The 71,774-nt window shown below is 49.3% G+C and overlaps 1 protein-coding gene and 2 pseudogenes across 1 annotated transcript; 2 read left to right on the top strand and 1 right to left on the bottom strand.

The window, feature by feature from the left end:
* Window positions 1-42,714: 42,714 nt before the first annotated feature.
* On the bottom strand, window positions 42,715-58,830 carry LOC101558282 (olfactory receptor 7A10-like; annotated as a pseudogene).
* Window positions 58,831-59,001: 171 nt separating this feature from the next.
* Window positions 59,002-60,044, top strand: LOC129401810 (zinc finger protein 177-like; the record flags this gene model as incomplete). The annotated part of the gene is made up of 4 exons (XM_055124683.1): window positions 59,002-59,180; window positions 59,265-59,550; window positions 59,634-59,763; window positions 59,974-60,044. Coding segments are annotated over 4 exons (666 nt in total), but the record flags the coding sequence as incomplete, so codon positions are not given.
* Window positions 60,045-68,921: 8,877 nt separating this feature from the next.
* Window positions 68,922-69,588, top strand: LOC101558819 (olfactory receptor 7A10-like; annotated as a pseudogene).
* The last annotated feature ends 2,186 nt before the right edge of the window (window positions 69,589-71,774 follow it).

Below are 71,774 nucleotides of genomic sequence, written 5' to 3'. Positions count from 1 at the left end.
TTAATAAAAATGCAAGTTTCATAATTCAGAAGAAAACATACTTTCAAATAGTATAAACAAGGAGTTACAGATAGGTGATCTAGACACGTTTTCAGAACATTCTGGCAGCTACCCACCCTGCTTGTGTCTGGGTGGCTTCTATAGACAGTGAATAGCGGTTATGAAACTATTTGCAAGAGAGAGTTTGCAGGCCATTTGTTCTACTTCTCTTGCAGACGGGGGTGGGGGGGGTGTATCGAAGTTTAAGAAAAACAAAAAGGTTGAAGTAAAACAAAATGTGAAGCAGGAACCAGGCATGATGGAGTTGCTCCTGCCCTGCTCCGTGTCCAAAAGGGGAAAGGCCCCCTGGCTGTGGTGTGGGATCTCGGCAGCATCTAGGACAGCCTGTTTGGGTGTTTTCCTGGACCTTAAGCATTCTTCCTTAAGCCTTATCCTACCTGATATCTGAAAGGACTGGAAGGATGTGAGCCTGTGAAAGCAGAAAGGTGGGGCGGCAGGTAATCTAAGATGCATCTAATTGGTCCTTTCCATCTCACCCGCTCTCACCGTCAACCAATCAGAGGTAGGGAATCCGCGGTGGAGGCGGGAAAATAACCGCTGCTGAAGTGGCCACAGCCCTGAACCGGCTCTTGGCTCCCTGAGTGCTGTCAACCCTGGCTCTGGACCCGTGGGGTCCTAAGCTCCTGGGGAGGAGCGATAAGGCAGACAGATTCCAGATCCAGAAGCACTGACCGTAGCGCGAAGACGGCCCAGGTATTAGACCAGGCGGTCAGGAAGAAGCAATTGGGACCAGGTGAGGGAGGGTGGAGTCTTGGAGTGGGAAACGGGGAAAGGGAGGAATGAGTGACGTCATGCCCGAGACTTCTGAACCCAACAACTGAACAGTTTAATGAAGTTACTTTTTTTTTAGGGGGAGCTCACACCAGCAATGCTTAGGCATTACTCAGAAATTACTCCTTGCGGTGCTTGCGGGATCTCTGGGATGCAGGGGATTGAACCTGGGTCAGCCGCACGCAAAGCAAACGCCCTACTCACTGTGATGTTGCTCTGGCACCTTAATGAACTTTCCTACATTTGTGTGTTTGTGGGGGCGGGGGGGAGGTCACACCAGCAATGCTCAGACCTTCTTTCTGACTCTGTATTTCGGGATCACTTCTGGCAGGGCTATGGGAACCCAGTGGGGTGATGGGAATTGAGCCCTCTCCATTGGTCTGCAAGATAATTCCATTAACCTGTTTCAGTTAAGAGTGAACAACTTTTTTTTGGATTGTTTCATTTTGCTTTGGTTACTCCTGGTTCTGTACTCAGGAATTACTCCTGGTGGTGCTCAGGTGACATATAGGATGTGGGAATTTCGTCTGCAGGTCAGTTCTGAAGAACCCACCCACTCTGGAGTGAACCTTCCGTGGTACTAACATACTCGTTATTTTTCTTGCAGCAATCTGGAAGCTTCCCCACATCGCTTCTTCATATGCCCAGATCCACTGTCCCCTGACTTCTGACCTGCTGAAGTAAGATGGTGAGTTTGGGCTTATTTCTTTTTTATGACTATGATGATAATGATGATGATAATTGTGTCTTTTGGGCCTCACACGGTGGGTGCTCAGGGCTGACTCCAGGCTCTGTGATCAGGGATCACCACTGGCGGGTCCTAGTGCCTATATGGGATGGCAGATATGGAACTTGGTTTGGCCTCATGCAAGGTAAGTGCATCCCCTCTGTCCTATCTGCCCTTGCCCTCTTTTTTTTTTTTTTTTAATTTTTATTAAATCACCATGTGGAAAGTTACAAAGTTCTCAGGTTTATATGTCAGTTATACAATATTCAAACACCCATCCCTTCACCAGTGCCCATATTCCACCACCAGAAACCCCAGTATACCCCCCGCCCCCACCCCCTACCCCCTACTGTATAACTAATGAATTTCACTTCATTTTTTCTTTACCTTGATTACATTCCATAATTCAACACAAAACTCACTATAGTTGACATAACTCTCTCCTCTCTCTCTCTCTTTTTTTTTCTCTTTTTCCTTTTCCCTTTTTTTTTTTTTTTTCTTTTTCCCCCTCATCCCCCATCCTGCGCCTCATAGTATGGTGTACGCCACGCCACGTCGGCCAGCGTGGGGCTTTTGCTTAGTTCACAGTCCAGAGGTGGCTGCTACATTAAAAACCTTCAATATTTTCAACAAAAACTTACTGTTATTATTTGGAGTTTCCCCCCCAAGTCAGACCTGTTCAAATGAAACCAATTCACATTGCTGAACAATTATAAATGTTAAGTCCGCGCGGTTTTGGATTTCTGTATAAAGTCCAGGGAGAATTCTGCCAGAAATTACATAGCCCAGCTCACAGTCCCAGTGCATTGCTGTAAGAAGTCTCTGAATTCAAAGTCTTTAGGCGCAGATGGTCCGATTCGCGCTCAGCGGCTCCGGGTTTATCTGGGCCGAGGGCGTGCCGGTTACGCCCCCTTCCCATGAGTTCCTGGGAGCCCCCAAAGTAAAATCCGAATACCTGTGGGTCTGGAATCAGAAGATGGCGCCTGCCACATGGTGCCGCCAGCCCGCCGCTTTCCATGCAGGAAGACAGGGTGGGGGGGAAAAAATCCACCCCCAGCAGCACCGAGTTGTAGCCCAGTTTGGTGTCCCAATGCATTGCTCTCGGGTGCTGCGCTGGATGCCCGAATGTGTTACATCTTTGGAGTCAAAGTCTTTAAGCGCCGCAGAGGGTCCGATTCGCGCTCAGCGGCTCCGGGTTTATCTGGTGCCCTTGCCCTCTTTTCCCAACTTTTATTCTGGTTAGTGGCTGAGATTTCCATGCCAGTCTGCCTATGGGTGGGTTTCACCTCTGTGGTGACCCCTTGAGTTCTGCTGCTAAGGTGTGATGGCAGGCAGATGAGGAGAAAGAGGCAAGAGGGGCAAGCCTGAGGAAAGTAGGTGGAGTCTGTTCTCAAGGTTAAGTCCAGAGGTTTTACCCAGAAGTTGTTCCTGCCCTGCCTTGGGGGTTGTTATGGGGACTTTCATGATGCAGACAGAAAGGTCGAATCATCAGTGTTTGTGGTTATATAAATTTAACCAAAGAAGTCTTTAGGGATTGCTGTTGGTGTGCCGCACAAGTGACTTATGTGAAGTTTGGAGGAGAAAGATGGCCACTATCTCCCCCATCCACTTTTGCCACCCGGGACCCAGGGTTTCAGTATTCCTATCTCAACTTGCAGAGAGGAATTTCAGGAGTAGTAATTCAGTGAAATTACAGGTTTTTTTTTTTTTTTTTTTTGCTTTTTGGGTCACACCCGGCGATGCACAGTGGCCACTCCTGGCTCTGAACTCCAGAATTAACCCTGGCGGTGTTCAGGGTTAATTCTGAACATATGGGATGCGGAGAATGGAACCAGGGTCGGCCTCGTGCAAGGCAAACGCCCTACCCACTGTGCTATCGTCCAGCCTTCGAAATTACAGTTTTTATTCAGAGGTTTCAAAAGGGAGGAGGGAGAGAAAGTGGGAGAGAGTGGAGAGAAACAGTGCTCAAGAGAAAACCTAGGCTTCTCCAAAGCCAGAGAGAGCCCCTACACACATCCCAGCATTAGACAGGAAAGCATGAAAATCCACATCTCAAGAGGGGAGATGCTGGTGACACATGTGCTCAGGCACTGAGTGTGCTTGGGCAAGTGGGGGCAGGCAACTTTGTGGCTCGGGCATCCTATGATCTCCCTTCCATTTTTTTTTTGTTTTGTTTTTTGGGTCTCACCCAGCGATGCTCAGGGGTTACTCCTGTCTTTGCACTCAGAAACTACTCCTGGCAGTGCTCAGGGTACCATATGGGATGCTGGGAATCGAACCCAGGTCAGCCGCATGCAATACAAATGCCCTACCCACTGTGCTATCACTCCAGCCCCGAACTCCCTTTCTTTGTCCCAGGTGGCCTCTATGGAGATTTTCCAAACTGTCCCTACTTGGGGCTTCAACATTGACAAAAGTCCATTGCTAAGAAGGTTGCCAAGGAGATGGGTGGTGTTCTTCGTTGAATTTCCTTTCCTGGCCTTTTATGTCTTTCAGACCTTCTCTGGGTCTGTTGCTATAGATAGGTGAGGGTCTTACCAAGTCTAAATTCCTGTTTCTCTGCAAGTTTGGCCTTTGCAACTTCAAAGCTATTACTTCCCAGGAAATTTACTGTAATCACCTGGGGAGGGGCCTTCCCTATCTGCCAGCCACCTACATCAGAATGACCCCTGATTCTGATCTCAGGGATTTCGGCTGGGGGTCCTGGAGACCTAATGGGAAGCTGGGGATAGAACCTGGTTGGAGCATGCAATGCCAGCGCCCTTCCCACTCTGCCATTGCTCCTGCCCCATAAGCAAGTCTTCCTGGAGGCCTTTGTTAGGCCCCTTGAAGCTACAATGACAGATAGCAGGATCTCTCCAGGCCTTTAAGGAATCCTGTAGGTCGCCCAGAATTATCTGTCTGAGCAGCAATCTCAGGAGTTGAGCAGAAGTTTCCTTTTTTGTTAACTTTTTTTTTTTTTTTTTTTTGCTTTTTTTGTCACACCTGTGATGCACAGGGGTTACTCCTGGCCTTGCATTCAGGAATTCCTCCTGGCAGTGCTCATGGGGACCATATGGGATACTGGGAATTGGACCCGGGTCAGCATCGTGCAAGGTGAACACCCTAAAGAGTGTACTATCTCTCCAACCACAGAAGTGTCTCTTAGGCATCACTTTATAACAGGAATCTTGGTCTAGGTGTTGGGAATGTGAAGTGGTTTTCCCCACATGATGCAGTTAGGTTACCCACCAATTCTTGGGGGTGAATGGGAAGGGCTAGTCACCAGGCCCCTGTCAGTTTCCACATTCTTTGAACAAAGATTCCCTTTGTCACTTCTGCTTTAGCTTTTGGGTCACAGTCAGAGATGCTCAGGACTTACTCTTTGCTCTGCATTCAAGGATCACTCCTAGCAGTGCTCAGGGAACATTAAGGATGCTAGAGATCAAATATACATCCGCCATGTGCAAGGCGAGTGTTGTCCCTGCTGTGCTTTTGCTCCATCCCCATCCCTTTGTCACGCTTTAGAAAGACCCCTCAGAGATTCCATACACGTTTTGGTCAGGTGCTGTCATGGTTCGTGGCCTCCAGCACTTGCTACTGAGCTCTGCGTTCTGCACACATCCTGGTGTTCCCCCTGGGGACCCTGATTGTTTAAAGTAGATTAAAGTAGGGGCTGGAGCAATAGTACAGCGGGTAGGGCGTTTACCTTGCCCCCAGATGACTTGGGCTTGATTCCCAGCATCCCATATGGTCCCCTAGCACAGCCAAGAGTGATTCCTTAGTGCATGAGCCAGGAGTAATCCCTGTGCATCACTGGGTGTGTCTCAGAAACCAAAAATAAATACATAAATAAATAAATAAAGTAGATTAAGTAAAACCCAGGATCCTAATGTCACCCCCACCCCGCCCCACCATGAGTCCTGCTGCCCACCCCCACCCCCCGGGATTCAGAGGGACCTGGCTGATTGGCATCTGTGTGTGTTTCAGGAGTCAGTATCCTTTGAGGACGTGGCTGTGATCTTCACCCGGGCAGAGTGGGCTTTGCTGAATCCTGCCCAGAGGTGCCTGTACAGAGACGTGATGCTGGAGGCCTGCAGGCACCTGGCCTTTGTGGGTGAGGCTCAGGCGTGACCCTTTCCCACAGCTCAGGGCACGGAGTCCACTGCCCGCATTCCCGATTGTGCCAAGGAACAGGGCTGCAGGGAAGGATGGGCCTGTCTATGGGCACCCTAGCCCAGGCGCGGGGCATTCCTGGGCTGGCAGACGGATTCAGCCTAACCGCCTTTTCTCTGCTTCAGGGCCACACCGGGTAGAGCGGGGTGTCAGGGCCACTGCCAGCACCTCTGGCTCTTGCTGTGTTCCTAATGATGCTGGATGGTCCCCCAAAGTGATCGGGGGCCCAGGGCTGAACCCTGTAGTGCTGCTTGACCGAGCTTTTGCTCACGATTATATTCGGGGCCAGGAGAATTCCAGGCATTGTGCTACATTGGAGCTTCTTCCTGGGGGCACCGGGCCCACACCTAAATTTCCTAGGGGCTGACCCCACACTCTGTACTCAGGGACACTCTTGTTCATGCTCAAGGGAAACTCTGGGGTGTGGGAGTCTGACCCACCTCATTCAAGGCAGCTTCTTCCATGTCTGTTGAAGCAAACCAGTTGCATCAGTCCTATTCCAGTTCTTTTTTGTTCCCGCAGAGCATCTTTTTTCTTTGATATACACACCTGGTGATGCTCAGGGCTGATGCCTGGCATTGCTTGGAGAAGCCTATTGGGTGCTGGGGAGTGACCCGGGTCAGTTGTGTTCAAGGCAAGTGCCATCCCGGCTGTCCTATTCCTCTGCCCCTCCCCAGAGCCTTTCCTGGGGACTGAATTGTCTTCCTGCTTGTTCCAGAGGGTTTCTCTCCAGGAAAAGACAGTGGTGCTCTTGGGCATGTCTTGGAGAATAAGTTGTTCAATAAAGACAGCTCTATGGGGTTCATGAGCAATGATTCCTGCAATCATTTAGGAGAGAAGCAGAAGATGTTCCCTGATTCTAGTGACCAACAGCACATGCAGAAGCAACAAGAGAAGTGAGTTAAGTGGCCAAGGGGGGAAGGGAGGAGGGTGTTGTTGGCGGGGAGGGGCATGGCGGGAAACATCTTGGGATCTCCAATGTCTTTCGAAGTAAAACCAGTGTGTCAAACTAGTGCAGGACGGAGTAGTGTCCCCTTATCACTGTCCCTCGTGGGCCTCCTCTATTTACCACACCCATGATGAGCATGGCTGACTCTTGGCTCTGCACTCAGCAATCTCTCCTGGCCAGACTGTGGTGTCCGAAGTGACCTGAGTCATGCAAGGTGAGGGTCCTGGGGCAAGGCTGGCAGCCTTCGCTGGCTTCTTAAGTCGTTTCCACCCAGGCCCCTTGTTTCTCAGACAGAAGTTCCTGCTCCAACTCCCCCCATGCTACCCCACCATTTACATGCTTAAAACAGGGCTCTGCATGTAAGGCTTTGATAAATGATAAATCAAGGATTTATTCAGAGGAATATCCAAAATGCCCTACAGTCAGGCCTGAGGGTATAGTACAATGCTTAAGGTCTAATCTCCAACATGGTTTTTGGCTTCTGAGTTCTTGCTTCTGAGTGATCCCTGGGTCCATAGCAAGGAGTAGACCCTGAGCACTGCAGAGTGTGGCCCCAAGGTAGGAGGAAAAAAATAAACCCCAAACCAAAAAACCAAAACAAAACATGACCAAGGCTGGTGATTGATTGTTGATATTCATTTATTATTTTGTGTTGTGAGCATTTCCTAGTCCTGACTCCTGGTCCTACGCTCAGGAATCATTCCTGAGGGGGCTTCGGGGACCTGATGGTGTGCAGGGGATGGGTCCGGGGCAGCATGATGCAGGGTTCCCGCTCTCCCACTGTCTTGTGGCCTCAGCTGTCGGTATGATCTTGCTTTTCTATTCATTGTCTCTCATCATTGGCAGATACCTCTTGCCAAACTGTCTCGGTTATGATCACGGTTATGATCACGAAGCTCCTGCACAAGCCAGAGGAAATTCGAGGCCACCTCAAAGCCTCACTGCACTCCAAAATCCTGCTACTTCTTCTTCAGAATGTTCTTCCCCGCAGCACCCCCCAACACTTCCCCACAGCTCTCTTCCAGGTGACCTCGTTCAGGAGGCCATCTGCTGTCCGGCCGCTGAGGGGATCCCCTCTCCCAACTCGGAGGCCCTCAGGTGATGCCCTTGGTTGGGCGCTGGCACCTGAGACCAGCATCCCAAGAATGCAAAGTGTGTGGGGAGACCTTCAGTGTCACCAACCTGCTGAAGCGTCACATCAGGGAGCAGCACGATGAGATGCCTTATGTGTGTGAGCCCTGTGGGAAGGGCTCCTGCTACCCCACATACCTGCAGGCTCATTCCGAGATCCATGTTGACCTCATGAGGCCCTATAAGTGCCCTGAGTGCCCACAGAGGTTCCAGTATCGCTGTATGCTGCTCGACCATGCTAAAGTGCACTCTGGGATCAGGCCATTCACCTGTGAGCCATGTGGGGAAAGCTTCAGGACTCACTTAGAGCTGCTTAAGCACAGCCGGGCCCACACTGGGGAGAGGCCATATGAATGCGAGAAGTGTGGGAAGCATTTCAGTATTCGCTGTGTTCTGCTTGAGCACAGCCGGACCCACACCGGGGAGAGACCATATCAGTGCGAGCAGTGTGGGAATAGCTTCAGCACTAGCTCGAAGCTGCATAAGCACAGCCGGACCCACACTGGGGAGAGGCCGAATGACTGCATGCAATGTGGGAAAAGTTTCAGAACTAGCTCAACCCTGCGTGAGCACAGCCGGATCCACACTGGGGAGAGGCCGAATGACTGCGAGCAGTGTGGGAAAAACTTCAGCAGTAGGTCAGTGTTGCGTAGGCACATATGGACCCACACTGGGGAGAGGTCTTATGTCTGCCAGTAGTGCGGGAAGGCATTCCTGGAGAGCGCCGCAAGGACCAAGCACATGCATATCCACACAGGCGAGCGGCCCTACACATGTCCACATTGCCAGAAATGTTTCCGCAGCCCAGACACCCTCCAGATCCGTCTGGTGGCGCACACGAACCACAGTCCCTTCTAGTGTCCTGAGTGCGGCAATGCGTACCGCTGCCACTCCTACTTCACAGGCCACCTGCAGACTCACCAGGCGACCCAGCCCCTCACCTGCCGGGAGTGTGGCAGAGTCTTCAGCCACCCCCAGCACCTCTGCTGGTACGTCAGGAGGCATTTTTTTTTTTTTTTTACTTTTTTGGGTCACACCTGGCAATGCACAGGGGCCACTCCTGGCTCTGCACTCAGGAATTACCCCTGGCGGTGCTCAGGGGACCATATGGGATGCTGGGAATCGAACCCGGGTCGGCCGCATGCAAGGCAAACGCCCTCCCCGCTGTGCTATCGCTCCAGCCCATCAGGAGGCATTTTGATTAGCAACCATTTGTGTGCCACTGCAGGCAGGGTTTTGGCCAGGCTGCAATCCTGCACACACACTTCTGCCGTACCCACACTGGGGGGGAAGCTCTGAATGTATCTTCTTCCGTATGCCAGGATACTCCCCTGTTTTCCACCAACCTGTGGGTAAAGAAACCTTGGTGTTGCAAGAGCATGTGGGGTACAACTCTGTGCCTCAGTTTCCCCCCCACACCCTACCCCAAAGCATCGTGTAAATCTATTTCTTTCTTAAATCCTCTTGGAACTGCAACTGATGATGCTCAGGAATGGCTTGACGTTTTGTTCCCAGCAAATTAGTCCTGGTGATAATCAGGGGATCCTTTGGGATGCTGGGATCGAAACCTGGGTCAGCCACATGGAAGGCCAGTGCCCTACCTGCTGTGCTATTGTGATAGCCCCCAGAAACTGTAATCTCTGCTGCTGTGAAGTCATTTATGACTTGTGGAGCCTCAGGAGAGAGTCTAGTGGGGAATTATATTACAGTGACGTTATTTTTTTTGTGGTTTTATTTCTTTGGAGCCCACACCTGGTGCTGCTCCAGGCAGATTCCTGGCTCTGCTCTCAGGGATGAATCCTGCGTGCTTTGGGGGACCCTGTGATATGTCCCTGGTCCCACCTTGGTCAATTGCTGCAAGGACAGCACCTTCGTCTTTTCTATGGCTCAGTGCTGAAATTCTGTTTTATTTTAGCTCCTGCATGATTTCTACGACTGTTTCACGTAGGATTTAAAAGCATCAGGTATTTCAGAGATTTTAGATCTTTAATTAATTTTTTTTATCTGAACAGAGGTTGGTACTCAGGGTTTCCTACTGTTCTGGAGTCAGGGATCACTCCGTCAGTGCTTGGGGACTTTTCAGGGTGTTGAGAATCACCCTGGATTGGCTGCATGCTAGCTGGGCTCCCTGTCTACTGTCTTACTGGTCTGGTGACACTGATGGAAGCAAAGCCAGCACTGACCACTGAAGATGCCCGTGGCTCAGCCAACTAAAACCAGCCCTGAGAGGCCAGTACGACGTTCTGCCACAGGACCCGGAGAAAGAGAAACACTGGCACTGGGGGCAGACAGACAGGTGGCAGGGGTTGGTGTTGATTCAATACCCAGAGTGGAATCGCTTCACAGATCTGGGCTTCAAAGAAGATCATTTTTCTTCAGTCACAATCATAGGTACATCATGTCACATGAGCTTTGATCACTGTGATAAATATTGGTGGCTGGTCAGTTGGACAATTATCCTCCTAGCTGCTTAGACCTGTGCATCTGCTTACCCTATTGTGTGAACATTTAGAGACGTTAGTGACTCTACAATAAATGTCCATTCATAATGAATGTCCGTTTTTTCATTTCCCAGGGGATGTATTTTGGTTTATTTGCCCGACCCTATCAATGTGAGAAAAGAATCTCCCTCTCTCCATAGCCAGACCCTTCATTGTGCTCTGTTCTTGAACGAAGTGAAGGTTCCATGTATGAGAAACGGAGTGGGTTGCTGTGCCATGGGGACAACTTGCTCTCTCGGCAATTGTGGTAGGAGTTTCCACATCGAAAGACAGAACAGTGGAGAGCATTATGGCCTGGCACACGGCTGCCAGGTTCTCTGTGAGTTTCCACCAAAGAACTTGCTGTGTGTCCCATATTCCATGGAGCCCTCGGAACTGATAAATCCTTTACGGTTTTTCCTGGATGTTGACTAACTCAAGTGGATTGCAGTGAAATAATGGCCACATTGAGTTCCATATAGGTTTGTGGGCGTGGGAGGCCTGGGTAAACCTGAGCCCAGATCCTCTGATTAGGGTGGAGCAGACTGACCCAAGTCATTGAGTATTGGGGTTTCTTACTTTTTTTTGAGGGGGATTTACACACTTACTGTTTTCAGGGCTAACTCCTGGCTTGATGCTCAGTGATCAATTGTGGTGGGATGGGGGGCTTTTATGGGATGCCAGGGATTAAACTGGGGTCAGCCACGCATAGGGTAGGTTCTCTAACCACTGAACTATCATCCCCGCTTCCTGAGGTTTCTGAAAACAACTTTGAAGGCTTTTTTTTTTTCAGGAGTTGTGGGGGACCCACACCAGATGATGCTCAGGGATCACTTGAGACAGTGGTGGGGAACCCTATGGGTGCCCGGGATCTAGCTTAGAATTGCCACCTGCCTGGCCAGTGCTCCACCGCTGGCCTTTCTACCCGGTCCCCGCTCTTTTCTGATTCTTGTTGTGCCTACTGAGGGGTAATCCTCACTAGGATTACTAAAGGATCCCATATTGCAGTTTGGTCATGATGCTGCCGTTTCTCTTTCTTGTGGGGAATCCAGACTGCTGGGTCTGGGCTCCTGGAGGCGAGAACTTCCAGCCCTTTCTCATCTGTTAAAGCCAGAGGAACTCGGTGTAACACAGTTTTCTTTTAGGTTACACCCAGCAGTGCTCAGGTATTATTCCTGGCTTTTTACCCAGAAATTTAGGGGGTACTGGGGATTGAAACAGTCAGCTGCATGCAAGGCAAGTGCCCCATCAGCTGAAAATGTGGGTGACTCTTCCCCTGGTGTCCTTGTTTTTATTCAAGAATATCATTATCCACTGGTGGAGTAATAGTACAGTGGGGAAATCACTTGCCTTTCCCATGGCTGACTGGAGGTGCATCCCTGGTATTGCTTATGGTCTCTGAGCACTGCCAGGGGTGATTTCCTGAGTGCAGAGCTAGGAGGAATCCCAGAGCATCGCTGAGTGAGACCTCAAAACCAAAATAAGACAATATCACTCTCCATATGCTCAAATTGAATGAGGGCAACTCATCACATCAGAGTTGAGGTGTTATAAATGAAAACCATTTTCAGGTGCCTCTAGGGGAAAATTAAAGAAATACACTTAGGTGCCATGGTGTAATATTTTCAAATCAAGTAATAATTATTGGAGGGAAATAAGGGGAAATCATTTGGCTTGAGGAGGGAGTGTTACAAAATCTCAGGTGTCTGTGAAAGAGTCCAACCTCTCTTGATCCAAAGCTTGGAAAGTAACTTTGGGAAATACCCCGAACTGGATGGTAAAAAAAATGTTCCTGTGGGCCCAGATCAAGTAGGTCACTTATCTTGCACATGGCTGACCTGGTTTCAAAGCTTGGCATCCCACAGGATCCACGGATCCCGGCCAAGAGTGATCCCTGAGTGCATAGCCAGGAGTCAGCCGTGAGCATTGCTGGGTGTGACCCCAAATTTTTGCATCAGAGCAGATGCTTAATAAAGTGACTGTGGGCTGGAACAGCAGGAAAGGATCTTGGCTTGCACAAGACCGACCTGGGAATCAAACCCTTCCTGGTTGTCCCTAGGCCTCTGGAAGATGGTGGTAGCAACCTAGCCGCCAGGGGAAACAGGCCAAGGCACGAAACCCATTCTCACCTGGGGTGGTCCGGTGCCGGAAACCTAATGCATTGTCCGGACACATTTCTGCCAAAAGCCACTGGGTTCTGAGGTTTGTTTCTGAGTCTATGAGATCATGGCCGATAAACAGCTTGATCAGCAGCCAGAAGGGCGGCAACTCGGGACTCGGGGTTTGCTAGAGGCGGAGGTATGGAAAGTGAGGGGGGTGGGGAATACTGGGGATTTGGGTGATGGAAAATGTGCACTGGTGAAGGAATGGGTGTTGGATGACCATATGATGGAAGTTCAAACATGAAATTTTTGTTACTGTATCTCACGGCCAATTAATAAAAAAATAAAAATATTTTAAAAAGAAAGGTTTAGAGAGAAGCACGCGCTAGGGAGAGAGCACAGGCATCTCTAGAGGGAAAGAGGCGCAGCAGGACCACTGCGATGTCCAGCAGGGACGAGCTGGCCTTGCACACATTGAACATGCTTCGATCCTGAGCACCCTATATGTCCCCTGACCCCGCCAGGAGTCATCCCTGAGCACACCAGGTATTCAAAGAGAATAATAAGTGCAAACGGGAGGAAGAGCCTGGGCTTGCCAACTCTTGCCCCTGGCGGCCCGCTGGCCATTTCTCCTGCCAGACACAGGCAGTTCTCCTAAGGGGACACTGACGGCGTCCCGCTGAGCAGCATGAAGCTGACCTTCCTGTCCCTGCTGAGGCTGAGCGCTGGCGCCAGGCAGACCTTCACCTGCCTGTGCCAGAACTCAGCCACCAGGTGGGATGTGGCCTTGGGGGGCCAGGGCCCCACGCTGTGCTTGCACGGGGCCGAAGGCCGGGAGCTGGGCCTCAACCAGATGACGGCTGCTGTGCTCAGGACGCCGCAGGATGGTTGCTGGGTCTGAGGAGCAGGCAACTGAAGGGCGCAGGGGGATCCCTGTGTCCTTGCTTTATGCCCCTGACCCGCCCTGCCTGCACCCCCGCAGTTCTGGAAGGGCCAGGCCGAGACCCTGCTGGAATTCAGCGCCACCCTGGGAAAGGTCCTGCAGCTGCTCAAAGTGGCGGACACCTGCTTCGGACAGTCCGACCAGAAGTTCGGCTTCCAGCTGGGGCCAGTCTGCTTCAGTTGCTGAGAGTCCCTGGGGTCGTGGGAGGGGGGACAGATGGGAAGACCCCACGGGGGCACTGATGGTGCTGAGGCCTCCAGCTGCCCTGTTTATCTTCTGCAATTGCCTCAAGGTCAGAGAAGAGGAATCTTCTTCCTTCTTCAGCCCCGGGGGAAACCCCAAACCGCTCTCCTCCTCTCTTGATTGGGGGGGGGGAACAGCTAAAATTTAGCTGGAAGTTTAGCACACCTACACCCCATATAAAGGACTTCCAGCTTGGAGCTGATATAGGGCCCCCAAAACCTGCCTCCCTGCCCTGTCTGCCCAAAACTCTGTTGATTCCGGACCTCCTTGTTGACCACCAGATTCCCTCCTGGTCAGCCCAAGATGGCTGGAGGCTTCCCCTGACATGTAGGGGAGCAGAGCAGGTGGGGGTTCCCCGAGTGTCGGAACCAAAGTCGAACTCCAGAAGTAACTGGGGACCCCTGCAAAGCTGTGTGCCCCCCCCCCACCGCCTCAGCCCCATTCCAGATGCTGCCCCACCCCTGCTTCTAACCCCCTCCCCGGAATCACCCAGCCAGGTCAGGAGGAGTGGCCTGGGGAGGGGTGGAGTGGGGATTGGGAAGTGACCCTGGATCCCATGTGCCACTATCATTCTCGAGGGATCCCTGGGCCAAGAGGAGGCCTCCTCTGGTGGATTCAACTCGCTTACACCCGCCAAGAGCTGGAGGGGATGAGAGAGTCCAGCATCTTCCAGCCCTGCCCTCGGCCTGCTGGGCCTTGGGTCAGAGAATAAACTGGTGAACTGTGTCCGGGTGTCCATGCTGCCTGGGGCTCGCCCACTCACTCTCTGTGTGGAGGGACACCCAGTGAGCAGTGCTCCAGAGCCAGCTGCCAGAGAGCAAACAGGGTGACACAGGAGAGGCTGTGCCCTGCCGCAGGACCATCCCTTCAAACCAACCAGTTCACAAGGTCTCCAACCCCTCATCCCCAGACCCCAGCATCCCACATTTCTGAGGATGCCATCTCCCTCCTGAGAGTTTTGGGGTTCCTAGACATATGAGAAGTCCCAAGCCCTTTGTTCTCCGTGGAGGAGGGTGACAGAGGCGAGATTCATCTCCGGCATCTCCAGATGTCTGGGGTGAGGGTAATAGTGGTCAGAATAACAGGGGGTGGGTTAAGAAGAATTTTAATTAGCACTGTAATAATGAGCCTAAGACTGGGCAATCCGGGCTGGAGTGATAGCACAGCGGGTAGGACGTTTGCCTTGCACTCGGCCGACCCGGATTCGATTCCCAGCATCCCATATGGGTCCCCGAGCACCGCCAGGAGACATTTATGAGTGCATGAGCCAGGAGTAACCCCTGTGCATTGCCGGGTGTAACCCCCCCCCCCAAAAAAAAAGGTCAATCTCCTTCCATGGAAATTCTAAAAACATTATTTCTGCCTGCCAAGGATAACGATGTTCAGGGATTACTCCAGGAATGACTCCTGGTGGTGTTTGGGAGACCCTATGGGATGGCGAGGGTTGAACCCGGGTCGGCTGCATGCAAGGCAAACACGATACTCGCTCTATTAGAGCTCTGGCATGGAGGATTTTTTTTGGTGGGGGGAGGGTGTGGACCCGCTGGGTTCAGTGAACCATTGAGTACCTGGGATTGAACCTTGTCGGCCACGTTCAGGGCTAGATTATTTTTGTTGTTCTCTTTGCTTTGAACAAGAAGAGTTCTGAACTCACTTTGCTCTGTCTGACCCAGCCCTTTGGAAAGATTTCCTGTTAAATTCAACCCCACATGCTGTCTGCTCACGTTCTGACGGTGACCCAACCCTCTTCTACAAGGAAGAGGGGACATGGATACAGCAAGATACAGCTCAGAAAACACCAAGTTGGGGTGAGGGAATCTGCCATCAAGGCTCTAACATTGCTTTTCTTTTATTTGCTTTGTTCATGGTTTCAGGTATACAAATCCAGCAACACTCAGGGGTTCTCTTGGCTCTGACTCAGGAATCACTCTGGCCTGATGGTGGGACCGTATGGAGAGCCAAAGAGAGAACCAGGGTCTTGTAACTTCAGGCAAGAGCCCTAACTGCTCTGCTCCCACTGCATAGTCCCAAGGGCTTTTTTTTTTTCCTCTTTGGGTTACACATGGCAATGCACAGGGGTTACTCCTGAATCAGGAATCACTCAAGAATCAACCCTGGCAGTGCTCAGAGGCCCATATGGGATACTGGGAATCGAACTCAGGTCTGCCGCATGCAAGGCACATGCCCTACCCGCTGTACTGTTGCTCCAGCCCCCAAAAAGGGCTTTTTTTTTTTTTTTTTGCTTTTTGGGTCACACCTGGCGATGCACAAGGGTCACTCCTGGCTCTGCACTCAGGAATTACCCCTGGCGGTGCTCAGGGGACCATATGGGATGCTGGGAATCGAACCCGGGTCGGCCGCGTGCAAGGCAAACGCCCTACCCGCTGTGCTATCACTCCAGCCCCCCAAAAAGGGCTTTCTTAAGGAAATCTTGAGCGTGGGAAAATTCGGGCTCCGGTACTTCTGGTGAAACACCACAAGATGGTGCTGTGGGAGTTTCGGTCCGTCCCCAGGATCGTTTCTCTAAGAATTTTCCACCCTTGGCTTTGCTTCAGTGTTAAGTATGGGTAATTAAGGATCAAGCACGCAACTTCCACAGATGCAGCTGAACACCTAAAGTGGGGTGAGGGAATTCGCCATCAAGGGACTGAGGGGACCTTGTTTTTATTTTCTTGTTGGTTTGTTTGTTTTCGGTTCAGGCCACACCCAGAGATGCTCAGGGGACATTCCTGACTCTGCCCTTAGGAATCCCGCCAGGCATGTCTGGGGCACCATATGGGGAGCCAACAGATGGATGACGGCCCTGTGAAGGCAACGGCAAGGGTTCTAACCTCTCAGCTTACCGCTGCACTGGATGAAGCGGTGTGCTTGATCCTTAATTACCCCATACCTAACATTGAAGCAAACCCAAAGGAGAAAGTTTTTAAAGAAATAACCCTGGGGAGGAACGGGAACGCACACATCGCCATCTACTGGCATTTCGGCGGAACTGCCGCGGCCCGATTTTCTCAAGTTTAAGATTTCCAGCCCTTTGCTTTGCTTTAGTGTTAGGTATAGGGTCATTAAGGATCACGTAGGCCATTTGGGCTGCTCCAGAGGGAGCAGAGCAGTTAGGGCTCTTGCCTGCAGTCAGAAGACCCCGGTTCTTTCTTTGACTCCCCACAGTCCCAAACAGACTCTCCATGCAGGAGTGATTACTGAGTCAGAGCCAGGAGAACCCCTGAGTGTTGCTGGGTTTGTAGCCCCCAAACCATGAACAAATCAAATACAAGCAAAACAGCATCACAGCCTTGATGGTGAAATCCCTCACCCCAACTTGGGATGTTCTGAGCTGTATCTTCCTATATTCATGCCTCCTCTTCCTTGTAGAGGAGCGTTGGGGCACCCTCAGGACGTGAGGTGGTGGTACGTGGGGTCGACTATAACAGGAAACCTTTCCACTCAGACTATAACAGGCTGAGTCAAACTCAACGTGGCCATCATTTTCACTGCAACACTCACTTGAGTTAACAAACCTCCAGGAAAAATTGAAAGATGTTTATTACAGGTCCCAGGGCTATTAGGAATGGGGGTCAGGCAGCAATGTTCAACATTGTTATTAGCAACAAAAAGTCACCTTATTGCTTGAGGCAGAGAGATTCACTTCTCCCATATCCAGGGGCGAGAGAATAAACAAAGATTCTTTCCTCTGGGAAATGAAAACACTGACATTCATCATGAACGGACATTTATTGTAGATTCATTAACGTCTCTAAACTTTGACACAATAGCGGATACACAGGTCTAAGCAGCTAAGAGGATTATTGTCCAGTTGACCAGCCACTGATGTTTTACCATACTAGCGGCAGCTTGCTGAAGGTACAGAGACCCTCTGACATAACTAAGATTCATAATGAAGGAGCCAAAGCAATAGTACAGTGTGGAGGGCATTTGCCTTTCACTCTGCAAACCCAGGCTCAGTCCCTGGCATCCCATAGGGTAACCCAAACTCTGCCAAGAGTAATTCCTGAGTGCAGAGCCAGAAGTAACTCCTGAGCATGACCGGTGTGGCCCACAAACAAAAGTTGTTCACTTTCAGAGGCCCTGAAACCCGTTAACGTGATTGTCTTGCAGACAAATGACCTGGGTTGGATCCCCAGCACCCCACCAGGGCCCCATAGTCCTGCCAGGAGTGATCCCACACTACAGAGCCTGGGGGAAGCTCTGAGCATTTCCTGGTGTGACCCAAAACAAAAAATAAATAAAATATTTATTAAGGTGCTGCAGTGGCCGTCACACCCAGCTTTATCCAGGTGTGACCCCAAATCAGGGAAAAGGCATTTAACCATGGACCTGTCTGCCTGCACGGGTAAGCCCCGCGCCTGGGCCAGGGTGCCCAGAGACAGGCCCCTCCTTCCCGGCAGCCCCATTCCATGGCCCCTTTGGGAAAGTGGGCAGTGGGCATCGTGCCCTGAGCTGCGGGGAGGGGTCACGACTGAGCCTCACCCAGGAAGGCCTGGTGCCTGCAGGCCTCCAGCATCACGTCTCTGTACAGGCGCCTCTGGGCAGGGTCCAGCAAAGCCCACTCGGCCCGGGTGAAGTTTAAGCCACATCCTCAAAGGATACCGACTCCTGAAACACACACAGATGCCACATCAGCCAGGCCCTCTCTAAGTCCACAGCTGGCAGAGGCACTCAGGGGGGTAAAAGTAGTGCCTTGGAATATAGCTCAACCCCCATCCCCCCGCCCCCGTCCGTGGGAATATTACAGTGGCAAGTGCTGGGAGCCATATCCCCACCTCCAAGACAAAGCCCCACCCAGACACCTGTGGACAACTGGGAACAGGCCTTCTGCCCCAAAAAGAGTGACAAAGGTGGGGCTGGAGCAATACCACAGTGGGTAGGGCATTTACCTTGCACACAATCTGACCCAGCTTTGATTCCCAGCTTCCCATATGGTCCCCTGAGTACCGCCTGAGTGCAGAGCCAGGAGTAACCCCTGTACATCGGTGGGGGTGACCCAAAAAGAAAAATAAAAATGACAAAGGACTGGTGAGTGTAGGATAACATAGCCTCAGGTAGTTTAGGTTTATTGGGTTACTCCCATCACAGTGCTCACATTCCTCTGTGTTTATTTGTACTTCTTTCTTTGTGTATGTTGACTTGTAAATACTGTTTTTCTCTTCTCCTTGAGTCCTTTACATAGTTTATTCAGAGCCAAGTCCTTTTGTATGGGCACTGGAAAACTGTAGCAAATGTTATTTTTTGGTCACCTGAGAGTTATTTGACTCTACATGATATTTTCCTCTTGGGCATCTGTTCTCTAGATCTAAGCCTCAGCTGCCCTTACTTCCTATCACCCCCAAAAGCAGAGTCCCGAAAATGGATGAAATGGACCCAGGGCAAGCAGTGAGTTATGTGCTACCCTGGCATCGAGATGGGCCTGGACAAAGTGCCTAATGCTTAACTCTACGTAAAGAGCTTGGTCATGGACAAATGCTGTCATGATCCAAAATGTAATAAGTAGATACGGACCCTGCTAGAGTGAGGAATGATTACTCTGGCCTGAGCGCTATAGTCTGAGTCTGCAAGAGGTTACCAGGAGAGCTGCCCTACAAGCATCAATGTATTTCTTAACTGCGTCCATACAAAAATAACTAGTATTAAGATGTGAATAAGTTCTTGGACTAAGGAAAGGAGAAAAATCTTAAGAGGTATTTTTCCTGCTGACAGTCAGGAAGGGCTTTGGAATGCCCGGCCCTCAGGAAGGGCTTTCTTATGTTGCTTTTGCTACCTGTAGCCCGGAGGGCCAGGTGGGAGAGACAACTAGGGGGAGAGAGGAGTGAAGGAGAATTGAGCAGTAGAATCCAGAGAGAGGAGAGAGTGTGAGCCGGGAGAGAAGGAGAGAGACTGGAGAGAATGGAGTAAATGGCAACTGATCAATCAACCGGCTTGGCCCGCGTTTCCTCTTCTGTTGGCCCCATGGCCCGGACCGCTCTGGCTGGGTGGGCGACCTGGGACAGAACCCCCTGAACACCCAGGGACAGCCGATGGGGAGAGCCGCCGGGGCTCTTCCCCTGGTCGCTCCCTGGCAGATGTTTTTTACAGTGGAATATTATTATAATTGATTTCAAAGATTGTTTCTCTAACATCCCTTTAAGGGAAGAGGATAGAGAGAAATTTGCTTTTACTGTGCCTTCTTAAAATAATGAGCATCCTACTAAGAAAGATGTCAGTAAACTGTTGTGCCACAAGGGGTGATGAACAGACTGACAATGTGCCAATATTTTGTTAATCAACCATTGGATATCATAAGGACACAATACCGTGAGATTGGGCTGGAGCAATAGCACAGCAGTTGGGCATTCGCCTTTCACGGGTCTGACCCGAGTTTGATTCTTCCACTCCTCTTGGAGAGCCTGGCAAGCTACCGAGAGTATCGAGCCCGCGCAGCAGAGCCTGGCAAGCTACCCGTGCGTATTAGATATGCCAAAAACAGTAACAATAAGTCTCTTGATGAGAGACGTTACTGGTGCTCACTAGAACAAATCAATGAGCAACGGGATGACAGTGACAGTGACCCTGAGATTAAAAATATCCATTATATGGATGAGATTCTAATTACTGCTGCACCTCAGATAAATTTGCAGAAGGATTATGAAGCTGTAATTTATGAATTAGAGTCATGGGTTTGAAAGTTGCACAGGACAAAATTCAACGCCAAGTTCCTTGGGAATTTTTAGGACAAATAATATGGAAGAGTAAAGTTATGCCTCAAAGGTCCAAATTTGGAGCGATAAGTTGAACACCTTAAATGATTTTCAGGAACTATTTGGAAATATAAATTGGCTATGGCCTTCTCTAGGCATTCCGACCTATGCCTTACAAAACTTGGTCCATACACTGGAAGGTGATTCTTCTCCTAAGAGCCCGAGGCAACTCAGCTCTGCAGCTGAAGGTGAATTGGAATGAATTGAGGAAACTGTAAATAAGGCTCAACTAGATAGAATTGATTCTTTAAAAAATTTTAAGCTGATAGTGTTGCATACTTCACATTCTCCCTCTGGGAGCCTAGTCCAAGGAAATAATATTGTGGAATGGAGTTTTTTACGTAATAAGCCTAGAACAAAAAATTGGCCACTTATATGTACAAAATATATCAAATAATAATAGAGGGAAGAAAGAGGAATAGACAATTAATGGGGAGTTCCAGTGCTATATCCAGATCCAGATCCAGACCGAGAAGGAATAATTTTCTATAGACAGTATTCCATGTATTCTTGTATTAACCCATCTATGAGACTCCTAGAGGGAGGAAGTTCTTATTTTTCAGAGCCTGAGTACTGTTTAAATGCTGGAGACTTTTCATCGACCATGGGAGAAGAATCCAATGTCTAGAGCGCTTTGTCAAACTGATCAGCTATGTTCTCTGATGGATCAAGAGATTCCTTGGGCTGCTCATCGCTGCTATCATGGGGATCATCGCAGCAACAGCAACAATGGCCTTGGCAGACATAGCTCTGAAGCAAGGAACATAGACTGTGGAGTTCGTCCAGATATGGCGTGAGAACTCTGAGAAATTACGGACTGCTCAAAGACAAGTGGACTCTGAACTGCAGTCTGAATTGACTGATGTTCCTTGAACTGTTTCTTTGCTTGGTGAATACTCAGCGAGTCGCTTCTGCAAAATGTGATTGGAATATCGCTTTATTCTGTATAACACCTGTGCAGTATAATGTGACTGAATTTTCGTGGGATAAGGTTAAAAATCATTTGTTAATGCATAAAATATATATACATAGCTAAAATAATGGATTTGTAAATTTATAGTACCTGTAATAACTATCCTTCTGGTATTGAGTTTTCAGAAATATGTCAAAGCCTTTTTGATGAGTTAAATTCTTTTAGTTTAAGGGACTGCTGGGAAGATCTGTGAGAATAAGTGTTCTGTTCTTGTATTGGCCACTTTGTGCCTAGTATTTTATTTCAAGGTTAGGGGAAATGAAAGGCAGCTTGAATTGTCATTTATGATTACAGCATATCATTGGTTTGTCCTTTCTCCCTTGCCACAAAGACTTTAGGTTTATCTGGTAATAATCTCTAAACATTTTAAGGCAACATTGGTATGTCCTGTTCTCCTTGCCAAAGGAAAATTAGGTTTATCACTGTGAGAGGCAGATTCCTCAGTATGACCATAGAAAAGGGGGTGATGTGAGAAAGGGCTACCTCGCCTCTTCTCACTCTGGACATAAAGTTTGTAGGACACAGCTCAGGCCAGGAAGGATATATGGCTTAACTGAGGTAATTGATTAACAGTACCACTTGGTGGGAAGCAGCCCTGGCCATGAAGGATATATGACTGAGCTAATGAAATAAAGGTATTAACTGGTGTTTACACCGACAGGGAGCTGGAAAGTTAACACACCTGTGTCTTGTATCCTGTGTCTAACTGATAAGTATCTAACTGATAAGATGCTTACCTGATGTATGGGAATTGGGAATGACTCCCTAATTGGGAATGTCGTCTTGATATATTGTTCCTGTATGCTTTTGCTCACTTATGAGATGTTTAAAGCCATTTCTGTCTTTGGAATTGTTTATCTTTAGGCCTATTCCTGTAGCCTGTGTGCCCAGGATGGCTATATAAACCCTCTGCTGTAAGCCGTCTGGGTCGAGCTCTGGCCTCCTGCTTCGGCAGGACAGCTTGTCCCCAGCTAGCTAATAACGTCTCGGTGTGTGCTTTGCAATCCCGCTGGACTCTGTGTCTCTCTGAATAAGGGGTGGTTGTGGTCCTAACAATCACAGTGCTCCTGAGGCACTTCCACTCCACTGAGTTTATCTGTAAACTCCTCTCCACGCTTTCTTCCCCAACCAGTTTATCACCTTCCCCCTGATCAGACGCTGTTAACTTGTAAGGTCAGATTCCTCAGAAATGTATGATTTCATATGCATGAGTGAAATATTGTCTTTCTTCTACCTTTATGTCTTTTGAATAGTTTAGTTTTAAGCAATGTCCTTTTTGTATGGACAAAGGAAGACATTTAATATTATTCTTTATAATTTGGGGTTTAATTGACTTTGAATATTATTCACTCCCGGGCATCTGCTTTCTTGACTTAAGCCTCAGTTGCCCTTAGCTCCAGCACCCCAAAAGCAGGGTCCCAAGGAGGACTGAAGGGACTCAGGACAAGCTGTGAGCTACCCTGACATCAATATGGGCCAGGCCAAAGTGCCATGATTCTTAATTATAAGAGCTTGATCATGGACAAGTGCTGTCATGATCCAAAACCAATGACGAGACTAGGATCCTGCTAGGGATAGGAAAGCACTGTACATTGGCCTGAGCACTGTAGTCTGAGATCGAGATGGCCCCAGGAGAGCAATTCTATAAGCATAATGTATCTCTTACTGTGTCTGTACAAAATGACTAATATTATAAATGTGTGCTTGTTGGACCAAGGAGAATGAAGTAGCATGGAGGAGGAAGAAGCAGGAGAGAAGCAGAGGATAATGGAGATGGGAATGGAATAAACTGCAACTGAGACCAACCAGCCTGGCCCTCATTCCTTCCTTCACCTGACCATCATCGTTGGCCTTCCCGGGGTGGGAGGAGCTGCGTGAGACTCCCGAATGTGGGTGGCGGCTGTGTGAGAGATAGAGCGCCTCTGCCCTGTGCCCCTTCTTTGTGTTTACACAATCATGGTTAAAAATCTGTCCTAAAAAGCTATCCCGTTCACAATTGTGCCTCAAAAAATCAAATACCTCGGAATTAGCTTAACTAAGGAGGTAAAGGACTTGTATAATGAAAACTACAAAATGCTACTTCAGGAAATAAAAGAAGACATGAGGAAATGGAAAAATATCCCCTGCTCATGGATTGGAAGAATTAATATTGTCAAAATGGCAATTCTCCCCAAAGCATTGTACAAATTCAATGCGATCCCTATAGGGATACCCTTGTCATTCTTCAAAGAAATGGAGCAAGCGCTCCTGAAATTCATATGGAACAATAAGCCCCCACGAATAGCTAAAGCAATTCTTGGGAAAAAGAAAATGGGAGGAATCAACCTTCCCAACTTCCAACTCTACTACAAAGCGGTAGTCATTAAAACAGCTTGGTACTGGAACAAAGGCAGAGCGGCAGACCAATGGAACAGGGTTGAATACTCTGACACATCCCCCCAAATATATGACCATCTAATCTTTGATAAGGGAGCAAAAAAGGCGAAGTGGAGCAAGGAAAGCATATTTAACAAATTGTGCTGGCAAAACTGGACAGCTACATGCAAAAAAATGGGCTTAGACCTCCACCTATCATCATGTACAAAAGTCAGATCAAAATGAATTAAGGACCTCAACATCAGACCAGAATCCCTAAGGTACATTGAAGAGAAGGTCGGCAAAACCCTCCACGACATTGAAGCCAAAGGTATCTTCAAAGCTGACACGCCACTGGCCAAGCAAGTGAAAACAGAGATAAATGAATGGGACTATCTCAAACTAAGAAGCTTCTGCACCTCAAGAGAAACAGTGACCAAAGTACAAAGACAATCTACAGAATGGGAAAGGATATTTATGCAGTACCCATCCGATAAAGGGTTGATAACAAGGATATACAATGCACTGGTTGAACTCCACAAGAAGAAAACTGCCAAACCGATCAAAAAATGGGGTGATGAAATGAACAGAAGCTTTCCTAAAGAAGAAATCCGAATGGCTGAGAGGCACATGAGAAAATGTTCCACATCACTAATCATCAGGGAAATGCAGATCAAAACAACCATGAGATATCATCTCACACCACAGAGACTGGCCCACGTCCCAAAAAACAAAAGCAACTGGTGTTGGCGTGGATGCAGGGAAAAAGGGACTCTTCTTCACTGCTGGTGGGAATGCCGACTGGTTCAGCCCTTTTGGAAAACAATATGGACGATTCTCAAAAAATTAGAAATTGAGCTTCCATTTGGCCCAGCAATACCACTCCTGGGAATATATCCCAGAGAGGCAAAACGGTATAGTAGAGATGGCATATGTATTTCTATGTTCATTGCAGCACTGTTTACAATAGCCAGAATCTGGAAAAAAACAGAGTGCCCCAAAACAGATGACTGGTTAAAGAAAGTCTGGTACATCTACACAATGGAATACTATGTAGCTGTCAGAAAACATGAAGTCATGAAATTTTCATATAAATGGATCAACATGGAAAGTATCATGTTGAGTGAAATGAGTCAGAAAGAAAGAGACAGACATAGAAAGATTGCACTCATATGTGGAATATAATGTAACTGAGAAGTACAAGTTGGCAACGATGCAACTTCTGGCAGATATCTCTCTGGACTTAGTTACTAAAATACTAAATTACAGAAACCCAAAACTGAGAGGCTGCTAAGCGTGGTCACTCGACCTCATACCTCTTCATCCTCAGCAATGGAAAACAAATTATCTAATGCTTCCTTTTCAGCAGTTCTGACTTTAGGGGAGAGACTCTCCAAACAATAATAGTGAGTTTTGTTGAAATATTGTATGCAATCAAAGTGAAAGTAAAGTGAAATTTATTAGTTACACAGGCCGGGGGCGGGGGGCTTAGGGTGAGGGAGCTAGAGGTGTGGGGGGGTTAGGGGTGTGAGGGGGCGGGGTGGATCTATACTGGGATTCTTGGTGGTGGAATATGAGCACTGGTGAAGGGATGGGTATTCGAGCATTGTATAACTGAGATTTAAACCTGAAAACTTTGTAACTTTCGACATGGTGACTCAATAAAAAATTTAAAAAAAAAAACTGTCCTAAACAAAAAGAGGGAGATGTTTGGCTGGACTGAGCTACCAGGGAGAGCCCATGTAGACTGTATCATACTATGGACAGCAACATAGGGACCCATAAAAATGGGCGACATTTTTCCTGTGTCCTGATTGGTCTGGATAAAGTTGAACATTTCCGCCCTTCAAGCTGCCTTCAGAAAATAATCTCAGTATATTAAAAGGGACAGTTTTCCTTTTCTCAGAGAAGCCTGGCTGGTCTTTGACATGCAGATCTCCTGTCTGACCTTTGACCTAATCTCATAGGCCTAATTCTTGACATTGTAGATTGCTGGCTCTGGCCCAGCCTAGTGTTTGAGATATAGATGTCAGGTGCCTGCCCAGCCTTGTATTTGGGATGTAAATCTAAGTGCTTATCCCCCAAGAAAGGTTTTGGTTTTGTATCTTCTTTCCAGAGGCCAAAATTACTGGCCTTCAGATGCAAGGAAATATGCATGTTTTGCTGCCTCAATGTTCCTTCTGTAACTTCTCTTGATGCCATTGATGACATCACTGTATTGTGCCATTTAGAGGTACCATGATCAATAAAAGGAGATTACTGAACTCTCTACCTTTGCCACAGAGTCAGAGAGAACCTGGACCCACCATGACATACATTTCTTCCGCATTCCTTGTCTCAGCACCTGCGACTGCAGGAACCTTCATGCAACAGTTTATGGTGAAGAGGAGTGTGCTACCGTATTCTCTGCAAGCAATCCTTTGCTCCCAGTTATTTGAAATTCAGGGCTGGAGTAATAGTGAATTGGGGGGCTGGAGTGATAGCACAGCGGGGAGGGTGTTTGCCTTGCACGCGGCCGACCCGGGTTCGAATCCCAGCATCCCATATGGTCCCCCTGAGCACCGCCAGGGGTAATTCCTGAGTGTATGAGCCAGGAATGACCCCTGTGCATTGCCGGGTGTGACCCAAAAAGCAAAAAAAAAAAAAAAAAAAAAAAAGTGAATTGGGGAAGAGGGGGTGCTTGCCCTGAATTCAGAGGACCTGGGTTCGATGCATGGAATTCCATCTAGTCCCTTAGTCCTAGAGTGATTCCTGAGAGCAGAGCTAGGAGTAAATCCTGACCACTGCCTAGTGTGACCCCCTTCCCCCCCAGAGAATTCTGAGAAGTGTCTTAGGTTCCCACTTGACCCAGCTCCCATCCCAGAACAATGTGTGAGGAAACTGATTCTTCACTGTTAGAGCACGGTTCTGGATCTCAGACCGCAGACAAGTACCACACAGGAATGCAATAAGCAAGCAGGTAGTTTGTTAAGGTGGTTAGCCAGGATTGTGCATACGCACACAGTGACACACAGGTCCTGTGTGCGAGGCAAGACCCCGAGCTTCTCCAAAAGAGATCTTATATAGGCCTTCACCGGCCGGTACAGCAGAGCCCGCGTATTTCATAGCTAAAAGATTTGTAATATTACAAACTTTCTTAACCAATCCATTTAAAAGGACATCACTCTTTAGCCTATGGGTTTAGAGATCAGCATTCTCGCCAATATTCAGGAATGTCCGGGCTCTGGGGGCAGTCATGGGTCTAGTGACATGGTCTTGTGAGAGGCATCTGCTTATCTGGTCTGACTACCACCCTTCTTGCAACCTGGGGCACCTGTATCCGAACTCCTTGCTCAGGGGCAGAAAAACAAGTTATTCTGCTAGGTGGGCTCCTGTAAAAAGAGTCCTGTGGTCTGTCCTGGGCCAGTCCTTCACATGGAGAAAGCTAAACTAATTCCTAAGGTCTGTTCTGGGCCAATTCCTCACACCTGCTTGCTGATTGCATTCCTGCGTGGTCCTTGTCGGTGGTTGGAGACCCAGAACCGTGCCCTAACACTGGGAACCCACACAAAGAGTTCAGTGAGTAAGGTAACACAGAGGCGGAGTTTATTAAGTCGCCTACCTGAGGTCAAGATTTAGGCACGCAGGCCCGAGCAAGACCCTGAACAAGGGAAAAGTCACATATTTAACATATTTTAGTCAGTGCTTCTATCATAGCCTACACTGATGAATTTTTTCAAAAACATAAATGAAAATGCAAATTTCATAATTCAGAAGAAAACCTACTTTCAAATAGTACAAACAAGGAGTTACAGATAGGTGATCTAGACACGTTTTCTGAACATTCTGGCAGCTACCCACCCTGCTTGTGTCTTGGTGGCTTCTATAGACAGTGAATAGCAGTTATAAACTACTTGCCATGGAGAGTTTGCAGGACATTTCTTCTACTTCTCTTGCTGATGGGAGGCGGGGGGTGTGGTGTGGTGGGTGAAGCGAGGTTTTAAGAAAAACAAAAAGGTTTAAGTAAAAGACAACGTGAAACAGGAACCAGGAACGATGGAGTTGCTCCTGCCCTGCTCCGTGTCCAACAGGGGGAAAGGCCCCCTGGCTGTGGTGTGGGATCTCAGCAGCATCTAGGAGACCCTGCTTGGATGTTTTCCTGGACGTTAAGCATTACTCCTTAAGCCTTATCCTACCTGATATCTGAAAGGACTGGAAGGATGTGAGCCTGTGAAAGCGGAAAGGTGGGGCGCCAGGTAATCTAAAATGCATCTGATTAGCCCTTTCCATCTCATCCGCTCTCACCGACATCCAATCAAAGGTGGAGGCGGGGAAATAACCTCTGCTGAAGAGGCCCCGCCCTGAACCAGCTCTTGGCTCCATGAACTCCATCAAGCCTGGCGCTGGACCCGCATTGCCACCGGTCCTGGGGAGGAGCGATAAGGCAAACAGATTACAGATCCAGAAGCACTGCCCGAAGCGAAAGACGGCCTAGGTATTAGGCCAGGCGGTTCAGGAAGAAGCAATCCGGACCAGGTGAGGGAGGGTGGAGTCTTAGAGTGGGAAACGGGGAGAGGGATGAGTGACGAGATACCCGAGGCTTCTGAACCCAACAACTGAGGAGTTTAATGAAGTTACTTATTTTGGGGTGGGGGCTCACGCCCAGCGATGCTTAGGCATCGCTCAAAAATTACTACCTGCGGTGTTTGGGGGACCTCTGGGATGCTCGCGATTGAACCTGGGTCAACCGCACGCAAAGCAAACGCCCTACCCACTGTGATGTTGCACCTGCACCTTAATGAACTTTCATACTTTGGGTCGGGGGGGGGGGTGGAGGGAGGTCACACCAGCAATGCTCAGAACTTTTTTCTTACTCTGTAGTCCGGGATCACTTCTGGCAGGACTATGGGAACCCCGTGGGGTGATGGGAATCGAACCCTCCCCATTTGTCCGGAAGACAATTCCATTAACCTGTTTCAGGGTACTTAAGAGTGAACAACTTTATTTGGATTGTTTCATTTTGCTTCAGCCACACTTGGTAATGCTCAGAGGTTACTCCTGGCTCTGTACTCAGGAATTACTCCTGGTGGTGCTCAGGTGACCTATAGGATGTGGGAATCAAACCGGTGACCACGCCCTCCTCACTCTACTCTGGCTCAGGCCTCATGAACTTTTGTTTTTCCTTGTAGGGTTACATCTGACGATGCACAGGTGTTACTCCTGGTACTGCAGTCAGGAATAACTCCTGGACGTGCTGAGGGAACATATGGGATGCTGGGAATGAAACCTGGGTTGGATGCGTGCAGTGCAAACACCCTATCCTCTATGCTATCGCTCCAGCCAAAGATTGATGAACTTTTAAGCATCTGAATTTTGTCTGCAGATCAATCTGAAGAACCCACCCACTCTGGAGTGAAACCTCCATGGTACTAACATACTTGTGTCCCACAAGTGACTTATGTGACATTTGGAGGAGAAAGTTGGTCACTGTCTCCCCCATCCACCTTTGCCACCCGGACCCAGGGTTTCAGGATTCCTGTTTCATCTTGCAGAAAGGAATTTCAGGAGTAGTAGTTCAGTGAAATTACAGGTTTTATTTGGAGGTTTCAAAAGGGAGGAGGGAGAGAATGTAGGAGAGAGTGGAGAGAAACAGTGCTCAAGAGTGAACCGGGCTTTTTTTTTTTTCTTTTTGGGTCACACCCAGCGATGCTCAGGGGTTACTCCTGCTTTGCCAGGACTACTGAGACTACTCCTGGCAGTGCTCAGGGGACCATATGGGATGCTGGGAATCGAACCCGTGTCGGCAGCATGCAATGCAAACGCCCTACCCACTGTGCTATTGCTCCAGCCCTGAACTCCCTTTCTTTGTCCCAGGTGGCCTCTATGGAGATTTTCCAAACTGTCCCTACCTGGGGCTTCAACGTAGACAAAAGTCCATTGCTAAGAAGGTTGCCAAGGAGATGGGAGTGGTGGTGGTCTTCTTTGAAATTCCTTTCCTGGCCTTTTGTGTCTTTCAGACCTTCTCTGGGTCTGTAGCTATAGATAGGTGAGGGTCTTACCAAGTGTAAATTCCAGTTTCTCTGCAAGTTTGGCCTTTGCAACTTCAAAGCTATTACTTCCCAGGAAATTTACTGTCATCACCTGGGGAGGGGCCTTCCCTATCTGCCTGCCCACCTACATCAGAATGACCCCTGACTCTGAGCTTAGGGATCTCGGCTGGGGGTGCTGGGGGACCTAATGGGATGTTGCGAATTTCTCTGGATCCCACACCTGGTGCTGCTCCAGGTAGATTCCTGGCTCTGTTCTCAGAGATGAATCCTGCGTGACTTGGAGGTCCCTGTGATATGTCCCCGTTCCCACCTGAGTTAATTGCTGCATGGATAGCACCTTCATCTTTACTATGGCTCCGCGCTGAAAAACTATTTTATTTTAGCTGCTGCATGATTTCCACGACTGTTTCAGGTAGAGTTTACAATCATCAGGTATTTCAGAGATTTTATTTTTTATTATTTATTTATTTTTTTAGATGGACTCAGGATGGTACTCAGGGTTTTCTCTTGGTTCAGAATTCAGGGATCACTCCATCAGTGCTTGGGGACTTTCCAGGGTGTTAAGAATCACCCCGGATTGGCTGCATGCAAGCTGGGCTCCCTGCCTACCGTCTTACTGCTCTGGTGACAGTGATGGAGGCAAAGCTAGTACTGACCACAGTGAAGATGCCAGTGGATCAGCTGACTAAAAGCATCCCTGAGAGGCCAGTACGATGTTCTGCCTCAGGTCCTGGAGAAAGAGAAATGCTGACACTGGAGGCAGACAGATGGGTGGCAGGGGTTGGTGTTGATTCAACACCCAGAGTGGAATCTCTTCACAGATCTGGGCTTCGAAGAAGATCGTTTTTCTTCAATCACAATCATATGTACATCATGTCACATGAGCTTTGGTCACTGTGATAAACATTGGTGGCTGGTCAATTGGACAATTATCCCCTAGCTGCTTAGACCTGTGCATCTGCTTACTGTATTGTGTGAACTCTTAAGAGATGTTAGTGACTCTACAATAAATGTCCATTCATACTGAATGTCAGTTTTTTCATTTCCCAGGGGAAGCATTTCGAAATTCTACAGTTGCTATTTTTTAGAAAAAAACATTGGCACTTTGGCATGGAAATGGTGGGAATCCCCTAGGTCATATATAAATAGGAATTGGTTTTATTCCAAGTCTCCCACCTCCAAATGTATGAATGGGAAGTTGGGGATAGAACCTGGCTGGAGCATGCAATGCCAGCGCCCTTCCCACTCTGCCATTGCTCCTGCCCCATAAGCAAGTCTTCCTGGAGGCCTTTGTTAGGCCCCTTGATGCTACATTGACAGACAGCAGGATCTCTCCAGGCCTTTAGGGAATCCTGCAGGTCGCCCAGAATTACCTTTTTGAGCAGCGAGTCTCTGGGGTCTGAGGAGTTGAGCAGAAGCTTCCTTTTTTGTTACCTTGTTATTTTTTTATTTGCTTTTTTTTGTGACACCTGTGATGCACAGGGGTTACTCCTGTCCTTGCATTCAGGAATTCCTCCTGGCAGTGCTCGTGCGGACCATATGGGATACTGGGACTGGACTCGGGTCAGCAGCGTGCAAGGTGAACACCCTACACAGTGTACTATCTCTCCAACCACAGAATCGTCTCTTAGGCATCACTTTATAACAGGAATCTTGGTCTAGGTGTTGGGAATGTGAAGTGGGTTTCCCCACATGATGCAGTTAGGTCACCCACCAATTCTTGAGGGTGAATGGAAAGGGCTAGTCACCAGGCCGCTGTCAGTTTCCACATTCTTTGAACAAAGATTCCCTTTGTCACTCCCGCTTTTGCTTTTGGGGTCAGATGCAGAGATGCTCAGGACTTACACCTTGCTCTGCATTCAAGGATCAAACCTAGCAGTGCTCAGGGACCGTTAAGGATGCCAGAGATCAAATAAACGTCCGCCATGTGCAAGGCAAGTGTTGTCCCTGCTGTGCTTTTGCTCCAGCCCCGTCCCTTTGTCACTCTTTTCAAAAGACCCCTCAAAGTTTCCATACGTGTCTTGATCGGATGCTGTCATGGTTCATGGCTCCCAGCACTTGCTACTGAGCTTTGCGTTCTGTACACATCCTGGTGTTCCTTGTGGGGACCCTGATTGTTTAAGGAGATTAAAGTATGGGATGGAGCAATAACACAGCGGGTAGGGCATTTGCCTTGCATGAAGCTGACCCGGGTTCGATTCCCAGCATCTCATATGGTCCCCTGAGCAAAGCCAGGAGTGAATCCTGAGTGCATGAGCCAGGAGTAACCCCTGTGCATCACTCGGTGTGACCCAGAAACCATAAAGAAATAAATAAATAGATAAATAAATAAAGTAGATTAAAGTAAAACCCAGGATCCTAATGTTGCCCCCATGAGTCCTGCTACCCCCTGGGATGCACAGGGCCCCTGGCTGATTGGCATCTGTGTGTGTTTCAGGAGTCAGTATCCTTTGAGGACGTGGCTGTGACCTTTACCCGAGCTGAGTGGTCTTTGCTGATTCCTGCCCAGAGGTGCCTATACAGAGACGTGATGCTGGAGGCCTGCAGGCACCTGACCTTCGTGGGTGAGGCTCAGGCGAGACCCTTTCCCACAGCTCAGGGCACGGAGTCCGCTGCCCGCATTCCCGATGCGGCCATGGAACAGTGCTGCAGGGAAGGAGGGGCCTGTCTATGGGTACCCTAGCCCAGGCGAGGGGCATTCCCAGGCAGGTAGACGGATTCAGCCTAACTGCCTTTTCTCTGATTCAGGGTCACACCGGTGAGAGCGGGGTGTCAGGGCCACCGCCTGCACCACTGGCTCTTGTTGTGATCTTAATGTTGCTGGTTGGTCCCCCCAGTGATCGCGGGGCCCTTGGCTCAACCCCATAGTGCTGGATGAGGGAGCTGGTGCCCAGGATTATATTCGGGGCCAGGAGCATGCCAGGCATTGTGCTACCTTGGAGCTTCTTCCTGGGGGCACAGGCCCCACACCTGGAATTCCAGGGACACTCTTGTTCATGCTCAAGGGACACTGTGGGGTGTGGGAATCTGACCCACCTCATTCAAGGCAGCTGCTTCCATGTCTGTTGAAGCAAACCAGTTGCATCAGTCCTAGTCCAGTTCTTTTTTGTTCCCACAGAGCATCTTTTTTCTTTGATATACACAACTGGTGGTGCTCAGGGCTGCTGCCTGGCATTGCTTGGAGAAGCCTATTGGGTGCTGGGGAGTGACCCGGGTCAGTTGTGTCCAAGGCAAGTGCCATCCCGGCTGTCCTATTCCTCTGCCTTCCTCGGGGACTGAATTATCTTCCTGCTTGTTCCAGAGGGTTTCTCTCCAGGAAAAGACAGTGGTGCTCTTGGTCGTGTCTTGGAGAATAAGTTGTTCAGTGCAGAGAGCACTGTGGGGTTCATGAGCAATGATTCCTGCAATCATTTGGGAGAGAAGCAGATGTTCCCTAATGCTAGTGACGAGCAGCAAACACAGAAGCGACAACAGAAGTGAGTGAAGTGGCCAAGGGGGGAAGGGAGGAGGTTGTTTTTGGCGGGGAGGGGGACTGGAGGGCTACTTATTGGGAGTCTCCAATGTCTTTCGAAGTAAAACCAGTGTGTCCAAGCAGTGCAGGACGGAGTAGTGTTCCCTTCACACTGTCCGTCGTGGGCCTCCTCTATTTACCACACCCGTGGTGAGCATGGCTGACTCCTGGCTCTGCACGCAGGAATCCCTTCTGGCCAGACTATGGGGTCTGAATTGACCTGAGTCATGCAAGGTGAGGGTCCCACGGCTGGCAGCCTCCGCTGGGTTCTTATGTGGTTTCCACCTAGGACCCTTCTCGGAGAAAAGTCCCTTCTCCAGCTCCCCTCATGCCACCTTACCATTTGCAGGCTTAAAACAGGGCTCTGCATGTAAGGCTTTGATGAATGATAAATCAAGCATTTATTCAGAGGAATATCCAAAAAGCTCTACAGTCATGCCTGAGGCTATAGTACAGTGCTTAGGGTCTAATCTCCAACATGGTTTTGGGCTTCCAAGGCCTTCCTTCTGAGTAATTCCTGTGTCCACAGCTACGAGTAGACACTGAGCACTGCAGAGTGTGGACCCAAAGTAGGAAGAAAAAAATAAAGCCAAAACCAAAAAACCAAAACAAAACATGATCGAGGCTGGTGATTGATTGTTGATATTCATTTATTATTTTGTGTTGTGAGCATTTCCTACTCCTGACTCCTGGTCCTATGCTCAGGAATCATTCCTGAGGGGGCTCGGGGTATCTGATGGTGTGCAGGGGATGGGTCCGGGGCAGCATGATGCATGGTTCCTGCTTTCCCACTGTCCTGTGGCCTCAGCCGTTAGGATGATCTTGCTTTTCTACTCATTGTGTCTCATCACTGGCAGATACCTCTTGCCAAACAGTCTCAGTTATGATCACGAAGCTCCTGCACAAGCCAGAGGAACTTCGAGGCGAACTCGGAGCCTCACTGCACCCCAAAATCCTGCTACTTCTTCTGCAGAATGTTCTTCCACCGTGCACCCCCGAACACTCTCCCACAGTTCTCTTCCACGTGACCTCGTTCAGGAGGGCATCTGCTGCCTGGCCGCTGAGGGGACCCCCTCTCTCAACTCTGGTGACCTCAGGCGATGCCCTCTGTGGGATGCTGGCACCTGGAGCCCAACATTCAAAGAACGCAAAGTGTGTGGGGAGACCTTCAGTGTCACCAACCTGCTGACGCGTCACAACAGGGATCCACACGAGGAGATGCCTTATGTGTGTGAGCTCTGTGGGAAGGAATCTTGCTACTCCACATGACTGCAGGCTCATGCCGAGATCCATGTTGACCTCAAGAGGCCCTTTAATGTCCCTGAGTGCCCACAGAGGTTCCAGTATCCCTGTATGCCGTGCGACCGCGCTAAAGTGCACTCTGGGGTCAGGCCTTTCACATGTGAGCCATGTGGAAAAAGCTTCAGGACTCACTGGCATCTGCATGAGCACAGCCCGACCCACACCGGGGAGAGGCTGTATGAGTGCAAGCAGTGTGCGAAAAGCTTCGGAACTCGCTCGTCTCTCCTTCAGCACAGCCGGACCCACACCCGGGAGAGGCCTTATGCCTGCGAGCAGTGTGGAAAAAGTTTCAGGACTAGCTCGAACCTGTGTGAGCACAGCCAGACCCACACCGGGGAGAGGCCATATGACTGTGAGCAGTGTGGGAAAAGCTTTAGGACTTGCTTGAGTCTGCAGCATCACAGCCAGACCCACACAGGGGAGAGGCTGTATGCCTGCGAGCAGTGTGGGAAAAGCTTCAGTACTCGCTCCGACCTGCTTAAGCACAGCCGGACCCACACCGGGGAGAAGCCGTATTATTGCGAGCAGTGTGGGAAAAGCCTCAGTACTTCCTCGGGCCTGCGTAATCACAGCCTGACACACACCGGGGAGAGGCCATATGTCTGCGAGCAATGTGGGAAAAGCTTCAGAAATAGCTCAAACCTGCGTAATCACAGCTCTACCCACTCTTCGGAGAGGCCGTATGACTGCAAGCAGTGTGGGAAAAATTTCAGCACGAGCACAGTGTTGCGTAGGCACAGATGGACCCACACTGGGGAGAGTCCTTATGTCTGTCCGGAGTGCGGGAAGGCGTTCCGGGAGAGCGGTGCAAGGACCAAGCACATGCGTATTCACAGAGGCGAGCGGCCCTACACGTGCCCACATTGCGAGAAAGGTTTCCGCAGCCCAGAACCCTCCAGGTCCATCTGGTGGGTCACACAAACCACAGTCCCTTCTAGTGTCCTGAGTTTGGCAAGGTCTACTGCTGCCACTCCTACTTCAGAGGCTATCTGCAGACTCGCCAGACGACCCAGCCCCTCACCTGCGGGGAGTGTGGCAGAGTCTTAAGCCACCCCCAACACCTCTGCCGGCACGTCAGGAGGCATTTTGAGGAGCAACCATTTGTGTGCCACTTCGGGCAGGGTTTTGGACAGGCTGCAACCCTGCACACACACCTCTGCTGTACCCACACTGGGGGGAAGCTCTGAAAGAATCTTCTGCCCTATGTCAGGATACTCTCCTGTCTTCTACCAACGTGTAGGCAAAGAAACCTTGGTGTTGCAAGAGCGTGTGGGGTACAACTCTGTGCCCCAGTTTCCCCGCTCCCCCCAAATCTCAGGGTAAATCTATTTCTTTTTCAAATCATGTTGGAACTACAACTGATGATGCTAAGGAATGGCTTGAAGTTCTGTTCCCAGCAAATTAGTCCCGGTGATTATCAGGGGATCCTTTGGGATGCTGGGATCGAAACCTGGGTCAGCCACTTGGAAGGCCAGTTCCCTACCTGCTGTGCTATTGTGATAGCCCCCGGAAACTTTATTATTATTTTTTTTAATTTAAATTTTATTGAATCACCATGTGGAGGGTTACATAGTTCTCAGGATTATGTCAGTTATACAATACTCAAACACCCTTCCCTTCACCAGTGCCCATATTCCATCACCAACCACCCCATTATAACTCCCGCCCCCTCCCGCCCCCCCAGTCCCCGCCCTTGTAAGTGATATGTTTCACTTCTTTTACGCTTTATCTTGGTTACAGTCCATGTTTCGACACATAACTCACTATTGTTGCTAGGGTTTCCCCCCAAAAAAGAAAAGACAGTCCCACTGTCAAGGAAGCATTTGATGGCTCTCCATTGCTGAGAATGTAGAGATATTAAGTCCTGCTGTTTGTTACATAACTTTTCTATTTTTTCCCCCCTCGTCCCGCGCCACCGAGATCACACCTGTTTAGAAATCACCACGCTGCCTGACAAAGGGAAAACAAACCAAAAAAGATGGTTATTTCCCGTCATCAGCCGGCGTGGGGCTCTGGCTTAGTTGGTAGTCTAGTAGAATGTCTGCAAGCAGTTTCTGGAACCAAAAGTAATACGCTGGTATCGGCCCCAGCTCGAGATTCCATCAGCGTCCCACTGTTCCAAGTACATAATAATTTATTCCCTTATATCCCATTCCCATGCCACCAGGTCCATGTCAGCTTAATGGACATCATACTATGGTTAACGCCACGCCGCGTTTCTTCCCGAGAAAGAAGGATATTTCTTCTCAGCTGGCGTGGGGATATGGCTTAGTTCAGTCTATAGAGATGGCTACCACTTTGGTAGCCTTCAATATTTCAGCAAAAGACTTACTATTCTTGTTAGGATTTCCCACCAAAGTCCGACCCGTTAAGAAGGAACCATTTCATATTGGTGATGATTAAATGACAATAGGTTGCGCGGCCATGGCAGCGGCCTCGCGGCTTTGAATTTCTGTATAAAGTTCAGGGAATGTACAGCCAGAAATTACACGTCGCTACAAACTTTAACCCTATTATGGTCCCCCCAAAGTCCAACCCATTTCAAAGGAACCATTTCATATTGCTAATGATTAGATGACATTAGGCTGCCGCAGCCGCGCAGTTTTGGGTTTCTATATAAAGTCCAGGGAAAATTCTGCCTAAAATTCTATCGCTATAATCTTTTACCCTTCATCAAAAAAATCAGTACTATTGTTTGGAGTTTCCCCCCACGGTAAGCCCTGCCAAAAAGGAACATTTACACGTTGCTGACAATCAAGAGATATTAGGTCGCGCGGCTGTGAGCCGTGCGGTTTTGGATTTCTATATGAAGTCCAAAGAAAATTCTTTTGGTGATTGCATCACTCGCTGGCAGTGCCTGGGCCAGAAGCTCCGAGCACACAGTTTGGAGGCATTTTGGGGGCGCCGCTCGTGTCCAAAGTGGTTCAGTTGACTCCGGGGTCGATCTCGCGCGGGGCTGGAAAGGAGCGTCCCCACATGGCTCTGTGCTTAAATGTCAGCCGGCACAGGGCGGATCCGGAAGTCCCGCCGCAACCGCTTTCCACCCCGGAAACTTTAATCTCGGATGCTGTGAAGTCATTATGACTTGTGGCGCCTCAGGAGAGAGTCTAGTGTGGACTTATATTAGAGTGACGTTATGTTTTTTGTGTTTGTATTTCTTTGGAGCCCACACCTGGTGCTGCTCCAGGCAGATTCATGGCTCTGCTCTCAGGGATGAATCCCTTGTGCGTTGGGGGACCCTGTGATATGTCCCAGGTCCCACCCGGGTCAATTGCTGCATGGACAGCATCTTCGTCTTTACTATGGCTCAGCGCTGAAATTCTATTTTATTTTAGCTGCTGCATGATTTCCACGACTGTTTCAGGTAGAGTTTACAAGCATCAGGTATTTCAGAGACTTTTTTTTTTCAATCTGGACACAGGTTGGTACTCAGGGTTTTCTCCTGTGATCCTGAAGTCACGGATCAATCCATCAGTGCTTGGGAACTTTTCAGGGTGTTGAGAATCACCCTGGATTGGCTGCATGCCAGCTGGGCTCCCTGCCTACTATCTTACTGCTCTGGTGACACTGATGGAGGCAAAGCTAGCACTGACCACAGTGAAGATGCCCGTGGCTCAGCCAACTAAAAGCAGCCCTGAGAGGCCAGTACGACGTTCTGCCACAGGACGCAGAGAAAGAGATACTCTGGCACTGGAGGCAGACAGACGGGTGGTCGGGGTTGGTGTTGATTCAACACCCACAGTGGAATCTTTTCACAGATCTGGGCTTCGAAGAAGATCATTTTTCTTCAATCACAATCATAGGTACATCATGTCACATAAGCTTTGGTCACTATGATATACATTGGTGGCTGGTCAATTGGACAATAATCCTCCTAGCTGCTTAGACCTGCGCAACTGCTTGCCCTATTGTGTGAACATTGAGAGACGTTAGTGACTCTACAATAAATGTCCATTCAAAATGAATGTCAGTTTTTTCATTTCCCAGGGGAAGCATTTTGTTTTATTCGCCCAACCCTGGAATTGTGAGAAAAGATTCTTCCTCCCTCCAGAGCGAGCGAGATCCTTCAATGTGCTCTGTGTGTTGAACAAAATGAAGGTTCCATGTATGAGAAATGGAGTGGATTGCTGTGCCATGGGGACCATTTGCTCTCTTGGCAGTTATGGTAGGAGTTTCCACATCGACAGACAGAACAGTGGAGAGCATTCTGGCCTGGCACACAGCCGCCAGGTTCTGTGTGAGTTTCCACCAAAGAACTTGCTATGTGTCACGTATTCCATGGAGCCCTCGGAACTGATAAATCCTTTACAGTTTTTCCTGGATGTTGACTAACTCAGGTGGGTTGCAGTGAAATAATGGCCACATTGAGTTCCACATAGGTTTGTGGGGGTGGGAGGCCTGGGTAAACCTGAGCCCAGATCCTCTGATTAGGGTGGAGCAGACTGACCCAAGTCATTGAGTGCTGGGGTTTCTTACTTTTTTTTTTGAGGGGGGTTACACACCTACTGTTTTCAGGGCTAAATCCTGGCTTTATGCTCAGTGATCAATTGTGGTGGGATGGGGGGCCTTTATGGGATACCTGAGATTACACTGGTGTCTGTCATGCATAGGGTAGGTTCTCTAACCACTGAACTCCCATCCCCACTCCCTGAGGTTTCTGAAAACTGAATACTTTGAAGGGTTTTTTTCAGGGGTTGTGGGGGACCCACACCAGATGATGCTCAGCGATCACACCTGACAGTGGTTGGGGAACCCTCTGGGTGCCGGGGATCTAGCTTAGAATGGCCACCTGCTTGGCCAGTGCTCCACTGCTGGCCTTTCTACCCGGTAACTGCTCTTTTCGATTCTGTTGTACCTACTGAGGGGTAATCTTCACTACGATTACTAAAGGATCCCGTCTTGCACTTTGGTCGTGATGTTGCTGTTTCTCTTTCTTGTGGGGAGTCCAAACTTTCCCAGGTGGGTTGCTGGAGGTGAGAACTTCCAGCCCTTTCTCATCTGTTAAAGCCAGAGGAACTCGGTGTAACAGACTGTTTTCTTTTCGGTTACACCCAGCAGTGCTCAGTATTATTCCTTGCTTTTTACCAAGAAATTTAGGGGGTGCTAGGCATTGAAACAGTTGCATGCAAGGCAAGTGCCCCATCAGCTGAAAATGTGGGTGACTCTTCCCTTGGTGAATAGTTCCTTGTTTTTATTCAAGAATATCATTATCCACTGGTGGAGTAGTAGTACAGTGGGGAAATCACTTGCCTTTCCCATGGCTGACTGGAGGTGGATCCCTGGTATCGCTTATGGTCTCTGAGCAATGCCAGGAGTGATATCCTGAGTGCAGAGCTAGGAGGAATCCCAGAGCATCGCTGAATGAGGTCCCAAAACCAAAATAAGAGAATATCAGTCTCCATATGCTCAAACTGAATGAGGGCAACTCATCACAGCAGAGTTTTTTTTTTTTGTGGCACATTTTAATTTTTTTATTTATTTATTTTTTAAGATTTTATGAACTATTAAGAATTATTCAAATCTTTTTTTATTAGTTTATTTTTAATTAAAGAGTCATCGTGAGGGTACAGTTACAGATCCATACATCTTTGCGCTCATGTTTCCCCCATACAAAGTTCGATAACCCATCCCTTCACCAGTGCCCATTCTCCACCACCAGTAAACCCAACATCCCTCCCCCCCTCCCCAGTACCGGCTCCCCCCACCCCACCCTGCCACTATGGCAGGGAATTCCCTTTTGTTCTCTCTTTCTGATTAGGTGTTGTGGTTTGCAATAAAGGTGTTGAGTGGCCATTGTGTTCAGTCTCTAGTCTGTATTCGGCCCGCATCACCCTTCCCCCACATGACCTCCAACCACATTTTACTTGGTGGTCCCTTCCCTGAGTTACCCAGAATGAGAGACCAGCCTCCAAGCCATGGAGACAATCTCCTGGTACTTATTTCTACTATTCTTGGAAGTTAGTCTTATAGTCTATTATTCTATATTCCACAGATGAGTGCAATCTTTCTATGTCTGTCTCTCTCTTTCTTACTCATTTCACTTAGCATGATACTTTCCATGTTGATCCACTTATATGCAAATGTCATGACCTCATTTTTTCTAACAGCTGCATAGTATTCCATTGTATAGATGTGCCAGAGTTTCTTCAACCAGTCATCTGTTCTAGGGCACTCGGGTTTTTTCCAGATTCTGGCTATTGTAAACAGTGCTGCGGTGAACATATAAGTGCATATGTCACTTCGGCTATACTTTTTGGCTTTTCTGGGATATATTCCCAGCAGTGGTATTGCTGGGTCAAATGGGAGCTCAACCTCTAGTTTTTTGAGAATCGTCCATACTGTTTTCCAAAAGGGCTGAACTAGCCGGCATTCCCACCAGCAGTCATCACAGCAGAGTTGTAGTGTTATACATGAAAAGCATTTTCAGGTGCATCTAGGGGAAAGTTAAAGAAATACACTTAGGTGCCATGGTGTAATATTTTCAAATCAAGTAATAATTATTGGAGGGAAATCAGGGGAAATCATTTGGCATGAGGAGGGAGTGTTACAAAATCTCAGGTGTCTGTGAAAGAGTCCAACCTCTCTTGATATAAAGCTTGGAAAGTAACTTTGGGAAATACCCTGAACTGGGTGGTTGGTTTAAAAAAATGTTCCTGTGTCGACTCTCAAAAAATTAGATATTGAATTCCCTTTTGACCCAGCAATACCACTGCTGGGAATATATCCCAGAGAGGCAAAAAAGTACAATCGAAACAACATCTGCACATGTATGTTCATCGCAGCACTGTTTACAATAGCCAGAATCTGGAAAAAACCCGAATGCCCCAGAACGGATGACTGGTTGAGGAAACTTTGGTACATCTATACAATGGAATACTATGCAGCTGTTAGAAAAAAGGAGGTCAAGAATTTTGTAGTCAAGTGGATGGGCATGAAAAGTTTCATGCTGAGTGAAATGAGTCAGAAAGAGAGAGACAGACATAGAAAGACTGCACTCATCTATGGTATATAGAATATCAGAGTGGGAGACTAACACCCAAGAACTGTAGAAATAAGTACCAGGAGGTTGACTCCATGGCTTCGAGGCTGGCCTCACGTTCCGGGGAAAGGTCAACTCAGAGAAGCGATCACCAACTACATTGTAGTCGAAGGCCATGTGGGGGAAGGGAGTTGCGGGCTGAATGAGGGCTAGAGACTGAGCACAGCGGCCACTCAACACCTTTATTGCAAACCACAACAGCTAATTAGAGAGAGAAAACAGAAGGGAATGCCTTGCCACAGTGGCAGGGTGGGGTGGGGGGGAGATGGGATTGGGGAGGGTGGGAGGGACACTGGGTTTACGGGTGGTGGAGAATGGGCACTGGTGAAGGGATGGGTTCCAAACTTTGTATGAGGGAAGTATAAGCACAAAAGTGTATAAATCTGTAACTGTACCCTCACGGTGATTCTCTAATTAAAAATAAATAAATTAAAAAAAAATAAATAAATAAAATAAATACATTTTTATTAATAAAAAAAAAAATTCCTTTTTACCGCAAAAAAAAAAAAAAAAAATGTTCCTGTGGCCGGAGCGATAGCACAGCGGGTAGGGCGTTTGCCTTGCACGCGGCCGACCCGGGTCCAATCCCCGGCATCCCATATGGTCCCCCAAGCACCGCAAGGAGTAATTCCTGAGTGCAGAGCCAGGAGTAACCCCTGAGCATCGCTGGGTGTGACCCAAAAAGCAAAAATAAATAAATAAATAAATAAATAAATAAATAAATAAATAAATAATAAAAATTAAAATATGTTCCTGTGAGCCCAGAGCAAGTAGGTCACTTATCTTGCACATGGCTGACCTATATTGCTTTTTAGGTCACACCCAGCGATGCACAGGGGTCACTCCTGGTTCTATACTCAAGAATTACCCCTGGTGGTGCCCAGGGGACCATACGGGATGCTAGGAATGGAACTCAGGTTTGTCTCGAGCAAGGCCAATACCCTATCCGCTGTGCTATGACTTCAGCCCCAGACATTTTTAATTAAAAAAAAAAAGTGAACTATAGAGTTTGTACAGAAGACATTCCAAGTAAATGAACCTACCTGGAGATCCAGAATCAAGTTATAATGAAGATCAGGTGGCAGGAGAGCAATTTCCTGCCTCAGCGTGTCTTGTTATCACAGGCCATTCCAAGCTCTGGGACAAGGGCCCTTTCAGGTTCTCACCGCGCCAAGGATTCTTTTCAGAGCCCTGTTTAAGTCTTTTTTCCTGATGGTGTAGATGAAGGGTTCAGCATGGGGGTGACCACCGTGTAAATCACCAAGGCCATGTCGCTGGAGCGGGAGCTGCGGGAGGCGGCAGAACTCAGGTACATGCCAATACCTATGCAGTAGAAGAGGGGGACCCCGGTCAGCGGGAGATGCAGGTGGAAACTGCCTTAGACTTGCCCCGAGCGTAGCCATGCCCCTGAGGGAGGAAACGATCTTTGTGTCGGAGTAAAGCATGCCCGTGAGGGGTCTGCCATCCGGCACCCAGATGGCAGCGTACAGCACGATGTCATTCAGCAGAGTGTCGGAACAAGCCTGTCAAGCCACTTGATTAATTTCACAGAAAAAATGGGGATTTCTAGGACCATGCAGAAGGACAGTGGCAGCACCATGAAATTTTGCAGTATGGAGTTTGGGGCGCTCAAGACCCAGTATCTTACAGATCTGGGGTTCATGATGACCGTGTAGTGCAGAGTGTGGTAGATGGCCACAAAGTGTTCATAGGCCATCATGGTCAGCAAGAAGTTGTCCAGTATGGCAAAGATGATGAGAAAATGCATGGGTGGATGCTGCCCTTGTAGGAGATGGCTTGACTTTTCGCCTGGATGTTCTGTAGCATCCTGGGGATGGTGGTGGAGATGAAGCAGATGTCCACCAAGGACAGATTGGAGAAAAAGAAGTAAATGGGCATGTGGAAGTGGGGGTCCACACTGATGGCCAGGATGATGAGCAGGTTCCATTTGACAGTGACCAGGTACGTGGACAGGAGCAGCTGAAGATGTGGGGCTGCAATTCTGCCTTCTTTGATAGTCCCGGAAGGAAGAATTGTGAAATTCTGGTATAATTCTCTATGTGTAGGTAACTACCAGGAAGGGGGGAAATTGAAAACGTATCGGCTAGTTTTCTCCAAATAGAACATGACTAACTTAAGTTGAAATTCTACAGTTGCTATTTTTTAGAAAAAAAGCATTGGCACTTTGGCATGGAAAATTTGGGAATCCCCTAGGTCATATATAAATAGGAATTTGTCTTATTCAAAATCTCCCACCTCCAAATGTATGTATTGTACAATTAAATTTTACTTTAATTTTCAATGGGATGGTAGCAATTTTTAGGGAGGGCCCCCCACCTGGTGGTGTTCAGGACTTACTCTTGACTCTGCACTCAGGGATCAATCCTGGTGGTGCTCAGGGACCCTATGGGATATTGAGGATAAAACCTGCATCAGCCACATGCAAGGCAAATGTCATACTCACTGTACCATTGTTCTGGCTCCTGAAAGAAAATTTGTGATTTTTTTCCTTTTGGATCACATCCGGCGTTGCACAGGGGTTACTCCTGGCTCTGCAATCAGAAATTACTCCTGCAGTCTCGGGCCGGGGCCGATACAGGCTTGAGCTCCACCAAGATTCGACCCTGGTGGCCATGCTTTTGCACGGGTGTTTGGTTGCTGAACGTCCAAGATCCAGAGCCAGCTACATTACTTCTGGTCCCAGCAAGTGCTTGCAGCCATGTCTCCAGACTGTGAACTAAGCTTTTGCTCCATGGTGCCCCAAGAAAGGAAATGATGCAATCTCCAACATAAATCTCCCTGGCCGACTTAGTTACTAAAATACAGAAATCCTAAGCCGCATGGCGGCTACCTCGACCGCATGATTTTATATCTCTTCATTCTCATCAGTGGAAAACTAATTATCAAATGCTTCCTTGTCAGTCGGTCCATATTTTGGGGGGATAAACTCCAACAAGAATAGTGAGTTCTGGGGGCTGGAGCGATAGCACAGCGGGTAGGGCATTTGCCTTGCACGTGGCCAACCCGGGTTCAATTCCCAGCATCCCATATGGTCCCCTGAGCACCGCCAGGGCTAATTCCTGAGTGCAGAGCCAGGAGTAACCGCTGTGCATTGTTGGGTGTGACCCAAAAAGCAAAAAAAAAAAAAAAAAAAAAGTGAGTTCTGTGTTCAAACTCCAACAACAATAGTGAGGTTTTTTTTTTCTTTTTTTTTTTTGGGTCACACCTGGCAATGCACAGGGGTTACTCCTGGCTCTGCACTCAGGAATTACCCCTGGCCATGCTCAGGGGACCATATGGGATGCTGGGATTTGAACCCGGGTCGGCCGCGTGCAAGGCAAACGCCCTACCCGCTGTGCTATCTCTCCAGCCCCCAACAATAGTGAGTTTTGTGTTGAAATATGGAATGTAATCAAGGTAAAGAGAAAACGAAGTGAAATTTATCAGTTATGCAGGCAGGGGTGGAGTGTTGGGGAGTTGGAGGTATACTGGGGTTTTTGGTGTTGGAATATGGGCACTGGTGAAAGGACAGGTGTTTTAGCATTGTATAAGTGAGACATAAACCTGAGAACTTTGTAACTTTCCACATGGTGAATCAATAAAATAAATTTTTTTAAAAATTACTCCTGGTGGTATTAGGGTACCATAGGGGATGCTGGGAATCGAACCCAGGTCAGCCGCCTGTAAGGCAAGTCCCCTAATCACTTTGCTATCACTCTAGCCCCAAAATTCAATATTTTTGAACTGAACTTTTTTGTTTTTGTTTTGGTGCCACTCTGGCAGTGCTCTGGGCTTACTCTCACCTCTATGCTCAGGAATCACTCCTGGCAGTGCTTGGGAGACCATATGGGAGTTTAGGGATCAAACCTCACTCAGCTGCTGGCAAGATAAGAACTCCAGCCACTATACTATCACTCTGGGCCCTAAAATAATTTTTTCTGTAGGAACACTGTTATTTATTCAGTCACTGATTAAGATGAATGAAGCAGGCATGAACTTCACATTACTTAAAAAAATTTAATTGAATATCCATGAGCAAGACAATTACAATTTGTTCATATTGGTTTTCAGTCATGCAGTAATCCAACACCCACCCCTCCACCAGTGTACATTGCCCACCACAAATGTCTCGTTTCCATCCCACCATCCCCCAATATCCCACCCGCACCCCCAGCCTCCCTCCATGACAGGCACTTTCCTTTATGCTCTCTGTCTCCTTTTCGTTTTCTGCATTATGGTTTGCAATACATGTACTAATAGGTGATCATGTTTGTTCAAGGTATTCAGTCTTGAAACAAAATTCTTTATTTTTTCTTTTTGGGCCACACCCAGCAATGCTCACCAACTTGGGGTGCTCTGAGCTGTATCTTGCTATATTCATGCCTTCTCTTCCTTGTAGAGGAGCGTTGGGGCACCCTCAGAACATGAGGTGGTGGTGTGTGGTGTTGATTATAACAGGAATCCTTTCCAAAGAGCTGAGTCAGACAGAGCAAAGTGGGTTCAGAACTCTTCTTGTTCAAAGCAAAGACTACAACAAGAGAATCTTGCCCTGGTCGTGGCTGACCAGGTTTAATCCCAGGTACTCAATGCTCTCCAGAACCCTGTGGGCCCACACGAAAGTCCCCCAAAACAATCCTCAGTGTCAGTGGGTAGGGCGTTTGCCTTGCATGCAGCTGACCCATGTTCAACCCATGCCATCACATAGGGTCCCCCAAGCACCGCCAGGAGTCCTTCCTGAGTGCAGAGCCTGGAGTAACCCTTGAGCATCACTGGATGTGACCAAAAAGAAAAAAACATCCTAGGCAGAAGTGACACATTTAGAATTTCTTGTGTCCCCCTGTTCATTCTCAGGCAGCTGGCTCTGGAGCACTGCTCACTAGTGTCCGTCCATGCTGAGTTTGAGTGGGGTGAGCCCCAGGCAGCATGGACACCTGGACACAGTTCACCAGCTTATTCTTTGACATGAGTCCCAGCAGGGTGCGGGCAGGCCGGGAAGTTGCTGGACTCTCTCATCCCTTCTAGACCTTGGCGGGTATAAGCGAGTTGAATCCACCAGAGGCGGCTTCCTCTGGCACATGGATCCTTCAGGAATGAAGGCAGCACCACTGGGATCCGGGGTAACACCTGAACCCCCACTCCACCCCACCCGGTGCACACCTCCTGATCTGGCCAGGTGATTCAGGGGAGGGGTGGTCGGAGGCAGGGGTGCGGCAGCGTCCAGAGTTGAGCTGAGGCAGTTGGGGGCACACAGCTCCACCAGGGGACCCAGTTCCTTCTGGGGTCCGACTTTGTTCCGTCACTCGGGTACCGCCCCATCTGTCCAGCTCCCCCAAATGTCATGAGAAGCCAACGAGCAGTCTCTGTCGAACAGGAGGGAATCCAGTGGTCAACAAGGAGGTCCAGAAGCAGCAGAGTTTTGGGGGGACAGGGCAGGAGGCAGGTTAAGGGGGGCCTGTACCATCTGACAGCTGAAAGTCCTTTGTATGGGGTACAGAGATGCTAAATTTCTAGTTAAACTTATGCTGTGCCCCACAAGAGAGGAGGGGAGAGGTTTGGGGTCTCCCTGGGGGCTGAAGCAGGAAGGAGATTCCTCTTGCCTGACTGTGAGGCAGTTGCAAGAGAAGATAAATGGGGCCACTTGAGCCGCAGCTCCATGTGTGCCCACCTGGGGGTGTCCTGTCTTTATCCCCGCCCCGCCTCCCGCTCCTGCAACCCATAAAGCCCCCCCCAATCCCACCTCGAGTGATTCCTGAGCTCAAGCTAGGAGTTAGCCCTGAAAACAGTAGGGGTGAAACCCCCCTTCCTAAAAATAAAGAAACCCCAGTACTCAATGAGTGTGTGGGCCCTGTGCCCCCATGAAGAAGCTCCAAGGTAGCACAGTGCCTGGCATGCTTGTGGCCCAGAATATAATCCTGGGCACCACCTCCCTCACCCTGCACTGCTGGGTGCAGCCTGGGACCTCTAACACTGGGGGGAACAACCAGAACTGTAAGGGTCACAGCTAGAGCTAGAGGTGCTGGCAGTGGCCCTCACACCCAGAGCTTTATCCAGGTGTGGCCCCGAATCAAGGAAAAGGAATTTAACCATGGACCCTGTATGCCCGAGTATTCCCCGCGCCTGGGCCAGGATGCCCAGAGACAGGCCTCTCCTTCCCGGCAGCCCCATTTCATGGCCCCCTTGGGAAAGCGGGCAGCGGGCTCCGTGTTCTGAGCTGCGGGGAGGGGTCACGCCTGAGCCTCACCCACGAAGGCCAGGTGCCTGCAGGCCTCCAGCATCACGTCTCTGTACAGGCTCCTCTGGGCAGGGTCCAGCAAAGCCCACTCAGCCCCGGTGAAGTTCACGTCCACGTCCTCAAAGGATACCGACTCCTGAAACACACACAGATGCCAATAAGCAGGCCCCCTTACATCCACAGGCAGCAGAGGCACTCAGGGGGGAAAAGTAGTGCCTTGGAATATAGCTCAACACCTCCGCCCCCCGTTCCTGGGAATATTACAGTGGCAAGTGCTGGGAGCCATATCCCTACCTCCCAGACTACGCCCCACCCAGACACCTGTGGACAACTGGGAACAGGCCATCTGCCCCGAAAAGAGTGACAAAGGTGGGGCTCAAGCAATACCACAGCGGGTAGGGCATTTGCCTTGCACACAAGCTGACCCGGGTTCCATTCCCAGCTTCCTATTATTAGGGCGCAGATAGAGATCTCCCTTGCTGACAAAGAGACTCCAGAGACTGCAAACAGCAAGCAGGGTTTCTTGTAAGACTGGCTAGCCAGGGTCCAGCAGCCCACGCGGACATGCAGTCCAGCAGGTTGGGCAAGACTCAGACCAAGGGTGCAGGGGTTACTTATATAGGCCCATGTTGGCCGTTTAAATGAAAGCCGGAAAGCCCACACATTCCCTAGCCAATAAATTCGTAATTCGACATGCCTCTCCCCCCAATCCCATTAGGCCCATCAGCTTGTCCAGCCTACAGATTTACAGGCCACAATTGCATAAGCACCTGCATGGGTCTGAGGGCTGAGCCCGGCCCAGGAGGCTATCTGTCTGCGTTATACCCTTACATGGTCATAGCACAAGAGCCACACATTCCTCTTGGAACAAGCCTATAGCAGAGGCCTGAGTGGAAAATAAACAGTTTTCATTGTCTTTGACCACGCACAGGGCAGTCCTGCCCTAACACCCATATGGTCCCCTGAGTACCCACTGAGTGCAGAGCCAGGAGTAACCCCTGTGCTTCACCAGGTGTGAACCAAAAAAAAAAAAAAACACTTTCCCCCTTCAAGCTGCCTTCAGAAAATAATCTCAGTATATTGAAAGGGGCAGTTTTCCTTTTCTCAGAGAAGCCTGGCTGGTCTTTGACATGCAGATCTCCTGTCTGATCTTTGACCTGATCACTTAGGCCTAATCCTTGACATTGTAGATTGCTGGCTCTGGCCCAGCCAGTATTTGAGATGTAGATTTCAGGTGCCTGCCCAGCCTTGTATTTGAGATATAAATCCAAGTGCTTATCCCCCAAGAAAGGATTTGGTTTTGTATCTTCTTTCCCAAAATTACTGGCCTGCAGATGCAAGGAAACAAGGCATGTTTTGCTGCCTCAATGTTCTTTCTGTAACTTCTCTTGATGCCATTGATGACATCACTGTATTGAGCCATTTAGAGGTACCATGATCAATAAAAGGAGATTACTGAGCTCTCTTCCTTTGCCACAGAGTCAGAGAGAACCTGGACCCACCATGACATACATTTTTTCTGCGTTCCTTGTCTCAGCACCTGCGACTGCACGAACCTTCATGCAACAGTTTATGGTGAAGAGGAGTGTGCTACGGTATTCTCTGAAAGCAACCCTTTGCTCCCAGTTATTTAAAATTTAGGGCTGGAGTAATAGTGACTTGGGGGAGAGGGGGTGCTTGCCCTAAAGGCAGTGAACCTAGGTTTGATGCCTGGAATCCCATCCAGTCCCTTGGTCCTAGAGTGATTCCTGAGAGCAGAGCTAGAAGTAAACCCTGAGCACTGCCTAGTGTGACCACCTCTCCCCCAGAGAATTCTTTTTTTTTTTTTTTTTTTTTTGCTTTTTGGGTCACACCTGGCGATACACAGAGGTTACTCCTGGCTCTGCACTCAGGAATTACTCCTGGCGGTGCTCAGGGGACCATATGGGATGCTAGGAATCGAACCCGGGTCGGCCACGTGCAAGGCAAACGCCCTACCCGCTGTGCAATTGATCCAGCCCCCAACCCCCAGAGAATTCTGAGAAGTGTCTTAGGTTCCCACTTGACCCAGTTCCCATCCCAGAATAATGTGTGAGGAAACTGATTCTTCACTGTTAGGGCACGGTTCTGGATCTCTGACCGCAGACAAGGACCACCCAGGCATGCAATTAGCAAGCAGGTAGTTTATTAAGCTGGCAGGTCCCGGGTGCGAGGCAAGGCCTCAAGCTTCTCCAAAGGAGATCTTATATAGACCTTCACTGGTCGTTACAGCAGAGCCCGCATCTTTCATAGCCAATAGATTTGTAATGATATATATTTTCCCAACCAATCCATTTAGAAGGACATCACTCCTTAGCCTATTGTTTTAGACATCAGCATTTGCATCAGTGTTCAGGAATGTCCTGGGTTTTAGGGCAGTCATGGGTCTAGTGGCATGGGTTTTGTAGGAGGCATCTAAGAGGCATCTGGTTATCTGGTCTGACTTGCAAGCTGGGGCGCCTGTATCCGAGTTTCTTGCTCAGGGGCAGAAAAACATGTTATTCAGCAATGCGGGCTCCTGTAAAAAGAATCTTGAGAAAGCTAAACTAATTCCTATATCTGTTCTGGGCCAATTCCTCACATTCACATTCCCATTCACACTTGGAGACCAAGAGCTGGAGGGATTTTCTCCCTAATGGGCTGGACGTCTAGATTCTCCCAGACACCACTGACTAAGTGAGCAGGGACTCTGATTTTCTTATGTTTTGGGGGCACACCTGGTTCTGTGCTCTCAGATCACTCCTGGTGTGGTTCTCATGGGGAGGGGTGAGAACTCAGGTCAGCTGTGTGCAAGGTGTTAGGGTCTGGAGTTGATTATTTCCCCCCTCCTGTTAGGGCAGGACTGGCCTGGGTGGGGCCAAAGACAATGAAAACCGTGTATCTTCCACTCAAGCCTCTGCTATCTGCTTGCTCCAAGAGGAATGTGTGGGCTCCTGAGCTACGACCATATGAGGGTATAATCTAGACAGACAGCCTCCCGGGCCCGGGCTCAGCCCTTGGACCCGTGCAGGCACTTATGTAATTGTGACTTGTAAATCTATAGACTGGACAACTGGACAAGCAGATGGGCCTAATGGGATTGGGGGGAGAGGCATATGAATTATGAACTTACTGGCTAGGGAAGGCTCGGGCTTTGGCGCTTTCCCCGTAACAGCCCACATGGGCCTATCTAAGTAACCCCTTCACACTGGGTCGGGGCCTTGCCAAGCACATGGGACCTGTGTGTCGCTGTGTGTGTGTGCACGACCCTGGCTAGCCAGCTTAATCAACTACCCACTGTTAGGGCGCGGATTGAGATCTCCCTTACCAAGCAGGGTTTATTGTAAGACTGGCTAGCCAGGGTCCAGCCGCCTACCCGGAGACCCAGGTCAAGCAGGTTGGGCAAAAGAACCCGAGCTTCTCCAAAGGAGATCTTATATAGGCCTTCCCTGGCCTTGCAGGAGAGCCCGCAACTTTCATAGCCAATAGATTTGTAATAATACATACTTTCTTAATCAATCCATTTAAAAAGACATCACCCCATAGCCTATGGTATTAGAGATCAGCATTCTCGCCAATATTCAGGAATGTCCCGGCTCTGGGGGCAGTCATGGGTCTAGTGACATGGTCTTATGAGAGGCATCTGGTTATTTGGTCTGACCACCACCCTTCTTGTGACCCAGGGCACCTGTATCCGAATTCCTTACTGAGGGTCAGAAAAACAAGTTATTCTGCAAGGTGGGCTCCTGTAAAAAGAGTCCTGTGGTCTGTCCTGGGCCAGTGTTTCACATTGTGAAAGCTAAACTAATTCCTACAGTCTGTTCTGGGCCAAATCCTCACACCTGCTTGCTGATTGCATTCCTGCGTGTTTTTTGTTTGCGGTCGGAGATCCAGAACCGTGCCCTAACACTCCAAACCCACACAAAAAGTTCAGCGGGTAATGTAACACAGACGCAGAGTTTATTAAGCCGGGTAACTAAGGTCAAGATTCTAGACACACAGGCCCGAGCAAGACCCTGAAAAGGGGAAAAGTTGCATATTTAACATATTTTAGTCAGTGCTTATATCATAGCCTACACTGATGAATTTTTTCAAAAACATAAATGAAAATGCAAGTTTAATAATTCAGAAGAAAACATACTTTCAAATAGTACAAACAAGGAGTTACAGATAGGTGATCTAGACACGTTTTCAGAACATTCTGGCAGCTACCCACCCTGCTTGTGTCTGGGTGGCTTCTATAGACATTGAATAGCGGTTATAAATTCTTTGCCAAAGAGAGTTGGCAGGTCATTTGGTCTACTTCTCTTGCAGATGTGTGTGTGTGGGGGGGTGGGTGGGGGGTGAAGCAGGGGTTTTAAGAAAAACAAAAAGGTTTTTTTTTTTTTTAAGGTTTTTATTGATTGATTGATTGATTGATTGCTTTCTTTTTGGGTCAGACGCAGAGATGCACAGGGGTTACTCCTGGCTCATGCACTCAGAAATCACTTCTGGTGGTGCTGGGGGACCATATGGGATGCTGGGAATCAAACCCATGTCCGCTGAGTTCAAGGCAAATGCCCTACCCACTGTGCTATTCCTCCAACCCCAAAAAACAAAAAGGTTTAAGTAAAACACAAGGTGAAAAAGGAACCAGGCACGATGGAGTTGCTCCTGCCCTGCTCTGTGTCCAACAAAGGGAAAGGCCCCCTGGCTGTGGTGTGGGATCTCAGCAGCATCTAGGACAGCCTGTTTGGATGTTTTCCTGGACCTTAAGCATTACTCCTTAAGCCTTATCCTACCTGATATCTGATAGGACTTGGAAGGATGTGAGCCTGTGAAAGCGGAAAGGCGGGGCGCCAGGAAATCTAAAATGCATCTGATTGGCCCTTTCCATCTCACCCGCTCTCATCGTCATCCAATCAGAGATAGGGAGTCAGCGGTGGGGGCGGGGAAATAACCCCTTCTGAAGAGGCCCCAGCCCTGAGCCAGCTCTTGGCTCTCTGAACGCGGCCAAGCTTTGCGCTGGACCCGCGGTGCCACCGGCTCCTGGGGAGGAGCGATAAGGCAGACAGATTCCAGATCCAGCAGCACTGCCCGGAGCGCGAAGACGGCCTAGGTATTAGACCAAGCGGTCAGGAGGAAGCAATCGGGACCAGGTGAGGGAGAGTGGAGTCTTGGAGTGGGAAACGGGGAAGGGAGGGATGAGTGACATCATACCCGAGGCTTCTGATCCCAACAACTAAACAGTTTAATGAAGTTACTTTCTGGGTGGTGGGGGGCTCACACCCAGCGATGCTTAGGCATTACTCAGAAATTACTCCTTGTGGTGCTAGGGGGACCTCTGGGATGCAGGGGATTGACCTGGGTTAGCTGCACACAAAGGGAACGCCCTACCCACTGTGATGTTGCTGGGCACCTTAATGAACTTTTCAACTTTTGGGGGTTGGGGGAAGGGTCACACCAGCAATGCTCAAACCTTTCTGACTCTGTAGTCCAGGATCACTTCTGGCAGGGCTATGGGAACCCAGTGGGGTGATGGGATTCAAACCCTCCCCATTTGTCTGCAAGACAATACCATTAACCTGTTTCAGGGTACTTAAGAGTGAACAACTTTTTCTGGATTGTTTCCTTTCGCTTCGGCCACACTTGTCAATGCTCAAAGGTTACTCCTGGCTCTGTACTCAGGAATTACTCCTGGTGGTACTCAGGTGACCTATAGGATGTGGTAATCAAAGTGGTGGCCACACCCTCCTCCCTCTACTCTGGCTCAGGCCTCATGAACTTTTTTTTTTTCCTCATTTTTTTCCTTGTAGGGTTATACCTGAATATGCATAGATGTTACTCCTGGTACTAAGATCTCAGGAATTATTCCTGGCGGTGTGGGGGGATTATATTGGATGCTGGGAATCGAACCTGGGTTGAATGCGTGCAATGCAAACAACCTATCCTCTATGCTATCACTCCAGCACAAAACTGATGAACTTTTAAGCATCTGAATTTTGTCTGCAGGTCAGTTCTGAAGAACCCACCCACTCAGAATTGAACCCTCCGTGGTACTAACATACTCGTTATTTGTCTTGCAGCAAGTCTGGAAGCTTCCCCACGTCGCTTCTTCATATGCCCAGATCCACTGTCCCCTGACTTCCAACCTGCTAAAGTAAGATGGTGAGTTTGGGCTTATTTCTTTTTTATGATTATGATGATAATGATGATGATAATTGTGTCATTTGGGCCTCACATGGTGGGTGATCAGGGCTGACTCCAGGCTCTGTGATCAGGGATCACCTCTGGCATGTCCTAGTGCCTATAAGGGATGGCAGATATGGAACTTGGTTTGGCCTCATGCAAGGTAAGTGCCTCCCCACTGTCCTATCTGTCCTTCCTCTCTTTTCCCAGCTTTTATACTGGTTAGTGGCTGAGATTTCCATGCCAGTCAGCCTATGGGTGGTTTCACCTCTGTGGTGAACCCCCAATGAACCCCTTGAGTTCTGATGCTAAGGTGTGATGGCAGGCAGATGAGGAGAAAGAGGCAAGAGAGGACAAGCCTGAGGAAAGTAGGTGGAGTCTGTTCTCAAGGTTAAGTCCAGAGGTCTTACCCAGAAGCTGTTCCTGCCCTGCCTTGAGGGTTGTTATGGGGACTTTCATGAATCAGACAGAAAGGTCCAATCATTAGTGCTTTGTGGTTATATAAATTTAGCCAAAGAAGTCTTTAGGGATTGCTGTTGGTCCGCACAAGTGACTTATGTGAAGTGGGGAGGAGAAAGACGGTCACTATCTCCCCCATGCACATTTGCAATCCGGGACCCAGGGTTTTTGGATTCCTGTCTCATGTTGCAGAAAGGAATTTCAGGAGTAGTAGTTCAGTGAAATTACAGTTTTTATTTGGAGGCTTCTAATTCGAGGAGGAAGAGAGAGTCAGAGAGAGCGGAGAGAAACAGCGCACCCCTACACACATCCCAGCATTAGACAGGAAAGCATGAAAATCCACATCTCAAGAGGGGAGATGCTGGGGACACATGTGCTCAGGCACCGAGTGTGCTTGGCCAAGTGGGGACACGCAGCTTTTGGACTCAGGCATCCTATGAACTCCCTTCCTTTGTACAAGGTGGCCTCTATGGAGATTTTCCAAACTGTCCCCAGGTGGGGCTTCAGCCTAGACAAAAGTCCATTGCTAAGAAGATGCCAAGGAGATGGGAGTGGTGGTGGTCTTCTTTGGAATTCCTTTTCTGGCCTTTTGTGTCTTTCAGACCTTCTCTGGGTCTGTTGCTATAGATAGGTGAAGGTCTTATGAAGCCTTAGTTCCTATTTCTCTACAAGGTTGTCCTTTGCAACTTGGAAGCTATTACTTCCCAGGAAATTTACTGTCATCACCTGGGGAGGGGCCTTCCCTATCTGCCTGCCCACCTACATCAGAATGACTCCTGACTCTGAGCTCAAGGATCTCGGCTGGAGGTCCTGGGGGACCTAATGGGATGTTGGAGATAGAACCTGGTTGGAGCATGCGATGCCAGCGCCCTTCCCACTCTGCCATTGCTCCTGCCCCATAAGCAACTCTTCCTGGAGGCCTTTGTTAGGCCCCTTGATGCTACATTAACAGACAGCAGGATCTCTCCAGGCCTTTAGGGAATCCTGCAGGTTGCCCAGAATTATCTGTCTGAGCAGCGAGTCTCTGGGGTCTGAGGAGTTGAGCAGAAGCTTCCTTTTTTTTTTAACTTCTTATTTATTGATTGATTTATTTGCTTTTTGTGTCACACCTGTGATGCACAGGGGTTACTCCTGTCCTTGCATTCAGGAATTCCTCCTGGCAGTGCTCTGGGGACCATATAGGATACTGGGAATTGGACCCGGGTCAGCAGCGTGTCAGGTGAACACCCTAAAGAGTGTACTATCTCTCCGACCACAGAAGCGTCTCTTAGGCATCACTTTATAACAGGAATCTTGGTCTAGGTCTTGGGAATGTGAAGTGGGTTTCCCCACATGATGCTGTTAGGTCACCCACCAATTCCTGGGGGTGAATGGAAAGGGCTAGTCACCAGGCCGCTGTAGTTTCCACATTCTTTGAACAAAGATTCCCTTTGTCACTCCCGCTTTTGCTTTTGGGGTCACATGCAGAGATGCTCAGGATTTACTCCTATCTCTGCATTCAAGGATCACTCCTAACAGTGCTCAAGGACCGTTAAGGATGCCAGAGATCAAATATACGTCCGCCATGTGCAAGGCAAATATTGTCCTTCCTGTGCTTTTGCTCCAGCCCCGTCCCTTTGTCACTCTTTTCGAAAGACCCCTCAGATTCCATACTTTTCTTGGCCGGGTGCTGTCATGGTTCGTGCCTCGAAGCACTTGCTACTGAGCTCTGCATTCTGCACACATCCTGGTGTTCCCCGTGGGATCCCTGATTGTTTAAAGTAGATTAAAGTAGGGGCTGGAGCAATAGCACAGTGGGTAGGGCGTTTGCCTTGCCCGCGGCTGACCCGGGTTTGATTCCCAGCATCCCATATGTTCCCTTGAGCACTGCCAGGAGTGGTTCCTGAGTGTATGAGCCTGGAGTAATCCCTGTGCATCGCTGGGTATTACCCAGATACCAAAAATAAATTAAAAAATAAATAAATGAAGTAAATTAAATTAAAACTCAGGATCCTAATTTCGCCAACCTGAGACCCGCTGCCCCCCCCTCCCCTGGGATGCAGTGGGACCTGGCTGATTGGCATCTGTGTGTCTTTCAGGAGTCGGTATCCTTTGAGGACGTGGCTGTGATCTTCACCCAGGCCGAGTGGTCTTTGCTGAATCCTGCCCAGAGGTGCCTGTACAGAGACGTGATGCTGGAGGCCTGCAGGCACCTGGCCTTCGTGGGTGAGGCTCAGGCACGACCCTTTCCCACAGCTCAGGGCACGGAGTCCGCTGCCCACATTCTCGATGGGGCCATGGAACAGGTCTGCAGGGAAGGAGGTGCCTGTCTATAGGCACCGTAGCCCAGGCGAGGGGCATTCCCGGGCAGGCAGACGGATTCAGCCTAACTGCCTTTTCTCCTATTCAGGGTCACACTGGGTAGAGCGGGGTGTCAGGGCCACCTCCTGCACCTCGGGCTCTTGTTGTGATCTTAATGTTGCTGGTTGGTCCCCCCAGTGATCGGGGGGGCCCTGGGCTGAACCCCATAGTGCTGGGTGAGGAAGTGGTGCCCAGGATTATATTCGGGGCCAGGAGCATGCCAGGCATTGTGCTACCTTGGAGCTTCTTCCTGGTGGCACAGGCCGCACACCTAGAGTTCCAGGGATGCTCTTGTTCATGCTCAAGGGACACTGTGGGGTGCGGGAATCTGACCCACCTCATTCAAGGCAGCTTCTTTCATGTCTGTTGAAGCAAACCAGTTGCATCAGTCCTATTCCAGTTCTTTTTTGTTCCCGCAGAACATCTCTTTCTTTGATATACACACCTGGTGATGCTCAGGGCTGATTCCTGGCATTGCTTAGAGGAGCCTATTGGGTGCTGGGGAGTGACCCGGGTCAGTTGTGTCCAAAGCAAGTGCCATCCCGGCTGTCCTATTTCTCTGCCCCTCCCCAGAGCCTTCCTTGGGGACTGAATTGTCTTCCTGCTTATTCCAGAGGGTTTCTCTCCAGGAAAAGACAGTGGTTCTCTTGTTCGTGTCTTGGAGAATAAGTTGTGCAGTGAAGACAGCACTGTGGAGTTCATGAGCAATGATTCCTGCAACCATTTAGGAGAGAAGCAGATGTTCCCTGATGCTAGTGACCAGCAGCACACGCAGAAGCGACAACAGAAGTGAGTGCAGTGGCCGAGGGGGGGAAGGGAGGAGGGTGTTCTTGGCGGGGGTGGAAGAAAACATCTTGGGAATCTCCAATGTCTTTCAACGTAAAAACAGTGTGTCAAACTAGTGCAGGACTGAGTAGTTTCCCCTTCATACTGTCCCTCGTGGGCCTCCTCTATTTACCACACCCGTGATGAGCATGGCTGACTCCTGGCTCTGCACTTAGCAATCCCTCCTGGATGGATTATGGGGTCCAATTTGACCTGAGTCATGCAAGGTGAGGGTCCTGGGTCAAGGCTGACAGCCTTCACTGGCTTCTTAAGTGGTTTCCACCCAGGACTCTTCTCGGAGAGAAGTTCCTTCTCCCGCTCCCCCCATACTACCCCACCATTTACAGGCTTAAAATAGTGCTCTACATGTAAGGCTTTGATGAATGATAGATCAAGGATTTATTCAGAGGAATATCGAAAAAGCCCTACCATTAGGCCTGAGGCTGTAGTACAGTGCTTAAGGTCTAATCTCCAACATGGTTTTTGGCTTCCGAGTTCTTGCTTCTGAGTGATCCCTGGGTCCACAGCAAGGAGTAGACCCTGAGTACTGCAGAGTGTGGCCCTAAGGTAGGAAGAAAAAAATAAACCCCAAACCAAAAAAACAAAACAAAACATGATCAAGGCTGGTGATTGATTGTTGATATTCATTTATTATTTTGTGTTGTGAGCATTTCCTAGGCCTGACTCCTGGTCCTACGCTCAGGATTCATTCCTGAGGGGGCTCAGGGGACCTGATGGTGTGTAGGGGATGGGTCCGGGACAGCATGATGTTCGGTTCCCGCTCTCCCAGTGTCCTGTGGCCTCAGCTGTCGGGATGATATTGCTTTTCTACTCATTGTGTCTCATCATTGGCAGATACGTCTTCCAAAAAGTCTCGGTTATGATCATGAAGCTCCTGCAGAAGCCAGAGGAACCTCTAGGCGAACTCGAAGCCTCACTGCACCCCAAAATCCTGCTACTTCTTCTGCAGAATGTTCTTCCCCCAGCACCCCCCCAACACTTTCCCACAGCTCTCTTCCACGTGACCTCGTTCAGGAGGGCATCTGCTGCCCAGCCACTGAGGAGACCCCCTCTCCTACCTCAGAGGCCCTCAGGCAATGCCCTCTGTTGGTGGCTGGCACCTGGAGACCAACATCCCAAGAATGCAAAGTGTGTGGGGAGACCTTCAATGTCACCAAACTGTTGAAGTGTCACATCAGGGAGAGCCAAGATGAGATGCCTTATGTGTGTGAGCTCTGTGGGAAGGGATCCTGCTACCCCACATACCTGCAGGGTCATGCCGAGAACCATGTTGACTTCAAGAGGTCCTTTACGTGCCCTGAGTGCCCACAGAGGTTCCAGTATCCCTGTATGCTGTGCGCCCACACTAAAGTGCACTCTGGGGTCAGTCCTTTCACCTGTGAGCCGTGTGGGAAGATCTTCAGGACTCGTTCGCAGCTGCATGAGCACAAACAGACCCACACTGGGGAGAGGCCGTATGACTGCAAGCAGTGTGGGAATAGCTTCAGGACTCGCTCATGTCTACTTCGGCACATTCGGACCCACACCGGGCAGAGACCGTATGAGTGCAAGCAGTGTGGGAAAAGCTTCAGCACTAGCTCGAATCTGCATAAGCACAACCGGACCCACACCGGGGAGAGGCCATATGACTGTGAGCAGTGTGGGAAAAGCTTCAGGACTTGCTCAGTGTTCCTTAAGCACCGATGTACCAACACCAGGGAGAGACCATATGACTGCAAGCAATGTGGGAAAACCTTCAAGACTTGCTCAGCGTTGTGTAGGCATAGGACCCACACTGGGGAGAGATCTTATGTCTGCGAGCAATGTGGGAGAAGCTTCAAGACTTGCTCAGCGTTATATAGTCACAGCCGGACCCACACCAGGGAGAGGCCGTATGACTGCGAGCAGTGTGGGAAAAGCTTCAGTACTCGCTCGGGCCTGTGTAATCACAGCCGGACCCACACCGGGGAGAGGCTGTATGACTGCGAGCAGTGTGGGAAAAGCTTCAGAACTCGCTCAAACCTGCATGCGCACAGCCGGACCCACACCGGGAGAGGCCATATGACGGCAAGCAGTGTGGAAATAGATTCAGTACTCGCTCATGTCTACTTCGGCACGTTCGGACCCACACCGGGGAGAGACCGTATGAGTGCAAGCAGTGTGGGAAAAGCTTCAGCACTAGCTTGAAGCTGCATAATCATAGCCTGTCCCATACCGGGGAGAGTATGCCTCCATCGTGACACTGATGGAGGCAAAGCTAGCACTGTCCACTGTGAAGGTGCCCGTGGCTCAGCCAACTAAAAGCAGCCCTGAGAGGTCAGTATGATGTTCTGCCACAATATCCGGAGAAAGAGGAACGCTGGCACCGGAGGCAGAAAGAGGGGTGGCAGGGATTGGTGTTGATTTAACACCCAGAGTGGAATCTCTTCACAGATCTGGGCTTCGAAGAAAATCGTTTTTCTGCCTTTCCGTCCCCGCGCGAGATTGACCCCGGAGGCAACTGAACCACTTTGGACACGAGCGGCGCCCCCAAAATGCCTCCAAACTGTGTGCTCGGAGCTTCTGGCCCAGGCACTGCCAGCGAGTGATGCAATTACCAAAAGAATTTTCCCTGGACTTCATATAGAAATCCAAAACCTCGCGGCTGTGATAGCAGCCGCGCGACCTAATATCTCTTGATTGTCAGCAATGTGTAAATGTTCCTTTTTGGCAGGGCTTACCGTGGGGGGAAACTCCAAACAATAGTACTGATTTTTTTGATGAAGGGTAAAAGATTATAGCGATAGAATTTTAGGCAGAATTTTCCCTGGACTTTATATAGAAACCCAAAACCGTGTGGCCGCGGCAGCCTAATGTCATCTAATCATCAGCAATATGAAATGGTTCCTTTGTAATGGGTTGGACTTTGGAGGGACCATAATATGGTTAAAGTTTGTAGCGACGTGTAATTTCTGGCTGTACTTTCCCTGAACTTTATACAGAAATTCAAAGCCGCGAGGCCGCTGCCATGGCCGCGCAACCTATTGTCATTTAATCATCACCAATATGAAATGGTTCCTTCTTAACGGGTCGGACTTTGGTGGGAAATCCTAACAAGAATAGTAAGTCTTTTGCTGAAATATTGAAGGCTACCAAAGTGGTAGCCATCTCTATAGACTGAACTAAGCTATATCCCCACGCCAGCTGAGAAGAAATATCCTTCTTTCTCGGGAAGAAACGCGGCGTGGCGTTAACCATAGTATGATGTCCATTAAGCTGACACGGACCTGGTGGCGTGGGAATGGGATACAAGGGAATAAATTATTATGTACTTGGAACAGCGGGACGCTGATGGAATCTCGTCCCTGGGGCCAATACCAGCGTATTACTTTTGGTTCCAGAAACTGCTTGCAGACATTCTACCAGACTATCAACTAAGCCGGAGCCCCACGCCGGCTGATGACGGGAAATAACCATCTTTTTTGGTTTGTTTTCCCTTTTTCAGGCAGCGTGGTGATTACTAAACAGGTGTGATCTCGGTGGCGCGGGACGAGGGGGGAAAAAATAGAAAAGTTATGTAACAAACAGCAGGACTTAATATCTCTACATTCTCAGCAATGGAGAGCCATCAAATGCTTCCTTGACAGTGGGACTGTCTTTTCTTTTTTTGGGGGAAACCCTAGCAACAATAGTGAGTTATGTATTGAAACATGGACTGTAACCAAGATAAAGCGTAAATGAAGTGAAACTTACACTTACAAAGGCGGGGACTGGGGGGGCGGGAGGGGGCGGGAGGTATAATGGGGTGGTTGGTGATGGAATATGGGCACTGGTGAAGGGAAGGGTGTTTGAGTATTGTATAACTGACATAATCCTGAGAACTATGTATCCCTCCACATGGTGATTCAATAAAATTTAAATTTTAAAAAAAAATCGTTTTTCTTCAATCACAACCATAGGTACATCATGTCAAATGAGAATTGGTCACTGTCATAAACATTGGTGGCTGGTCAATTGGTCAATAATACTCCTAGCTGCTTAGACCTGTGCATCTGCTTACCCTATTGTGTGAACTCTTAAGAGACATTAGTGACTCTACTACAATAAATGTCCATTCATAATGAATGTCAGTTTTTTCATTTCCCAGGGGAAGCATTTTGGTTTATTCGGCCGACCCTGGAATTGTGAGAAAGAATCTCCCTCCCTCCAGAGCGAGAAAGACCTTGTCATTGTGCTCTGTGTGTTAAACAAAATGAAGGTTCCATGTATGAGAAATGGAGTGGGTCGCTGTGCCATGGGGACCACTTGCTCTCTTGGCAATTGTGGTAGGAGTTTTCACATCGACAGACAGAACAGTGGAGAGCATTCTGGCCTGGCACACAGCTGCCATGTTCTGTGTGAGTATCTATCAAAGAACTTGCTGTGTGTCCCTTATTTCATGGAGCCCTCGGAATTGTGATAAATCCTTTACAGTTTTTCCTGGATGTTGATTAACTCATGTGGGTTGCAGTGAAATAATGGTCACATTGAGTTCCATATAAGTTTGTGGGCGTGGGAGGCCTGGGTAAACCTGAACTCAGATCCTCTGATTAGGGCGAAGCAGGCTGACCCAAGTCATTGAGTGCTGGGGTTTCTTACTTTTTTTTTGAGGGGGGGTTACACACTTATTGTTTTCAGGGCTAACTCCTGGCTTGATGCTCAGTGATCAATTGTGGTGGGATGGGGGGCCTTTATGAGATGCCAGAGATTAAACTGGGGTCAGCCATGCATAGGGTATGTTCTCTAACCACTGAACTCCCATCCCCTCTCCCTGAGGTTTCTGAAAACTGAAGACTTTGAAGAGTTTTTTTCAGGAGTTGTGGGTTCCCACACGAGACGATGCTCAGGGATCACTCATGAGAGTGGTCGGGGGACCCTATTGGGTGCCGGGGATCTGGCTTAGAATGACAGCCTGCCTTGCCAGTGCTCCACCACTGTCCTTTCTACACGGTCCCCGCTCTTTTCCAATTCCTGCTGTGCCTACTCAGGGGTATCCTCACTAGGATTACTAAAGGATCCCATCTTGCACTTTGGTCCATCTTGCACTTTGGTCGTGATGCTGCAGTTTCTCTTTCTTGTGGGGAGTCCAGACTTTGCCGGGTCTGGGTTGCTGGAGGTGAGAACTTCCAGCCTTTTCTCATCTATTAAAGCCAGAGGAACTCGGTGTAACAAACTGTTTTCTTTTAGGTTATACCCAGCAGTACTTCTGGGGATTGAAACAGTCAGTTGCATGCAAGGCAAGTGCCCCATCAGCTGAAAATGTGGGTGACTCTTCCCCTGGTGAATAGTTCCCTGTTTTTATTCAAGAATATCATTAGCCACTGGTGGAGTAGTAGTACAGTGGGGAAATCACTTGCCTTTCCCATGGCTGACCGGAGGTGGATCCCTGGTATCGCTTATGGTCTCTGAGCACTGCCAGGAGTGATTTCCTGAGTGCAGAGCTAGGAGGAATCCCAGAGCATCGCTGAGTGAGACCTCAAAACCAAAATAAGACAATATCACTCTCCATATGCTCAAATTAAATGAGGGCAACTCATCACAGCAGAGTTGAGGTGTTATAAATGAAAAGCATTTTCAGGTACCTCTAGGAGAAAGTTAAAGAAATACACTTAGGTGCCATGATGTAATATTTTAAATCAAGTAATAATTATTGGAGGGAAGTAAGGGGAAATCATTTGGCATGAGGAGTGAGTGTTACAAAATCTCAGGTGTCTGTTCAAGAGTCCAACCTCTCTTGATCCAGCTTGGAAAGTAACTTTGGGAAATACCCCGAACTGGATGGTTAAAAAAATGTTCCTCTGGGCCCAGAGCAAGTAGGTCACTTATCTTGCACATGGCTGACGTGAGTTCAAAGCCTGGCATTCCACAGGATCCACGGAGTGATCCCTGAGTGCATAGCCAGGAGTCAGCCCTGAGCATTGCTGGGTGTCACCCATCAAATTTTTGCAAGAGAGCAGATGCTTAATAAAGTGAATGTGGGCTGGAACAGCAGGAAAAGCTCTTGGCTTGCGCAAGACCGGCCTGGGTTCAATCCCCGGCATCCTATTACGGTCCACAGAGCCCTGCCAGGAGTCAGCTCTGAGTGTACAGGCAGAAGTCAGCCCTGAGCAAAGCCATTTATGCCCCCCCTCAGATATATATATATATATATATATATATATACATATATATATATATTTTATGTCACACTCAGGAATGCACAGGGGTCACACCTGGTTCTATACTCAGGAATTACCCCTTGTGGTGTCCAGTGGACCATATGTGATGCTGGGAATCGAACTCAGGTTGGCGGCGAGCAAGGCAAATGCCCTTCCCACTATCCTATGACTTCAGCCTCAGATCACGGGGCGCTCGTGACCCAGTATCCTAGAGATCTGGGGTTCATGATGACTGTGTAGTGCATGTGTGGTAGATGGCCACAAAGTGGTCATAGGCCATCACAGTCAGCAAGAAGTTGTCCAGTATGGCAAAGACGATGAGAAAATGCATGGGTGGATGCTGCCCTTGTAGGAGATGGCTTGGCTTTTCGCCTGGATGTTCTGTAGCGTCTTGGGGACGGTGGTGAAGATGAAGGAGATGTCCACCAAGGACAGGTCAAAGAAAAAGAAGTACGTTATCGTGTGGAAGTGAGGGTCCAGGCTGATGGCCAGAATGATGAGCCGGTTCCATTTGACAATGACCAGGTACGTGGACAGGAGCAGCTGAAGATGTGGGGCTGCAATTCTGCCTCCCTAGATAATCCCAGAAGGAAGAATTGTGAAATTCTGATATAATTCTGTTTCCATGTGTAGGTAACTACCAAGAAGGGGGGAAATTGAAAACATAACAGCTCGTTTTCTCCAAACAGAACATGACTAACGTAGGTTGAAATTCTACAGCTGCTATTATTTAGAAAAAAACATTGCCACTTTGGCATGGAAATTGTAGGAATCCCCTAGGTCTTATATAAATAGAAATTTGTCTTATTCAAAGTCTCCCAACCAAATGTATGTATTGTATGCTTTAATTTTCAATAGGATAGGAGCAATTTTTAGGGAGAGCCCCACCTGGTGGTGCTGAAGACTTACTCTTGACTCTGCTCTTAGGAATCAATCCTGGTGGTGCTCAGGGACCCTATGGGATGCTGAGGCTAAAACCTGCATTAGCCACATGCAAGGCAAACATCATACCCACTGTATCATTGTTCTGACTCCTGAAAGAAAATTTGTGATTTTTTTTTCTTTTTGAATCACATCGGGCAATGCACAGGTGTAACTCCTGGCTCTGAACTCAGGAATTATTCCTGGCGGTGCTCAGGGGACCATAGGGGATGCTGGGAATCGAACCCAGGTCAGCCGCCTGCAAGGCAAATGCCCTATCCTCTCTGCTCTCATTCCAGCCCCAACATTCATTTATTTTTTTTTTCTTTTAGGGTCCCACCCAGCGATGCTCAGGGGTTATTCCTGGCTTTGCACTCAGGAATTACTGCTGCCTGTTCTTGGGGGACCATATGGGATGCCTCGGATCGAACCTGGGTCGGCCCCATGCAAGGCAAGTGCCCTACCTGCTGTGCTATTGCTCCGGCCCAAAATTCAATATTTTTTTTAACCGAACTATTTTTGGTTTTGTTTTGGGGCCACTCTGGCAGTGCTCTGGGCTTATTCTCTCGTCTGTGCTCAAGAATCACTCCTGGCAGTTCTTGGGGGATCATATGGGAGTTTAGGGATCAAACCTCACTCAGCTGCTGCAAGACAAGAACTCCAGCCACTATACTATCATTCTGGCTCCTAAAATAATTTTTTTTCTGTAGGAACACTGCTATTTATTCAGCCACTGATGAAGCTGAATGAAACAGATATGAACTGCACATTACTTAAAAAAATTAATTGAATATCCATGAGCAAGATAATTACAATTTGTTCATTATTGGGATTCAGTCATACAGTGATCCAACACCCATCCCTCCACCAGTGTACATTGCCCACCACAAAGGTCCCGTTTCCATCCCACCATCCCCCTGTACCCCACCCCCACCCCCAGCCTCCCTCCATGACAGGCACTTTTCTTTTAGCTCTCTCTCTCTCCTTTTCCTTTTCTGCATTATGGTTTGCAATACATGTACTAATAGGTCATCATGTTTGTTCAGGGTATTCAGTCTTGAAACAAAATTGTTTATTTATTCTCTCCGGGGCACACCCAGCAATGCTCACCAACTTGGGGTGTTCTGAGCTGTATCTTGCTATATTCATGCCTCCTCTTCTTTGTAGAGGAGCGTTGGGGCAACCTCAGAACGTGAGGTGGTGGTATGTAGGATTGACCATAACAGGAATCCTTTCCAAAGGGCTGAGTCAGACAGAGCGAAGCGGGTTCAGAACTCTTCTTGTTTAAACGAAGAGAACAACAAAAGAATCTTGCCCTGGTTTTGGCTGACCAGGTTCAATCCCAGGTACTCAATGCTCCCCAGAACCATGTGGGCCCACACGAAAGTCCCATCAGAAAATCCTCGGTGCCAGAACTAAAGTACAGTGGGTAGGGCATTTGCCTTGCATGCAGCTGACCCACGTTCAACCCATGCCATCCCATAGGGTCCCCCAAGCATCACCAGGAGTCCTTCTTGAGTGCAGAGCCTGGAGTAACCCTTGAGCATCACTGGATGTGACCAAAAAGAAAAAACATCCTAGGCAGAAGTGACGTATTTAGAATTTCCTGTGTCCCCTTGTTCATTCTCAGCTGGCTCTGGAGCACTGCTCACTGGGTGTCCCTCCATGCTGAGTTTTTAGTGGGGTGAGCCCCAGGCAGCATGGACAGCTGGACACAGTTCACCAGTTTATTCTTTGATGTGAGCCCAGCAGGGCTCGGGCAGGGCCGGAAGTTGCTAGACTCTCTCATCCCTTCCAGCCCTTGGTGGGTATAAGCGAGTTGAATCCACCAGAGTGGCTTCCCCTGGTACGAAGGTAGCACCACTAGGATCTGGGGTAACCCCAGAACCCCTACTGTGCTGCACCCGGTGCACACCTCCTGATCTGACCAGGTGATTCGGTGGAGGGGGGGTTGGAGGCAGGGTGTGGTAGTGTCCAGAGTTGAGCTGAGGTAGTTGGGGGCACACAGCTCCGCCAGAGGACCCAGTTCCTTCTGGGGTCCCACTTTGGTCCTTTACTTGGGACTGCCCCATCTGTCCAGCTCCCCCAATGTCAGGAGAAGCCAACGAGCAGTCTCTGTCGAACAGGAGGGAATCTAGTGGTCAACAAGGAGGTCTGGAAGCAGCACAGTTTTGGGGGGACAGGGCAGGAGGCAGGTAAATGGGGGGTGTACCATCTAAGAGCTGAAAGTCCTTTGTATGGGGTACAGAGATGCTAAATTTCTAGCTAAACTTCTACTGTGCCCCACAAGAGAGCAGTGGAGAGGTTTGGGGTCACCCTGGGGGCTGAAGAAGGAAGGAGATTCCTCTTGTCTGACCATGAGGCTGTTGCAGGAGAAGATAAATGGGGCTACTTGAGCCGCAGCTCCATTAGTACCCACGTGGAGGTGTCCTCTCTGTTCCCTCCTCCCCCTCCTGCAACCCCCGAGACTCTCAGCTACCCAAGCAGAGGGGCTCCAGCTGGAAGCGAACTTCTGGTCTGGCTGTCCTGTCTGAAGCCCGCAGCTGCCTTGTGTAGCAGCTGCAGGACGCTTCCCTGGTGGCGCTGAATTCCAGTAGGGTCAGGCTTAGGCTGTCCGTACCGGCGGCCACCAGGTCGAGCAGCGGCAGGATGCGTCCCTGGCGGCGCTGAATTCCAGCAGGGTCTCGGCCTGGCCCTACCGGAACTGCGGGGTTGCGGGCAGAGCGGGTCAGGGGTACAGTGCATGGACACAAGGACCCCACTGCGCCCTCCCGCCGCCCGCTCTGCGGACCTGGCAATCTTCCTGGGTGTCCCGAAGCCCGGCCGTCGCCATCTGGTTGAGGCCCAGCTCCTGGCGTAAGGCCCCCTGGAAGCGAAGCCCGAGGCCCTGGCACCCCGCACCACGTCGAACCTGGTGGCCGAGTTCTGGCATTGGCAGGAGAAGGTCTGCCTGGAGCCGGCAGCCAGCGCTCAGCAGGGACAGGAAGGTCACCCGCACGATGCTCACCAGGTGCCATCTGCGTCCACGCAGGAGAACAGCTGGTGCCCAGGCAGGAGTCAGGGGCAGGCGGGCCGCCAGGGTCAGGTTGGCCAGCCCTGGCTCTTCCTTCTGTTTGCACTGTGTGTTTGTGTTTGCACACCTGGTGGGGCTCAGGGATGACTCCTGGCGGGGCTCAGGGGACACTATAGGGTGCCTGGGATCAAACCCCGATCGATGAGTACAAGGCCAGCGCATCCCTGCTGGACATCGCTGCGGCCCAACTGAGCCTCTTTCCCCCTAGAGACGCCTGTGCTCTCTCCACAGCGCATACTACTCTCTACACCTTTCTAAAGAAGTTTCTATAAAAACTATATTGTTGGGGCCAACACCATGGTACAGTGGGGAGGGCACACAGCCTTGCACACAGCAGACCCGGGTTTGATTCCCGACATCGCATTAGGGTCTCCTTCTGCACAGTCAGGAGTAACTTTCAGATGCAGAGTCAGGAGTCAGCCCTGAGCACCGTGGGTGTAGTCCAAAAAGATAAGCAAAAAGAAAATGATCTTGCTTCTCTCTCTCTCTCTCTCTCTCTCTCTCTCTCTCTCTCTCTCTCTCTCTCTCTCTTAAAAAAATCCAGCTGAGCCTTTCTCGACTCTGAACTTCTGTAGAGTCTGTTCCTGCCACTGGCACAATTGTCTCTGTTTGAGTCACTGACCTTAGTCATTGCTTCGATCTCAGTCCTCGGTCAGGCTACACCTTTTCCCTGAAATCCCTAAGCCAAAACTCCCACCATGCCTGTGGGTCCCCTGCCCTCTCCCGGGATCCAGCCTCTCTCATCCCGGCCCACCTGAGTCCGAACACCATGACTGACCTTCTCCCCTCGTAGGAAGGAGCTGGACCAGCCTCTTGGCTTCTGCCTGGACCATGAGGCCAGTTTCATTTGAGGGACACAGCGGGTCAGTGAGCACAGGCTCTGGGTGCCCCCACCAGCATCTTTTTTTGGGGGGGAGGGTCTAACTGGGTTTGGGGAATTTCAACTTATTTTTGTCATGTTCTGTTTGGAGAAAATTAGTCATCATGTTTTTAATTTTCCCATTTCCTGGTAGTTACCTACACATGGAAAAAGAGAATTATACCAGAGTTTCACAATTCTTCCTTCTGGGATTACCAAGGGAGCCAGAATTGCAGCCCCTCATCTTCGGCTTTTTCTGTCCATGTACCTTGTCACAATCTTGGGGAACCTCCTCATCATAATGGCCGTCAACATACACCCCCACCTCCACATGCCCATGTAATTCTTCCTCTCTAACCTGTCCTTGGTGGATATCTGCTTCATCTGTCCACAAGATGCTACAGAGCATCCAGACGAAAAGCCAAGCCATCTATGAGGGCTGCATCATCCAGATGCACTTTTTCATCATCTTCGCATTACTGGACAACTTCTTGCTGGCCGTGATGGCCTACAAACACTTTGTGGCCATCTGCCACCCCCCACCCCCACTACACAGTCATCATGAACCCCCAGCTCTGTGGGCTGCTGGTTCTGGGCTGCTGGATCATGAGCGCCTGAACTCCTTACTGCAAAGTTTCATGATGCTGCGACTGTCCTTCTGCATGATTCTGGAAATCCCCCACTTTTTCTGTGAAATCAACTGAGTGGTTCAAGTGGCTTGTTCTGACACTCTGCTGAATGACATCTTGCCTTACACCGCCATTGGGGTGCTGGGCGGCGGACACCACACGGGCATCCTTTACTCTTAAACTAAGAGCGTGTCTTCCATCCACGGCATGGCGTCGGCTCAGGGCAAGTCTAAGGTGTTTTCCATCTGCGCATCCCACCTGTCCGTGGTGTCCCTCTTCCACTGCACATGCATTTGCATGAACCTGAGCTCTGCCGCCTCCCGTATCTCCTACGACAGCGCCAACGCCTCGGTGATGTACACAGTGGTCACACCCATGCTGAACTCCTGAAACCCGTTAGTCTTGCAGGCAAACCACCTGGGTTTGATTCCCAGAACCCCACTGGGGTCCCATAGTCCTGCCAGGAGTGATCCCAGACTACACAGACTGGGGGAAGCTCTGAGCATTTCTGGGTGTCACCCAAGACAAAAAAATAAATAAAATATTTATTAAGGGTTTGGAGCAATAGTAGAGGAGGTAGGGCATTTGCCTTGCACGCAGCTCAGCCAAGTTCAATCTCTGGCATCCCATAGATCCCCCAAGCACCACCACTGAGCTTCCTGGGTGTGACCCAAGCAAAAAAGCAAAAAAATATCATCCCTCCGTACCCTTTTCTGCACTCCATAGGTCCATAACTCCACCTTCACCAGGTCCTATTACTTTTTCCTGGTCACCTGGTCTAATTCCTAGTCCATCTTCGGGCTCCGAGCAGTGCTTCCTAATCTGGAATCTGTCTAGTTTAGAGCCTTTGCATAGGAGCTGACGGCCCTGGAGGTCCAGGACCCAGGCTGGGCAGAGCCCTAGGAGCCAAGAGCAGGTTCAGGCCAGGGGCCTTCTTTGGCCCACTGTTATCTCCCCGCCCCCAGTGGCCCATTCTCTACCTCTGATTGGATGACGGTGAGAGCAGGTGAGAACTAAAGGGCCAGTCAGATGGACATAGATGACCTGGTGCTCCACCCTTCTGCTCCCACTGGCTCACATCCTTCCAAGTCCTTTCTGACCTCAGGTAGCAGAAGGCTCAGGAAAACATCCAAACAGGCTCTCCTAGATACTGATGAGATCCTACAGCATGCCAAGGCAGCCTTTCAAGTCCTGAGCAAAAAGCTAGGAATAACAACTGAGCACTGCTGGGTGTAACCTACAACTAAACAAACAAGTTTGTTAGACTGAGTTCCTCTGGCTTTGACCAAATAGATGCAGATTAGAAAGTGCTGGAAGGTCTAACCTCCAGCAACCACTCCCCACAAGAAACAGAAACAGAAGCATCAGGACCCAGGTGTGAGATGAGGCATTTTAACAACCCAGGGTCACCCCTCTAGGCAAAACAGGAATCGGGAAAGAGCGGGACCGGGTAGAAAGGGCAGCGGAGGAGCACTGGCCTGGCAGGCGGCCATTCTAAGCTAGATCCCCGGCACCCATGGGGTTCCCTGACCACTGTCAGGAGTGATCCCTGAGCATCGCCGGGTGTGGGTCCCCAACAACCCCTGATAAAAAAAAAACAAACCTCCAAGTTGTTTTCAGAAACCCCAGGGAGCTGGGATGACAGTGCAGTGGTTAGGGAACCTGTCCTGCACGTGGCTGACCCCAATTTAATCCCTGGTATCCCATAAAGCCCCCCATCCCACCTCGAATGATCCCTGAGCCTAAGCAAGGAGTTACCCCTGAAAACAGTGGGTGTGAAAACCCCCCCTCCAAAAAATAAAGAAAACCCAGCACTCAATGACTTCGTGGGCCCTGTGCGCCCATGAAGAAGCTTTAAGGTAGCACAGTGCCCGGCATGCTTGTGGCCCAGAATATAATCCTGGGCACCACCTCCCTCACCCAGCACTGCTGGGTGCAGCCTGGGGCCTTGAACACTGGGGGGAACAACCAGAACTGTTAGGGTCACAGCTAGAGCTGGAGGTACTGGCAGTGGCCCTCACACCCAGCTTTATCCAGGTTTGGCCCCAGATCAGGGAAAAGGCATTTAACCATGGACCCGTCTGCCTGCCCGGGTAAGCCCCATGCCTGGGCCAGGGTGCCCAGACAGGGCCCTCCTTCCTCGCAGCCCCATTTCGTGGCCCACTGGGCCACGGCCTCCAGCATCACGTCTTTGTACAGGCGCCTCTGGACAGGGTCCAACAAAGCCCACTCGGCCCGGGTGAAGTTCACGACCATGGCCTCAAAGGATACTGACTCCTGAAACACACACAGATGCCAATCAGCAGGCTCCCTTACATCCACAGGCAGCAGAGGCACTCAGGGAGGCAAAAGTATGCCTTGGAATATGGCTCAACCCCCCTCCCCCCGCCCCGGATCCCTGGGAATATTACAGTGGCAAGTGCTGGGAGCCATATCTCCACCTCCCAGACAACGCCCCCCCAGACACCTGTGGACAACTGGCCCTTCTGCCCCGAAAAGAGTGACAGAGGAGGGGCTGGAGCAATGCCACAGCTGGTGGGCATTTGCCTTGTACACAAGCTGACCCGAGTTCGATT

The sequence above is a fragment of the Sorex araneus genome, chromosome 2 (assembly GCF_027595985.1).
Source record: "Sorex araneus isolate mSorAra2 chromosome 2, mSorAra2.pri, whole genome shotgun sequence".
Lineage (NCBI taxonomy): Eukaryota > Metazoa > Chordata > Mammalia > Eulipotyphla > Soricidae > Sorex > Sorex araneus.
Note: the sequence above shows the minus strand (reverse complement) of the source record. Positions and strands in the feature narration are given on the sequence as shown.